The 72,089-nt window shown below is 34.2% G+C and overlaps 3 protein-coding genes across 4 annotated transcripts; 2 read left to right on the plus strand and 1 right to left on the minus strand.

Moving 5' to 3' along the window:
* Positions 1 to 15,164: 15,164 nt before the first annotated feature.
* Positions 15,165 to 21,517, plus strand: LOC127083316 (kinesin-like protein KIN-14C). 2 transcript variants are annotated; one of them, XM_051023628.1, is made up of 17 exons: positions 15,165 to 15,363; positions 15,476 to 15,733; positions 15,863 to 15,986; positions 16,489 to 16,598; positions 16,695 to 16,814; positions 16,935 to 17,138; positions 17,953 to 18,162; positions 18,245 to 18,319; positions 18,653 to 18,799; positions 18,900 to 19,035; positions 19,146 to 19,255; positions 19,779 to 19,940; positions 20,028 to 20,215; positions 20,469 to 20,550; positions 20,628 to 20,732; positions 20,829 to 20,933; positions 21,039 to 21,517. In XM_051023628.1, the coding sequence occupies exons 1-17, from the start codon at positions 15,319 to 15,321 to the stop codon at positions 21,219 to 21,221; spliced, it is 2,364 nt and encodes a 787-aa protein (XP_050879585.1). In that variant the 5' UTR covers positions 15,165 to 15,318; the 3' UTR covers positions 21,222 to 21,517. The 2 variants fall into 2 exon arrangements, with proteins under 2 accessions (XP_050879585.1, XP_050879590.1); XM_051023633.1 differs by having other exon boundaries at positions 15,482 to 15,733.
* Positions 21,518 to 30,378: 8,861 nt separating this feature from the next.
* Positions 30,379 to 32,301, plus strand: LOC127083331 (thioredoxin-like protein CXXS1). Its single transcript, XM_051023641.1, has 3 exons — positions 30,379 to 30,733; positions 30,896 to 31,018; positions 31,902 to 32,301. The coding sequence occupies exons 1-3, from the start codon at positions 30,635 to 30,637 to the stop codon at positions 32,058 to 32,060; spliced, it is 381 nt and encodes a 126-aa protein (XP_050879598.1). The 5' UTR covers positions 30,379 to 30,634; the 3' UTR covers positions 32,061 to 32,301.
* Positions 32,302 to 37,194: 4,893 nt separating this feature from the next.
* LOC127083340 (sulfite exporter TauE/SafE family protein 2) lies at positions 37,195 to 39,604 on the minus strand. The gene is made up of 2 exons (XM_051023652.1): positions 38,680 to 39,604; positions 37,195 to 37,862 (listed from the first exon to the last, which is right to left on the minus strand). The coding sequence occupies exons 1-2, from the start codon at positions 39,508 to 39,510 to the stop codon at positions 37,272 to 37,274; spliced, it is 1,422 nt and encodes a 473-aa protein (XP_050879609.1). The 5' UTR covers positions 39,511 to 39,604; the 3' UTR covers positions 37,195 to 37,271.
* Positions 39,605 to 72,089: the final 32,485 nt, after the last annotated feature.

Consider the following 72,089-nt stretch of genomic DNA (forward strand, 5'->3'; position numbering starts at 1 on the left):
CCATGCAAAAGTTAGGGATCAAAACAAAAATCAAAGGAGGTCACGAAAACCCTCAACAAAATAAAAACAAGATTTAGTGACCACCATATCAAGAATCAAAGGGTCACCAATATCCATGAAGAGCAAAATAAAGTGTCTGTCATTTCAAGAGATCTTACACCTGCAAACTCTCTTAAAAGTTGAATGTGTATGTTGAATTAACTGAGCATAGGATTGGAGTTCATCGTGAAGAATGGATGGGTTAAAACAAAATTTGAGCCTTACATCCTTTGTTTCAAAAACCATGAACCAAGCCACGTTATAACCCTTAAAAGACCTAATTGAAGTAGGATTTATTCTGAAAGCATACTACAGCAAGGTTGTGTAAATTGACTCCTAAAGATTTGCTAATCTTCAACATCGATGTCATTACTCTCACTGTGTCTTTCACACTTTAAATTGCTAAATCAACATTACATTTGGACTCATGGTCCACTCGTCACACATTATCACATCATTCAAAAAAATTCTTTTCAAAACTTGCATGAGTATCACATTAAAATTACCATTTATGAACAAATAATTTTAACTGCAAGACAGTACTTGACGTCAGGGAAATTCCAACAATAAGGAACAATCAGAGGAACTTGGACATTCGTTGGTGCTTACCCGAATCAAGACTACCTCACAACCTATGAATCTGAGACATGCTATATAAACATCAGTTGGTCATGGGAAGATTACTCCAAGAATTGGTCAACTTGAAACAGTCCCCTAACATATGTTAATAAATGTGCAAATCATTTCAAGAATCAGTTGATCCAGAGTAAATCATCTCAGGACTCTATTACCTAGGGGCAGATCACCTAGAGGTTCTGTGGGCCAGGGGCAGACCCCTTCAATGTTCAGTTAGGGTGAGTTAAATTGCTTCAGTGCTCAAACCGGGGTAAGCTACCTCAAGAGCACAAAAAAGTAAACCGCTCCAAGAGTCGGTTAACCAAGGATAAATCCTTTCATGGATCAAAATTCTGGGGCAATCCATCTCCAAATTATGGTACAATTGCTTTCAAAATCCTTTTGAGGTAAACATTTTTGCATAGACCCATCACATTGGGGCAAGATGAGCCATACAGGAGCGAGTCCTCTCCATGTTTTCAAGCAGTTCAAGCAAAACCTTTTTCGCACGTCATCAACTGCAGAGTTCAAGATGAGTGTCGGGGAATTATGATATCACCCCATAAAATAACCTTTTGACAGACAAAAACCTTTCTACAAAAAAAACCTTCTCTTCCAAATACCCGTGTAGGGGAATTTTAGAAACCTTCCAATCATTACATAAATCATCATCATGCATTAGTCATGTCGCTTTGCTCTAGCATAAAGCCATGCATATCATATCATTTATCAGGCATAACCCCCCATAACATGAACCTGACATCAAAAAGCCTTGAAACACAAAATCTGACACCAAAGCCCAACATCGCTTGGCAATTCAAAGTCCAATTCTCGTTTGGCAATTTATTTCAAATCCCAGTTCCCGTCTGGCAAACCTTTTCAAAGTCCAGTTCCCGTCTGGCAATTTATTTCAAAGCCCAGTTCCCATCTGGCAATTTATTACAAAGTCCAGTTCTCGCCTGGAAATTTATTTCAAAGTCCAATTCTCGTTTGCCAATATATTTCAAAGCCCAATTCCCGTCTGGCAATTTATTTCAAAGTCCAGTTCTCGTTTGGCAACTTATTCCAAAGTCCAGTTCTCGTCTGGCAAACTATATCAAAAATCAGTTCTTGTACGATAAATCATTTGCCAAATACCAGTTCTCGTCTGGTAAATTATCTCTTAATACCAGTTCTCGTCTGGTAAATTATCTCTTAATACCAGTTCTCGTCTGGTAAATTATCTCTTAATACTAGTTCTCCTCTGGTAAATTATCTCTTAATATCGGTTCTCGTCTGGTAAATTATCTCTTAATACCGGTTCTCGTCTGGTAAATTATCTCTTAATACTAGTTCTCGTCTGGTAGGTCACCTATTTCGATACCAGTTCTCGTCTGGTAGTCAATTATTTTCACGAGTTCTCGTCTGGTAGCCTACTTTAAAAATCAGTTCATGTCTGATAAACAAAAACAAATTTAGTCCCGTCTGACATTTCAATTATTTTCACTAGTTCGCGTCTGGTAACATATCCTTTAAGTGCTGTCCTCATCTGGCAGTTCAATCTCCTTCACCAGTTCTCATCTGGCCGTTCCCATTTAAAGTCCAACCTCATTGGAAATCAAGAATTAAACCCTACAAAAACATGTCCAATTACCCAGTTGCATTCCCACATGCATCACTCGAATCATCCATACATGGTTTTCCTACTAAACAGAAAATTCAAAAAACACAGTCATATCAATCATTAGCATACTTATGCATAACCTTATACAAAATAAAAATCATTCACATTCCTACATGCACAGCCAAATATCCCTAGCAATTGCATACTTGCATGCATCTCATGCATCATCCCATGCATGGTATTCACACCTAAAGTGGAACATCATATAAAAATCAAATGTAAATATCAGGATCCAAGGTCATTCATGAATATCTTAGACATTCCTCATTTACAAATAAAGTTATTTCCCTGCATGTGCTCGTGGACTTATGTCTCAGCAAACCATTTTTCAACTTTATGATTAATAATGGTATTCCCAGTGTTTTCTTTGCTATCATTGCTCCCCAAGCAGAGGTTACCCATAAAAGTCTCTTATGAGCTTTTTTCCCTACAGAGCATTTCCGGTATGTCTCCCTCAAAAGGAGTCTTTTCTTAAAGTTCCCCAACAGACAAATATTCGAGATACTGCTTCATTTATCTGAAGAATCTCGTCTCTCTGTTTGAGATACTGCTTCATCAATTTGAAGAATCTCATCCATTTTCTAGAGATACTGCTCTAAGTATCCTCTGAGAGTCTTAAATTCAATTAAGGTATCATTCCCTTGTTCGGAATATCTTAATTCTATCATATAAGATGCTGCTTCGACTCGATACAAAGAATCTCATTTTTACTGTTTGAGATACTGCTTCATCAATATGAAGAGTCTCATTTCAGATTTTTTAGAGGTACTGCTCTAATATCCTCGGAGAGTCTTAGATTCAATAAAGGTATCTTTCCCTTGTTGGAATATCTTAATTCTATCATATAAGATGCTGTTTCGACTCGATACAGAGAATCTCATTTTTACTGTTTGAGATTCTGCTTCATCAATATGAAGAGTCTCATTTCAGATTTTTTAGAGGTACTACTCTAATATCCTCGGAGAGACTTAGATTCAATTAAGGTATCTTTCCCTTGTTGGAATATCTTAATGCTATCATATAAGATGCTGCTTCAACTCGATACAAAGAATCTTATTTTTACTGTTTGAGATACTGCTTCATCAATATGAAGAGTCTCATTTCAGATTTTTTTAGAGGTACTGCTCTAATATCCTCGGAGAGTCTTAGATTCAATTAAGGTATCTTTCCCTTATTGGAATATCTTAATTCTATCATATAAGATGCTGCTTCGACTCGATATAGAGAATCTCATTTTTACTGTTTGAGATACTGCTTCATCAATATGAAGAGTCTCATTTCAGATTTTTTTTAGAGATACTGCTCTAATATCCTCGAAGAGTCTTAGATTCAATTAAGGTATAGTTCCCTTGATGGAATATCTTAATTCTATCATATAAGATGCTGCTTCGACTCGATACAGAGAATCTTATTTTTACTGTTTGAGATACTGCTTCATTCATCTGAAGAGTCTCATTTATCTGTTTGAGATACTGCTTCATTCATTTGAAGAATCTCATATTTGTTTTCAAGATACTGCTCTAGTATCCTCGGAGAATCTTAGATACGATTGAGGTATCATTCCCTTGTTGGAATATCTTGATGATATCATGTAAGAAACTGCTCTGTTTGATCCCCAAAGAATACCATGTTTTCTGTTCAAGACAATGTTCTAATAATTTTCAAAAGTCTTAGATACCATTAAGGTATCGTTCTATTGTTGGAATATCTCGATCATGGCATCCAAGATGTTGTTCCGATAATTCCCAGAGAGTCTTGATTGTTTTATTTTACCTTTCGATAACCTTTTCTTACTATATTTCTCACTGCATTTTGTTTCCACATTTCTTCCTTACATTTCAAAGGACAAAATTCGGGTCTTTTAAGTATTTAATTATCTTCCACCGCGAATGTACGAAGACTGCTCTCATTCGTACTTTCTGGTTCAAGGTAATTAAATAGGGGCAACTGTCATACCCCAATTTTGTCCTTACCCCGATACAATTTTCATCTGATCCATAACCCTACTGCACATGCATACATTCATTATTTCTAAAAAAATAAAAAAAAAATTGGGTAACCGGTTACCCTAATGAAGGTAACCGATTACCCAGACCAAAAACTGAATTTTTGGCCATTTTGGGACTGTGTAACCGGTTACCCTAATCGGGGTAACCGATTACACCTGCGCAGACAGCAGAAATAGCTCTATTTTTTTACCCAAGAGACCTTTTGGTTCACCCACTTCAACCCCTTTGCTTCCCCTATAAATAAAGCATTATCCTCACTCATTTTTCAAGCTTGAAAGCCACAAAACCTCTGCCTAAATCACCTTCAAACTCCCTCTTTTCAACCTAAACCCTAACTCACCCAAACCCTCTTTTCTTCTTTGAACCACCCAACCACCATATAAAAATCCCCAATCTCCACACAACAAAAACAATAGTAAACTTCTAACCTTCACTCACATAATCATTCACCACCACCACATAAACATACAACTTCTTTCCCTTCCATTTTTCTACCATAACAAGCATAGCCACCCTCTTCCAAGCTTTTTGCTTCATTCTCAAACCCAAACACATCAATAACCTAGTTTTGACACCACACTCTTGGTAATATTTTGGACTCAAACTCCTTAACATTTTTGGTTTTGTTTTATGTTTGAAAATGAGTTTTTACTCTTGGGTTGTATTTTGAGAGAGATTTGAGTCAACTTTGAGACAAGTGTTTTTTTTGTTAGGTTTACACCCTTTTGGGGATTTTTTGCTCTTACTGCTTTTTATCCACCATTTTTAGTCAAACTTTGTTTCTTGTTATCATTTACATTTATGTGGTTGATGAGTTCTATTAGATCATGACCATGGTTGTTTAGAGTTGATTAAATCTTCAATACTTCAAACTTATTAATGGTTGATCAATAAATCATTCATGATACTTTGAGGCATTGATAGATTGCCTCTATTTCAACCATGCTTGGGTCATTTGATACATAGATGAAACCATTTCCTTTATATTTTTTCTTGTTATCATTTAATATTTATTGTTGACTTGTTGTTACATTTATTTGGTTGATGAGTTCTATTAGATCATGACTATGGTTGTTTAGAGTTGATTAAATCTTCAATGTTTCAAACCTATTAATGGTTGATCAATAGATCATTCATGATACTTTGAGGCATTGATAGATTGCCTCTATTTCACCTATATTTGAGTCATTTGATGCATAGATGAAACCATATTCTCTATATTAACTTGCTAATCCATTTGCTTATTGTTATTCTACTAACTACTAACTACTAACATTTATATTATTTCACTTTAATTCCTTACAATTTATTTTATTGTTACTAACCATTAACTACTAACTTCTAACATTTACATTATTGCACTTTACTTCCTTGCAATTTATTATATTGTTCATTTACATTCACTAACCATTATTATTGTGATATTACCATTCTTTATCTTATGATTTACTTTTATGTCATTACCTTGTAATTTACATTCAAGTACTCATTATCATCATCATTGTACAAACTCATCATGCATGTTTATTTACTTGTTATTTATTTTATTGTCATCATACATTAAAAATAACCAAAACATGATAAAATGATAAAGACCAAAAATATTCACTTCACTCTTAATCAACTTGGACTTAGAGGATTTCATCTTAGGACCTTTGCTTGGAGGTCTTCCTTTACTCTTTGTGATACTTTGTAAACACCCGGATTTTCATCCGTAACTTACATGCATGTTGTAAGAATGGCATCATGGCACCACCTTAGGGGGACATGTTTGTAAGACCATTATCCTTTGTTTAGCTTAGGTCACTTTTGCACACAAAAGACTTTCTCTTGGGCTGCCTTACAATGAGACTCTTTATTTTCTTGTTAGTTATTTTGCATTCACGTTGCATAAGCTAAGATTCATATGCAATCTCATTTCGAGACCATTTTCATAATTCAATTCATATGCACATGTAAATACAAACCTCGGTCAATATCGAGTGCGCCTTTTCCAAATCAATTCAAAACGCCCTTGTAAGTCGATCGCTTTTAAAGCATCGCCATCAACCTCTCATAGCTTACTCTTGGGCTTTCTTACAATGAGACCTATTTGATTTTTATCGAGTAGAAGAGCAATACACTAAATAAATTCACTTCATTCAAAACACAAATCTAAAACCTCGATCCAACGTCGAGTATTTTCTCTCAAACTCAATTGAAATACCCTGATTAAATCAAAACATTTTTTTACAATAAGTTGAATGAAAAAGGAGTTGACTTTGAGTTTTCAACTTCACTCCTCAATTGGACGAATACGAGTTTTCTTACTCGGTCAGTCGAACAATTGTCATTTTCCGCCAAACATACAACTTAATCAAATCATTTTCTTAACAAACTATACGAAAAGGAGATGGTTTTGAGCTTTCAATTCCTCTTCTCAAATGCTTGGATATGAGTTGTCTTACTCAGTCATTCGAGTATTTGTCGTTCATCCTAAAATACATCAACCTTATACAACCTTACTTCCATAAATATTCAGATGAAACAAAAAGCGGTCTAGAGTCTTCTATTCCTCTTCCCGATTATTAGGATACGAGTTGTCTTACTCGATTATCCGAGTATTCATCATCCGTTCGAAACACTTTAATTATTATCAAATCCTTTCTATCATTAAGGATGAAAAAGAAAGTGGATTAAAGTCTTCTATTCCCTTTCCCGACTATTGGGATACCAGTTGTCTTACTCGACTATCCGAGTAATCGTCATCCAACCAAAAACATCTCAACCAATCAAAACATCCAATATATTAATCCAACTTGTCACCCCCGTGTGACTGAAACTCTTCAAAAAGAACACCATTTAATCCTTTCTAATGCGCACAACAAACTAGTGCTTAAGCCTCCGCCGAGAGTAGACAAGCCAACGTTTAGCCTTTAGGACGCGATCTAAACAGTTGTTCACTAAAAGACACCAACCAACCATAGTTCCCCGAACTACGAATGCTCCGACTTTCTTATTGCATCATAAGGATACGTAGGCAGGAGATTGTTGTATCTTCATGAGCACACTAATAAAAAAACCTCCCCTCTCCCTTTCTGAGGTTCTCATCCATTTCTATTCTTAATATTTTATAACCCGAAGATAACAAACAAACATAAATTAACACCCAAAACACAAGTTAGAACTAGAAGGTTCCCGTTGAGTACAACAGACGCGAGGGATGCTAATACCTTCCTCTCGCGTAATCCACTTCCGAACCCGAATATGGTTGCGACGACCATTATTCTACTTTCCAAAGGTTTTATCGATATTTTCCTATTCCCTCATTAGGAAAAATAAAATTCGATGGCGACTCTGTTCGAACATAAATTTTTTCTGCGACCATCACGAGGAATCGTATTTTTCGAGATGCGACAGGTGTGAGAAACGCTTCCCATGTGGCTAGTGATTCCGCCTCTTGATCTTTCGAAGAAGCAGGGAATTTCCTAGTAAACCACTCTGGGCCATGAGTCATGTTGGCAAAGGGAGTCATAGAAGGAGTGAAGTTGTAACTTTTGGCGTACATCATCACATACACACTAAAATTTTTCTGTAAGTTCAGCCCTTCATCATTAGGAGTCAGTTGGACAAGGCGTGTTCCTTTGAATATTCTGTTTTTAATGTCATCAGCCTCTTCATTGATTGTGTTGTAGGTTGGCAATGATGTTTCGAAGGTAGTATTGATCCATAGTTGAAGCAACCAATATGGGCCAGCCAGTAGTAGATTTGATCGTAACTGAATCTTCTTGAGGGTTTCGATGCCTTCTCTTAAATACTCGTAAAGACAACCTAGAACCATCTGGTTGATGCATAATTTGTGTCCAGCGTGTAATTGGTTCACCATGGTCAAGAATTTATTTAACACTTGCAGAGATTTCGAGTAGAATACGCATCGAGATAGCCAGAGTGCGAGGAAGGTAATGTGCCCCTCGTAAGATACCTCTTCAGTATCTTTGTTGTGGTTATCTGAGATATAATGGGTAAAGGTAGCTCGATTGCCATCGAAGCCAATGGTGTCCTTGGTCATGTAGTTGGGGTCGAAAGTGTCTCAAGTTGGTCGAAGACCAGTGATAGCAACAATATTGAGAAGGATTTGAGTCAACATTCCACAAGGGAAGTGAAAGTTGTTATGAGTACTATCCCAGGAGTATATGGAAGTTATCAGCATGGCTTGGCAATAGTTAGGGCTAGCCTTCGACAATTGGATCATGTCGAAGATTTCCATTTCTTTCCAAGTTTGAGCTTTATGGTTTTCTATTTTTGCGAGCCAAGACAAGTGATTTTCAGGATCTTTAGACAAGGGGCAAGAGAGAAACACCTAATAATGCTGCTCATGTAATCTAAGTTTATAGGTTATTCTATGGGCTCAGCCGAAGACTTTGCCTGGGTATTAACTACAACATTTGGCTCAGCGCTCACAGTCTCATTACTAGTTTTAGATTTTTTCCTACTAGCTATTGGTTTGGTGCGGTGATAAGTTGTAAAGTACTCTTAGAGTCTTTCAGGGTTGGCATTAAGATTTGGTAAAAGACCTGCAATCGCACGCATTTTTCCAGAGATTGAGATAGGAATTAATACCTGTGACTGATAAATACGTCGTTTCTCTTCTTCAAGAGGGGGCTCCAAAATGTATTGTTGGTTTCCCACGATTTTGAGACCTAAGATCTTGTGAATAGGAGGGATGGATGTTTTTTTCTTGGAATCTTTGGAGTTCTTGGGTTTTGACACCATTGATGATGGAAAATATGGAGGATATCTGTTTTGTTTGTAGTTTTTGTTAGGAGAAGCGGAAAAGTTTTTCTTGTGATTCAGAATGGAGAAAAGTTCAGAAGAATGAAAGAAATAAGGTGAAGTGAGGTACTTATAGTGGGATGAAAAAAATGTTTCATTTCAAAACGTCGACAACTGTTGAAGATCGTGGGATGCGTGTTGGTCGGAGAAAGAATGATTAGGCGGTAACAGTTAGCATGGCCCACAACCTCCTAGGAAATAGGAATTTGATAATTAACTAGGATTTTTGCACGTCTCGATGGGACGTTTGAAGAAAGATGACCACGACGTCAGTAAAGATGTTGCTGCGTCGAAACATTTCAAAAAATGCCCTTTTCTCCATATAGTCGAAAATGATATTTTTGGGGGGCAATTTGTTAGCTGGAATTTCGACGTTGGAAAATAATATATTATTTTCGACGAAGAGCTGAGGAGGCATAGTAGAGGAAGAATTTTGTTGAAGAAGGTTTGGTCTAGGACTTAGAAATATTCTTGGATTCAGATTCACTTTTAGATGAAGGTGTCCGTTTGGAGTTGTGTTCGACGAGTGTGATTCAAATTAAGGCTCATAACCATTTTTTGCCTTGTCTGTTTCTTGAGAAGACACGTGGAAAACAGTGAGTAGCGAAGTCCATGCAAGCGAGAACGTGTCATCTTTTGGAGAAGAGATCGTTTGTTACCGTTATTTTCGATTTACTATAAATAGGGATCTTAGTGATTAGGATCAGGGTGTTCCATTTTGTATGAAAACTCAAATTTAACTCAAAGTATCTGTGTTATTGAGAAATGAGTTATTGAGTGCGATGTACATATGATCCCCATTTTTATACTTTTGTATCAAATCATTTATAATTTTGTTATTTACTTTCTTTGTAAATTTACTTTGAAGTTAATTACATTTCCATTTACATTTCTACATTTCTTTACAAACATGAAAATCATTTTCAATGAAAAGAGAATTATTGAAATGTTCGTAAGTTATAGAACTTGAAGAGAATTAAAGCACATGTCATAGGATTAATCTAGTAGATCCTGCGAGTAACAAAAAGTATAGAATTTGGAAGACTAACGCTTGTTTACCAATTTTGACGGCAAACACACCTATATCTTTCATGATCCATCATCTATCTTAAATCATAACCATTCATTCCAGTGGCACATTATATCTCTTTGAAACCAGATACCATATTTTTTTGGAATTCCATATATACCCTTTTAGAACAATTGTCCACCTTTGTACCAAAAGTTGTTAGGCTTATTGCCAAACATTTAATTCTATTTGTTTTCGGCCCCACCATATAGTGGTACCATGCCTTAGGCCCCACATATATTGGTTCATGCCACCTTTACTCTTAGTTTCAAACACCATTTCCGTTATGGATTCCAACAATACCTTACCTTTTGGTTCAAAACTACACCCTTTTGTCAGTTTTACCAAATCTTTCAATTCTTTCTACCTTAACTATTTCTCTACCCTACCATTCATTTCTACTATTCACCATTCACTACATTCATTCAAAATCTTCTACCATTCATTCACTCCATGTGATATACCTCTCTTTTTGAGCCAAATACACTATTTCTTTGAGCTTCATCCAGTGTCTGCCTTTGAATCGGGAGTTGTTTGGCTTATGACTATACACTTAATTCTCTTTGTTTTCGACCATTCCATATAGTGGTACCATGCCTTAGGCCCCCACATATTGGTTCATGCAACCTTTACTCTCTCGTTCAGATTTTATCCCTTTTTGGTTTCAAACAACATTGTCCTTTGGTTCAAACCATATTTGTTATCACTTTTCTTTCATCTCCCACCATTGGTTTTATGAACTACGAAACTTTGAATTCCTTATTACACTATAAAGATACATAGGTACGAGGACCCTAATCCTCTCAGAGCACTCTATTTATTTTCTTTCTTTTCCCTTATCCTTTTGCAAGTAATATTTAGATAAAACACCCATTCGAGCAAGAACAATCAAAACGGTTCCCATTGAGTACAACAAATGTGAGGGATGCTAATACCTTCTCCTTGCATAAACGACTTCCTTACTCATTTTCTCTTCCCCTAGGTTTTATCTATGTTTTCCTTTTCCTTCGGGATTAAATAAAGTTCGATGACGACTCTGTTATATGTTCGAGCGTGCGATGCGTTCGGGTATATTTCTGCTAGCTTCATGCATGATCAAAAGACATTAACCTTGATATAAATTAACTTAATCACATAGAAGAATGATTAAATAGAAGCAAAGTTGTTTTGAATCTAAAGCATCAGAACCATGCTTTTAGACTCTGAAGAGTCAACTCAAGCTTTCAGATGATGAACCTAATCTTACAAAGATCAACATTATTCTGAATACCGAAGTAGTTTGAAGCAAGCAGACTATGTCATAAGGAATGACTCTTCATCTTCTGAACATGCTTCATTCGCGGTTTCGAAGATTCTGCTTCAAAGGATTTTTGTCTATATCAAGTTAACAACTTTGAAAGTGTTCATCTATATTAGTTGTGATTAAGACTTTGATAAAAGGCAAACTCAGAACCTGAGTACTAAATACTCTGAATTCTCATTCCGACCAGGTTCTGAAGATATACTTAAACTTCTGATCATGCTTTAATTAATTCTACAAAAAGCATATGATTCAGGAAGTTAAGTATAAAGATAACAATGACTCGGATCAAGCTTCAACAAACGTCTACAAGAAGTCTCTAGTCAAAAGTTATCTAAAGAAGATCACCTGAAAATGGTACTCTAATTTATGTCTAATTAGGATAAAAGTAACTTTGTCAGGATCTTATCTCTCCATTGTTCTGAACTCTGCTCTGCTCCTTTCAACGTATTTATGCTAACTAAGTTTATAGTTCACTAGCTAAAGACCTTAAATGGCTACTTGTACCATGGGTAGTTTCAATCTTCAACAAAACTATTCTCAACATCTATATAAGAAGAATATCGAAGACATTCAAATATATACATATATAGAGAATGTATAGGGTTGAAGAATATGTAATTGTGTTCACAAAGCTGTGACACCAGTTCACAAAATGGGTTGAGAGAGAGACTCTGTTACACAGAAAACACAGATGAAAGAAATACACACAAAATGGGTAATATAACCATAAGGGTTAAGTGTGTGAGAGTAGAGTGAGACATATTCACATATGACTTAAAAAAAGAATATGTGAATATGATATAACAAATCAACAGAACGTAAAGGCACAACAAAGAAGAAAAATTATGCTAGAAGAGAAGAAGAATGAATACTTCATTCTTCTACACTTAGGAGAAATCAATTTGTAATCTGCTCAAAAGTGTAAAACCTTTATGTATCTGCTTAACTAAGAAGCACACATATAAATATAAGATTAATACCAGATTCAATTGTGAACAAAATCTGAAAACTCTAGCCTTTATGCTAAGAGTAAGTCTCTTTCTGATGATTGAGCATTGGAGTCACATGTTTGAGGGAAAAGCAAGAAGTCTCTTTTTGGATAGATTGAGCATTGAAGTCTAATGCTTGAGGGAAGAGCAAGAAGTCTCTTTCTAGATAGACTGAGTATTGAAGTCTCATGCTTGAGTACAAAGCAAGAAGTCTCTTTCTGTGGGATTGAGCAAGAAGTTCTGAATAGGTTGCTTAGGCAATAAAGTCTATTACTTTAGGGATTGAGCATAAGTCTCTTTCTAGTTTGATTGAGCAAAATGTAATTTGTTGATTATAGTGAAAATCTCTTATGCTAGAAGGGGACTGAAATATTTTCGGGTGAGAGGAACTAAGATATATTGTGTGTCTCTCTATTTATTTATGCATTTACATTTTACTGTGCAACAAATTCTGAAGTCAGAGTCTGATCTGATTCATATCTTGCTTGAATCAGAATCCGAGCTTAACATCTCAGGTTCTGAAACAAGTTTAAGAAAAAGATGTAAACTTTCCCATACACAATTCAACCCCCTTCTTGTGTATTTTTCTCACATTCACAAACTTGTCAGCTTGATAATCCTTCCACCAAGAGTCGAACTCCTGCATGCAGTAGAAAAACCTTTTGAACTCTAAAAGCTTAAGCTCAAAATTATTGTCAGTTTTCTCAACTAAGAGTTCAAAATACGTCTCCTAGGTCATTCAGACAACACTCAAGCATAAGTCTTTCTTGCGTTGGAAATAAAAGTTGGGTTTAAACTGGCAAAGGCCAAACTGTCAAACCACAAGGTTAGGTTGATACCCAACAAAACCTACTCGAGTCTTTTTGGAGGAAATTCTTGTCGAAAGCAGCTTCAGTGTAAGAAAGGATTTCCAAAATCGTTGGATCCAACTTGATGAGCAGAGTCGTGTGCAAGAAACTCTCTTTTGAACCATGCAGGTTTATGACGTCTATCCGTGAAAGGGGCCATATGGGCAATAAAGTTGTACCTTTTTGCAAACATCATATAATATTCAGTGAAGCTCTCTGGTGTCGAAAGTCCTTTATCAGCAAGGGTAAGCAGGGCTAGTCGACTTCCTTCAATAAGCCAGTCTTTAGGTTCTCTAACAGAGCGATTGGATTTGTTAGCCACCAAATATGGCTAAAAAATATGCCAGAATGGACCCATTAATAGAAGTGTTCCCTTGGGATTTTTGGTCAAGCTAAGCATTTTCATGGCACTCGATGCCAAGCTTGAAGCCTCATAAAGTGAAGCCAAGATCAATTTTCTTAGACAAACAGTCCTTCCAACATGAAGTTGATTAGCAAGTGTGACATAGGATTTTGCCACTTGCAGAGAACTCAAATAGAAAATGAAGTGTGATAGCCACAAATATAAGAAGACCATATCCTCTTCGTAAGAGACTTCTGTGGTGGCCTCGTCGAAATGATCAACAATAAAGTTGGTGAAGCTGACTTGTTTCGAGTTAAACCCAATAATACCGTCCGTTTTAACAAAAGGGTCAAACACTTCGCCCGTTGATCGAAGACCAGTGATGGTGGTTGAATTTGCAAATAAAAAACAACAGTTGAATTTGCCTCGATATCGTAACGACACTCGAGTACACTTAAGCATCCTAGAGGGAAATGTCACACCCTTGTCTAAGGAACTAGGGCCACGTGTAAGATCAATCATGTGTGACGTTTCAATGATGAGACCATCATTTAATGTGTCTCTTCCCAAGGCCACTAACGTCGACTCCCAAGTCTTTCCCACTTCTCTAAACGTTGGACCCGACATGATAAACTCAACCTAATTTTAATAAAGGCTTACTATTGACGTGCCATGACAAGCCTTGTGGGCAACTGTTCTGGACCGACCATTATCCAAAAGGAGGAAGCCTAACCACCAGTCTTGCCCAATCCACTTAAACACCAAAGGTACAATGTAACCATACTTTAAAGCTCTACACTAGATCCATACTAGGGGCTGCTGCCTACCATTAAATCTCATCAGATTGTCTCTACATTCCAAGTCGAAATGGTATGGAACGTCCATAACCGTCATTTCATATAGAAGACATCCCACATGAGACTTGAGGTACTCTATAATCCATATCTCAGTTTACTCTTCATTCTTAGATTGACTCAGATGTTTGAGTTATAATTTTGCATGTTCACCCCACAGCGTCGTATTGGAGATCTATTCCGCTACATTAAGACACTACTCTTTCATTTCACAAATCACTAATTTCTAACCTAACAAAAACTAATTAATTTAGAGACAAAAAATGTCCACTTCTTACATTTTTTCTTTAAAATAGAAAATTATTCTTCAAATTACAATATTATAAAAGATCAAAATTTTTAATAAATTAAAATTAAGATTAAATATAATAATTATTGATTTTATAGACCACAAATATATTTAACTCGATTTTTTTTTTTTTGGGTTAAGTTAATCTAGTTCAATCAAGCCACACTATCTATTCTATTGAAAAATAGATGTGGTAGTAAATGATTTCTCAATATCAAACAAGACCGTTAAGTTCAAAAATTAAGGGTCCCAATTTAATTTGAAAAAAAACCGGGCCCAATATCTGAACCGGTTCAATCGGTCCAAGAATAAAGCTAGAGCAGAACCGAGAGAGAGACAGAGAGAGTGAGGAGCGCATTTTTGTTTTGAAAAAACGCTCTCAAATTTCGAATTTCATTTCACAACGTTCTTCTTCTTCTTCTTCTTCCTAACACAAACCCTAACATCCTTCCCATTTCCCAAACCAAACACGATTCCGAACATACATGGCTTCCCGGAACCAGAACCGGCCACCGCGAAGTCCCTCCACTGTAATCCCCTTCTCTTTTACCTTCATGCTTGTTGTATTTCCTAGGTTTAGCTTTTGTTGCTTTCAATTCGAGTACAGTAGTGTTTTTTTTGTTAAATTTGTTTAATTTTTAGATGCAGAAAAAAGGGGTAGGTGCTGAGGAAATTCCTTCTGACAAGCGGAGAAGGATTGGTGGTGAAAAATTGGTGGGACTGGGTAGAGGTAGGGCTCCATTTGGTGCGCTCAACAACAAATCGGAAGTCAATGAAGTTAGCGGTGCTGGTGGTGGTTCTTCCGACGGATCTGAAGGTAGCGTAGTTGATTTCACTGAAGAGGAAGTAGATGCTCTGTTGGAAGAGAGGATGAAAAAGGGGATTCCCCGTGATACTAAGGTATTCTCTTAAGCTAGTTTGGTGATTTGTGCTGTGCCAGTTTGGTGATTTTGAATTCGATTAATTACTGGGTTTTGGTGTTACTTAAGCTAATTTTTTTGGGTTTGATTTTTACCTTTTGTTTTGCAGAAAAAAATGGAGAATATGGTGGATCTAATCAAGAGACTTAAACAATGTGTAAGGTGGTTTAAGGGTAAAAAGGAGAAGCTTCAGACAGATCTTGAATCAGCTGAGAAGAAATGCGTTGATACCGGTGAGCCTTCTCTTTAAACTTAAGTTTTTGTTTACTCTTTGGCACTGATGAAAACACCTTGCTAAGCATGTTTTTAGATGCATCATACATGTCATGTTTCTTTACTCCCTTTGGATGGCTTTATTTGTTTATTTATTTTGAGCATGGGTTCTAGTCTTGCTGTGATGTTGTGCTATTAGGCATTTTTGTATGACATCTAGCAGTAACAGTCAGGAATATAGTATGAGTAGATTATTGTAAAGGCTTCAATATATGACCAAATGAAGAAAATGCTTGATTTTACTGTTCGAAGTTATGCTTAGTTGTTTACAAGGAATGGCATTTTCCATACTCCGTAAGAAATTGTTCTTTTTATTCTAATGACTAGTTAAGTCTTTAGTTTTTCTTTTTAGTCAGTACTTTGCATTATCCCAGCATTTGAACTCCAGGATGATTGTTAAGTCTTTTGTTTTAGCTAAAAACATTTAAATGTTTCAACATTATCTACATTGTTTTTTCTCAGAGAATGAGATGAAAACTAAGATAGATGAATTGAACGAGGCCATATTAAATTTGAGGACGACGATTTCTTCTCTAGAAGAGAAGGTTGCAATGGAAGAATCAGATAAACAGGTATGGTTGTTAGCCATGATGTTGTGGTTGGATAGTCCAGGTGATGTTTGCTTTTTGTCTCATGAACTTATTATTTCTTGTGTTTTTGGCTTCTAGGAAGTGACTGAATGTTATCGGAAAGAAAAAGAAGCCAGAAGTGTAGCTGAGCAGACGAACATTTCTCTTTCAACTGAACTTGAGAAAGTTTGTGATGAGAAATCCGCTATTGAACGGAAGGTAATATTATTACAGTTACTGTTTAAATATTTTAGTCGACAAGTCCCGCCGATATTGGTTTTACCAGCAGGTTGCCTCAACAATTTCCCTCACTCCTTTTGTTATTGTTGATTTTTGCAGGCCATTGCAACTGAGGACCTCTACAAGCGATCACAAGAGTATAATATCAGTTTGCAGCAGTACAATAGTCGCCTTCAGTCAAATCTGGAAACAGTTAATGAGGCACATAAACGACTGGAAACAGAGAAATCAAGTATTGTTGAGAACCTTAGCAATGCAAGAGGCCACAATAAGGCATTGCAAGAGCAGCTGGCATCTCTGAAAGTAAGTTATTTAGTGTTGATTAATGCCATCCGGCATATCATTTATGATGTCTATAGGTAGTTGTAGTTCATAATTTGTCTGCCGATACGGTTAAGTGTTTTGAATTACATGAAGTTCCTGTTGTGAACAAGTTGGGTTTATTTTTCTTTGAATGATTCCTTGGAAACGAAATCGAAAATGAGTAGACTGGACAATATATGAACTTGAATGAAGAACAGTGGAATAAAAATAAACTTGAAAACCTTGTGCATTTTGCTGATTCTGATTTAAGTGTTTTAAATTACGTGAAGTTCCTATTGTTAACAAGTAGGATTTTTTTCCTTTGAATGATTCCTTGGAAACGAAATCGAAAATGAGTAGACTGGATAATATATGGACTTGAATGAAGAACAGTGGAATGAAAATAACCTTGATAAACTTTTGCATTTTGCTGATTTTGATTTAAGTGTTTTAAATTACGTGAAGTTCCTATTGTTAACACGTTGGATTTTTTTTCTTTGAATGATTCCTTGGAAACGAAATCGCAAATGAGTAGACTGGATTATATATGGACTTGAATGAAGAACAGTGGAATGAATTTTGCTGATTTTGAATTAAGTTTTTTAAATTACGTGAAGTTCCTGTCGTGAACAAGTTGGGTTTTTTTCTTTGAATGATTCCTTGGAAATGAAATAAAAAATGAGTAGACTTGAATGGAGAACAGTGGAATGAAAATAAACTTGAAAACCTTGTGCGTTTGGTTGATTTTGAATTGTCGCTTGACATATCTTACAATATTTCTCATGTTGGATGCCTTGCTTTTCTGTTATCCCAGGCTTCACAAGACGAGGCTACAAAGGGTAAAGACATGTTAGCCACTGAACTCAAATTCCTCCGAGATGAGTTAAAACAAATTAGAGACGACCGTGATCACCAACTTGGACAAGTACAAGCTTTAACCGGAGAAGTAGCAAAATACAAGGAATATACAGGGAAGTCAAGCGAACAACTGGATACATTGACGGTTAAAACAAGTGCTCTCGAGGTTGGTTTAATGTTTCTTGACCACTGTAGTGACTGAGTATTATGCACTCACGTGTTCATTAAATTTATGACTTTACTTGTAGGAGGTATGTACTTCACAAAGACAACAAATAGACATGTTGCAGAAGCAGTTGACGGCTGAAAGAGAGAAGTTGAAGGTACAAAGTTATACTGATGTTTGCATGTGTGTGCTTTGTTTTTCCATATATTAATTTGACTCGAAAATTTACTTCACATTATTAAAATTTGGGTGGAGGACGATCATTTTCTTGTTCAACTATTGGACCTTATTACCAATTGTATGGGGCCTTTGCCTGTTCGTGTTTCTTGAATAATATGAATATCATATGCAGATATTCAACAGTAAGATAAATCCAAATATTTTTAACAGGGGAGAATTATTGATTTGAATGATATTAGTTGAATTTTGCTTGTAGTAGTTAGCACAAATACGATAACTACAACTGATAATAACTTTATTTTCTTGTTAGATGGCCGATTTGTCTTTTTCAGAAACAAGAACGGTGTTTGAAAAACAGGAAACAGTTATAAGTCAACTACGAGAGAGATTGGCAGAAAAAGAATTCCAAGTAATTGAAGGAGAGTCATTAAGAAAGAAACTGCACAACACTATTCTTGTAAATTGATTTTGCTGAAAATTTATCATTACATCTCATCATTTCAATTATTTGGTATAATATAAATAGTCTGATACTATATAATCATTTATGCTCATAGGAATTAAAAGGAAATATCCGTGTGTTCTGCCGTGTCCGACCTTTGTTACCGGATGATGGTCCTGCAGCAGACATGGTAGTTTCTTTCCCTTCATCAACAGAAGCTCTTGGCCGAGGCATTGAATTGGCACAGAGCGGTATGTCCACAAGCTTCTTTCTATTATCCTCTGTTTTCACTGTCTAATAAGTTTCATGTAGTTTATGCGCCTATTCGATTATAAGAATTTCACCATGTTTAAAAATGCAGGGCAGAAGTATTCTTTTTCATTTGACAAAGTATTTAATCAAGAGGCTTCTCAGGAGGATGTTTTCACAGAGATTTCACAGCTTGTACAAAGTGCACTTGATGGGTACAAGGTGATTTCTACTGTCTATTCTTTTTATTTCTTTTACTATATAAATACAAAACCTTTTATACATGAAAAATAGGCAAAACGAATTGGAAGCTACATAATGTTACAATTTGCAAGATGGAATAATGCTTATTCTTGGCTTTGGAGACTGTACACACAATTTTGTTGATGCAGTTTGACTTGTTGTAGCTATTTACAGTTTTTTCAGGGATTTAAATGTTTGAATGTGTTGGTTGCTGTTGTCCTTTTTCTGTTGCTTGCTTGTAGATTCTGGTAACTCTGGCCTTGTTTCTTAAAAAACAAAGTAAAAACCACCTAAAATTGAAGTTGATACTTTGGCACAGTACTTTGGCCACATGGATTTTGCTTGGCTATGCCCGTGTTGTGCTTGATGCTTGATACTTTGGTTTTGCTGTTGTTGATGTATTAAGTCCTAAGAATTGCGCTCGTTTTTTGATGTGCTATCTTTTTCGTTTTACACGATAAATATGCCTTGGCTTGCTGACAAAGGTTGTTTATTGGGACAGGTTTGCATTTTTGCTTACGGACAAACAGGTTCTGGAAAAACCTATACGATGGTTGGCAGGCCTGGTCTCCCTGAGCTGAAAGGCTTGATACCGCGTTCACTTGAACAAATATTTCTCGTTAGTCAATCTCTGAAAGATCAAGGTTGGAAGTACACTATGCAGGTAAATATACTATTTTACTCTCATTATTTTCATTTGCACATAACATCAGTAAAGAACCTTACAAATTGTGTAAAATATCTATTATAGGCCTCGGTACTTGAAATATACAACGAGACGATAAGGGATTTGTTAGCACCCACAGAAAATCCTGGAAAAAAGTACAATATTATACACGATGCCAATGGAAAAAACACATATGTTCCCGACCTGACTATTGTGGACGTGTGCGGTGCAGATGAGATTTCCACTCTCCTACAACGGGCTGCACAAAGCAGGTGAAGTAATAACTGAAATCTGCAAATATTATTATTAGGGATTTTGTGAAGTTATGCTGGCATGAGCTTTCCAGTCAAATATGTGCCACAATTTGAAGCTGTTAAGTTTCCTGATACTGCAAAAAAAATTTCAAATAAATTTGTAACACAATTTGAATATTTATTATCTCTTTAATTAATGTACAAGGTACAATGCGGATGTGTTTTTTCTGGCCTTTGATTTTTAAACGACAGTGCCTGTTACATTTTCCAGGTCAGTAGGAAGAACACAGATGAATGAACAATCGTCACGAAGTCACTTTGTTTTTACTCTTCGCATAAGCGGCATTAATGAGGTCCGCTCTTTGATATGAAAGTATATTTGCTGCTCTTTTGTCTACTGTCTCCTGATTTACTTTTATCTGGTTTGCAGAACACCGAGCAACAGGTTCAAGGTGTGCTAAACCTGATTGATCTTGCTGGAAGTGAAAGACTGTCAAAAAGTGGAGCAACTGGGGACCGTTTGAATGAAACTAAGGTGTCTTTTATTTTCATTGATATGACTTGAGCTTGATGTCATTAACTTTAGTTTCATCAATCAACTATTAACCAATGTTTGCCATATATGTCTCAGGCGATAAACAAAAGTCTTTCCTGTTTGAGTGATGTCATTTTTGCCTTGGCGAAAAAAGAGGATCATGTCCCCTTCAGGAATTCTAAACTGACAACCCTTCTCCAGGTATGCAAAGCTTGAATATTTGCATTCCTAGTGTTTGTCTTGCTTTATTTTTGTTAATTATAACCTTTTTAACATCATGTAACTTTCTGTTTTTTCCTTTGGCAGCCATGTCTTGGTGGAGATTCAAAGACTTTAATGTTTGTAAATATTTCGCCTGACCCAACTTCAACAGGAGAGTCACTTTGTTCTCTTCGTTTTGCCGCGAGAGTAAATAGTTGTGAGATTGGTATTCCTCGGCGCCAGACATCCACGAAGTCCTCCTCCGATTCTCGTTTGAGCTACGGCTAAGATTAAAGGTCTGCTAGCCAATGACATCGCTCAGACCAATAACCAAAATAACTATTGTTTGTAATGCTTTTGCAGGGATATAAGAAGTGTTGTTTTTTAGTCTTGGTTAAATGTAATTGTGTTAACATTTAGAGAATTGAGCATGTAGAGAGGCTTGGCTATAGCCTATAGCCTCAATGGTGATATTGGTTGCCTTGTATTGTATCATTTAACTGTGATATTACAAAATTTATTTTATTTGAGCAGCTTGCTGATTGTAATCTTTATATAGTAATGGAAAATACATCATTTGACTATTCTTTGGAATGGTTTTGGGTCATATGAAATGTTGATTTAATTACCATAATTATTCATTAATATGGATTGTGATGTTTTTTTTTATAATAAAACATGTATTGGTATTGTCTGAAAATAATTGCAAAGACTTGTATTTGACTCGCATAGAAACTGATAACAATGATAATAATAATTATAATGCATGAGGATGTGCGTGTCGATAATTTAACTTATCAATCTAAGTGAGCACTAATGCAAAAAAAGGGATCACTAATAGATTTATGCAACCTTTTATCAGTCTAAGTGGCCAATAGCGGCACCATTCTACTGTAGAGAGTGTATCTGAGGCTGAATGCTATGAAAAGAGCTTTGGCGCTGAAGAGCGGGTTTTCTGGAGAATTTTATGTCCGTTATCTATTTTTAAAATAAAAAAAAAACCTATACTATTTAAATTTATATTTATAATGTTTTAAGGATAATTTTAAAATTTTTAATTTAATTTAATTTGAGACTCAATTTTAATTTTTTTTATAGTCATTTATGCGCTTCAAGAATTATATATAGAGCTGATAGATACATTGCAGGTGAAGTTGTGGCTGCGTTTTTTGCCGTCTATGGGCGACGTTCAGGAGGGGTTTGCTTATGCAAACTCTGCTAACACGGTAATTGATGATGATACTTCGATACTAGTCGTGGAGCTGCATTGTGGTTTGATTGCGCGTGTGCAGTTTCCTCATAACTCCTTGTTAGGACAGGAATTGAATATGCAAGATCAAGAATGTTAATCGTTCTAAGCAAGAACATATTGACTAGGTATTTTGGGAGCCTAGGAGGAAGGTGAAAGGAATACAGATTGAAGAATGCAAATGCGGTGAGTATGAGTTCCCTGCAATTATTCTTTCTCCGGAGGAGGAGAACCGCATTGCACAACCTTGGAAAAATGGTGTCATTGTCAAGATGCTGGAGAGACGCATCTGATTCAAAGCTCTGAAAACCAGACTGCAACAATTATGGGCGCGGAAAGGCATCATTGACATAGTGGACCTTGGGCAAGATTTCTTTCTTGTTACCTTTACATGCGAAGAAGATCAAGAATTCGCTTTGCTTGAGGGGCCTTGGATGATTTATGATCATTATTTGACAGCTCGAGAGTGGAGCCCTAACTTTTATCATGCCGGAGATGCGATTGAAGAGCTTGCGGTTTAGGTTCGCATTTCTGGATTGCCAATTGAATATTACGATGACAGAGTTTTAATGTATATAGGTAACATAATCGGAAAAACTGTCAAAATAGACAAGAACGCTTTCTCGCGAGAGATGGAAATATGCCTGATTGTGTATCCAAGTCAATTTGCCGAAGCCTTTGCTTGCTATGTTTTCGATAAAAGGGTAGACACTATAAAATTGAATATGAAGGTCTTCACCTTCTTTGCCTCTCTTGTGGTCGCTTTGTACATAATTCTGGTGGGTGCACTGCTACTAAGGATTTTCATCCTGAGATTAAAATGAATAATGTCTCTGAAGGTATTGATCCTAGAGCAGCCGTGGTTGACGATGAAACAAAGGTCACAGGCCCGTGGACTGTGGTTCAAAAACTGAAACGTGCTAGAAAACATAAATTTGAGACTACAAAGGAAGCTAAAGAGGTTGAAAATACTGGACCTGCTGGGAAATCTAAAGATTATATAAGTGGAATGGGTTCTAGATTCATGGCGCTTGGTGACGAGACTATTGTTACTGAGCAGGAAAAGGAGATAGAGATAAACTTTCCGAGAACAAATATAGAGGATAAAAATCAGTATGAAGAAGTTCAGTTGGTGGAAAACTTGGATGATAACAAGGTTAATGGGGGCAAAATGAAGGATAAAAGAGCTTTATTAAACACATCAAAGAAGCAAATTGCTGTCAATATGGGGACCCATAGAATTTACAAAAGGAATGATAGAGATGTAGTGAAAAACAAAGGTATCCAAGGTTTTGATGAACAACTGACAGTTGATGAAGCCAGTGCCCTTGTTTCAGGTCTTAAGCTCCAAAAATGATTCAACTGTTGTGGAGAAAGGTGCTGCTAAGAATAAAGAAGGAGCTCAAAGGATCAAGAGGAACAATCTTAACCAACTTGGTCCTAAAACTTTGAGAGCCCAAGATGATGTAGCCGTATACTGAGCCAGAGTATTGTCCCTCTCAACTGCTAATTTATTCTGCTGTTCCTGACAAGGATATTCCTCCTTGTGCAGTCGAACGAATAAGGGATGATGCTGTTGAATCCAGATCCAAGGATGTCGGTGAAAGAGACTTGATCGAATTGTCGAAACAAAATCTGCTGTAGGGTGACAAGGTCGGAAAACTAGAGTTTTGTGAACCTTATGTATTTGATAAATCCTGTCGAATGAAGTTTAATAGATGTAAACAAAGAACATATGGTTCCCTTGATTACATTCATGTTGATCTTTGGGGGCCTGCAAGGAATCCTTCACACTCAGGTGCAAAGTATTTTCTATCCATAGTTGATGATTATTCTAGAAAGTTATGGGTATTCATCCAAAATACTAAGGATGAAACTTTTGAAAATTTCAAAAGTTGGAAGACTATGGTCGAAAGCCAAATTGGAAGGAAGGCTAAGAGGTTGAGGACCGATAATGGTCTTGAATTTTGCAATTAGGCCTTCGATAACTATTATGCTGAGTCTGGTATTGCAAGGCACATAATTACTGCATGTACTCCTCAATAAAATGGTTTGGCTGAAAGGTTTAATCAAACCATTTTGGAAAGGGTGAGATGCATGTCAGTTAGTGCGGGATTGAAGAAAGTGTTTTGGGCTGAGGCAGTCATGACTGCAACTTACTTGATAAATAGGTGCCCCTCGACAACTTTGGGGATGGAAACACCTAAAGAAGTCTGGTCGAAAAATCCATCTAATCTCGACAGACTTAAAATATTTGGATGTTTAGACTATGCTCACATTAGGCAAGATAAGGTCGAACTTAGAGCTCTGAGATGCATGTTCCTTGGATACCCTGAAGGAGTCAAAGCTTATAGGTTATGGTGCCTAAAGCCAGGTCACATGAGGTGTATCATAAGTCAAGATGTAGTTTTCAATGAAGCAAAAATGGCGTTCAAGAAAACTGATAACATTGGCCGAAGTACCAAGATATCGAAAGAAGAGTTGGAACATGAAGAGATTCCTATTGAGGTGGAACATGTTGATGCTGAATTGCATAACCCATATGAAGTCGAAGAAGAAGCAGACATTGATGTCGAAGATAAGGAGACTGATAATGATTACCTGCCGACAAGAGACATGTTGAGAAGAGTCATCAGGCCACCTCAGAGACTTGGTTATGCAGATCTCATAACATTCACCTTAATCTCTAAAAGTGTGGTCCTTGATAAAGAACCTAGAGATTACAAGGAAGATGTGAGGAGTCGAAACAAGACTGAATGACTAAAAGCCATGGATGATGAGATGAAATCTCTTCATGATAACAACACTTAGGAGCTGATTGAGAAACCTGCAAGGGCCAAGTTAGTCAGTTGTAAGTGGATCTTCAAGGTTAAGAAAGGAATCAAATGAGTGATATCGAAGAGATTTAAGGCAAGGTTAGTTGTTAGGGGGTTCACTCATAAAGAAGGTGTCGACTTTAATGATTTGTTCTCACATGTTATAAACTATATATCCATTTGAATGTTGCTTTCTATGGTGGCTGTAACACCCCGAATAAAATAAGAGAATTATTTAAATTAAGTTAATAATGTATTTATTAATTTAATTAAATAAATTGAATTATTGGATTATTATTATTATTATTATTTGGAATAATAATTAGTGGAAAATATATAAGTTGGAATAAGAGAAAAGGGTTTTCATTTTTTTGGTAAAGAGTTTCACGTGAAACAGAGAAGCGGCTGAAAAGTGGAAAGTGGAGAAAGGGCAAAGAGGAAGAGCTAGAGAGCAAAGGTTGAAGAACGGAAAAGCTTGAAGCTTAGAGATTGCCGGATTATCTCAGGTAAGGGGGGTTTATCGTCGTTTAATGGGTATTATAGATTAACATGTCATGGGTAGTGATAAACCGTTGAAGTGACCCTAATTGGGATGTTGAATGCTGAAATATTGTGATGAATAAGTTGTATTAAAGCTGTAATTGAGTCCGTAATTGTGTGAGTCGTGTTCCCCCGAACGTATAGCTTTTTACGGAAATTGAATCGGAGGTCCGGAAGTCCTCCAACGGCGGAAAATGCGGAGAACTCTGCATTCTGCCTTGTGTTAGCGCAGGAACTGCTGTTTTGTCTGCGTTAACCGGTTAACCCAGGGCGTTAACCGGTTAACACTGTTATATTTTGTGAAAATGTGCTGTTTTGCCTGCGTTAACCGGTTAACCCAGGGAGTTAACCGGTTAACACTGTTGCGTTTTGCCAGAAAGTGTGTTTTGTCCTGCGTTAACCGGTTAACCCAGGGCGTTAACCGGTTAACACTGTTGGAAATTTGAAAAAAATTGATATTTTTAATGTTGTGAACCTAATTGGTGATTGGCCTATTATAGTTAATTGTGATGAGTAATTTTGTTGGATTTATGTTATGAAGTGTTGATACAAGTATGTTGCTGAGTTGTTCCGTGTACGGAAAGTTGTTGAAAATACTGAGTTGTAGGCTTGGTGAGCCAAAGTTGATTATAAGTTGATGTTGTTGAAAATATTGTTGTATTGCTATTATTATTATGTTGTCGACAGTTTAAAGTCGTGTATGCCATGTACATTCATATGCATTAAGTCGGAGCTTTGCTCACACCACGTTGGCCTGGATTGGCAAATTTTAAGTTGAAAGTTGAAGGCTTATGCCTTGATGCCCAATAAAATGGCAATGATTTTAAGTTGGGAGTTTTACTCCGAATGGTACCACATGCATGACGAGTCGAGTCTCATTAGAGTTGCATTTTGTTGGCTTGTTGTATGGATATTTAATTTAATTGAGGAGTGGAATTGTGTTGATATTAAGTATGATGTTTGAGTTGATGTGCCGTTACTGGATGTATGTTACGATTAGGGTGATGAAATGTGTGAATTTACTTAGCATTACATGATGATTTATAATGCTTATTATATCGATTGAGGAACTCACCCTTACAACTATTTTTCAGGTAACGAACAAATGAGTTGAGGGGAAGCTAATGCTTGGAGTCTAGTGTAGTCTCCTAAGTGGGTCATGCTCTGATAGATGTAACATCGGGAGGGAACATTTTTAATATTGTTGTTGATGATTGTTGAACCAGTTTACATGTAGTATGTTGCATGTTTTGAATGATCGATTTGATCTCTATCCGCTGCGTATTGTGCAAATGTTTTATGTTTTGAGTTAATGAAAGAGCATGACAGTTATTATGGTGTGAAATGTTGTGTGACACCCTTGGTGCATAGTTACTCTGATTGATATGTGTTATTTTAATTATATACTCGGGGTATTTTAGAAGGGTGTTACAGTGGCGAAGTTCGACCTAGAACTTGAACATACAGATTTGAAGACTGTCTTCCTGTATGGTGATCTAGATGAAACAATCCTAATGATGCAACCTGAAGGGTATGCAGAAAAAGGAAAGGAATATTATGTGTGTAAGCTAAATAGGTCGTTATATGGCCTGAAAAAATCTCCCCAATAATGGAATAAGATATTTGACAAGTTCATGACACAATTAGGTTACACTAGGAGCCAGTTCGACCATTGTGTTTACTTCAGATTTCGACCTGAAAATTCACTTGTTATTTTGTTGCTTTATGTGGATGACATCCTCATAGAAATCAACAATGTCAAAGATGTTACGAAGGTGAAATTTGAACCCGATAATGAGTTCGACATGAAGGATATGAGAGCTGCCTCCAGGATTCTTGGGATTAATATCCGGAGAGATAAAAAGTAGTCAATATTATGCTTATATCAAGAGACATACCTGAAGAAGATTCTCGACAAGTTTGGTATGTCGAATTCAAAGCCTGTGGTAAAACCGACTAATCCCCAATTCAAGTTGAGTTTGACTTAAAGTCCTAGTACTGAAGTCAAACGAGGCTATATGAATAACATTCTATATGCTATTATAATAGGTTCTTTGATGTATGTTATGGTCTGTATGAGGCCAGACATAACGTACAGAGTGAGCCTTGTAAACAAGTATATAATCAATCCTGAAAAGATGCACTGGCAAGCATTAAAGTGGATTCTAAGGTACATAAATGAGTCTCTAAACATAGTACTTATTTATGGTGGAGCCTTTGGTGATGATAACAAATTCGAAATCGAAAGATTTGTCGACTCTGATTATACAGGTTGTATGGATATCAAAAAATCTATTTCTGGATATATGTTCACTATATTTGGCATAACAATCAGTTGGAAAGCGACACTTTAGAAGGTTGTTTCCTTATCAACCACTGAAGCAAAGTATATTGCCCTCACTGAAGCTGTGGAAGAAGCATTGTGGCTTGAAGGTTTTGCTAAGGAGCTGAAACTTCAAGGTCTAGTTATCAATGTTAAATGTGATAGCAAAAGTGAAATACACATGTCGAAGAATTCAACCTATCATGAGTGAACCAAGCACATCAATGTGAGAATGCATTTTATCATAGAGATTATAGAGCATGGAAAAGTCCAAGTGCTAAAGGTTTCGACTGAAGACAATGCTATTGATATAATCACCAAGACATTGCCAAGCTGCAAGTTTTTCCACTGTATGCAGTTGATAAAGTTGCATGAAGAAAGCTAGTTTGTTTCCTTGATGTTTGTAAAGTTTGTTCCAAGGTGGAGATTTGTGAGAATTTGGATTGAACTCTAATCTCAACAGGGATAACTTGATATTTCGATAGAAGTTTTGCATATTATAGTCAAAGTGTGTTCAAGCATGTTGTTGAAATATATTAACTTGCATTCTAATTTAGCATGTCGAATTGGACATTTGTTTAAGTCCAATTGTTTAAGTTAACTTAGTAGTCTATAAATAGACTAGTTCTCTCAGATTGTTGAGAGATGTTAATTGTTGGTATTCACTTGTAATTTTTAAACCCGTATTGAGTAAGTGAATAGTAAAACAGTTTTAGCCAATCTTCTTCTTCCATCTTCCATCTCTTTCATAAACCTAATAGGATTTTTTGGGTTTGTTCAAGAAACTCAATATTTATCTCATAATTTTGTTATGTTATTGGCCACATCGTTTTACAAGAGTGAGTGATTGTTGTCGTCAAGTTATATTTAAGTATAGAGTGTGTATTATATAATTTGTCTAATTATTCAATGTTTAATTGATATCAATTTGATGATATTATTTTCATGTAATTTATTTTTCCCAATTTTTTAATTATGTTAAAAATATTTCCTATAATTTTTAATAACATACAAAATATTAAGATTATACTATTTTTTATATAAAAAACATACTAAATATAAATAAAATATTTGTATAATTTAAACATTTTTTAAATATATTTTGTAAACTAGAAGTATAAAGGTTAAATATATTCGTGATCTTCCTAAATATCTCAAATTTCGTTTTTAGTCTCATAAAATATTTCCTTCAAAATATAGTCTTCTTAAAATTTTCCATCCAAAGTTTTAGTTCATAATACTAAAATTATTATTAAAAATATCACTAATCCAATAATTAATTAATAAATCATCGTTAAATCAATTGCTAAATTGCAGGAGGATTAAAAGTGTAGATCAAAATTTTTAAGAAGATCATTCTTTAAAATTTTTTTTTGAAAAAATTTGAAATATTTAAAAGAACTATAAATATATTTAATTCTATTTATAAATAATAAGTTAATAAGTTAATAAAACTTATTTGTTTATGGCACAAACAATCAACTAGTCATTATAAGATATTTGAAAACGATTACTCTTCTAGAAGCGACTACTTATTATAAGTTATATAAGTTATTTATTAACTCACTTTTGGATGGACACCCTAACTAGCTATTTGAAAACGACTACTCTTCTAGAAGAATCTTCCAGAAGCAAAGGTAACCGAGATTAGACATGACAATATAATCCATATTTGTGGATACCCATTTAAACTCATTCTGAATTTGACGGAGAAATCTATTTTGGTTGAATTTAGGTTCGAATTGGAGTTTTTCTCAATTAAAAAATATGAGAACGAATCAGGTAATAGAAACACTAATACTCGTCCCAAATCTATCTCAGAACCCGCTATATTTATTTTATTATGTATTTTATTAATTTAATAATTTAGAATATTGAATATGTAGTTAATATTTTAATATTTTGATTTGTATTTATTATTTAATATATTTGAAACGTATGCATGAAATTTTTAAAATATCTTATTTTTATTATTTATAATATAATTTGATTTTAAAAAAATAAATATTTTTATTAAAAAATTGATTTTATTAAATAGATGAAAATCCAAATCCAATTCGAAATTGCTTTTGACTTGTTTGAGCCATATTTATGTTTTAATTCTCCCTCACCAACTCATAATTTAGAATTAGGATTTGGACCAGAGAAGGTAAAAAAAAGTCACCAACACACCCCATTATCATTGCTAACTTAGAGTGGGCCTCATTGAATCCAATGGTCGGTAGAATTAGAGCTACGTTGTCTTTATTGAGATGAACGGTGGATAATCAAAGATTTGATTGAATATTTAAAGATACCCATATCTTTTTCTTTTATCTCTTTGTTCCTTTTGCAACCTGTACAAACAAACAATACAACTAATTGTTTTTCGTCGACATACATTTTATTGTTTATTTCAGTATTTATTTTAATTCAACTCATTTATTTCAATTTATAATAATATAAACATTTATATTTATCCAAATTTCACTTCAATAATTAAATTGTTAACTGAATTAGCCACTAGTTTTTTTTTTTAAACTATTGGCACTAAGTTTTTAATTTGAATAAAATAAAATTATTTAACAGGATGAGATAGAACCTTGTTTAGGAGTTTGTCCTTATCCGTTGAGGAAAATAATGTAACATTGTCTGCTGTCATCTTATTTAGTATCAGTGTTTTTTTTAAGACTCTTCATCTTCAGCTGCAGATAGTGAACAGTGAAAAAAACACTTTCCTTTTGTTGTTGTTCTTTTGATCAATCCATCAAGTAGAAGTTGAAGAAAGGTGAAAATGGAAACCATAGAGCTAAACAAACCCAAAGTGGTGGTGATTGATTCTGTACAATCATGGGAATTCTATGTCACCCAAGCTTCTAACCAGAATTCCCATGTAAGTTAAAGTTTGGATTTTTTTGAAGCTTGATCTTAGAAAATGAGTATTTGATTAGGGGGTTTTCTAGTTTTGATTCAATTTGGTTTTTTAGGATATAATTGTGGATAGATTGATTGATATATGCTTACAGCTTTTGTATTTTTGTGGAATGGATCTTAGATTGTTGTTCACTTTACTGCTTCATGGTGCATGCCATCAGTGGCTATGGTTTCATTTTTTGAAGAACTTGCATCAGATTATCCAGATTTTCTCTTTCTCTCTGTTGATGTTGATGAAGTTAAGGTAATTTTTCTTTCTCAAGTGCTTCTTGATGCAGATAATCATTAATATGTATCTGTCAAGTTTTTGGTTGAGTTGATGTGAGGACTTGCACGTGTTCTATTTTGACATTGCTATTCAGATTTCTTCTGGTTTATTTATGAACATATCAAAGAATTGCTGGGACACTCAGAGTAGTCAATCCCGGATAGCCGCCGACCCTGAAAATAGGATAGCGAGATGGCCGCTATTTGACCAGTTTTTAGACAAATTACATGAATAATAATTATAAACATATGAAGTGTACAGAGAGATGAGGGAGGAGCTTGTGATTTTGTGCAGAAACTGCGACGAAGGAAGGTTAGGGTGGAATCTCAACTCAAATTTGATAGAAAAACCTAAAATTACCCTTAAAACATTTAAAGTTTAAGGGTAATTTCGGTTTTTCAGAGAGGAAAAGGATAGCGGGACAGAAACTGCTCCGCCCCCGCTACCTGCTATTTACCCTATATCGACTGTTATAGTGTTCTGCACTGCTAAGACTCTTCCCGTAGCCGCTTGCTATAGCGGGATAGTGCAGCTATTGGCCGCTATTGACTACTCTGGGTACACTGTCCAAGATCTTATTCTTTTCCGATCAAAAGTTTCGTGCTAGTGTTTCACATTCTTTATGTTCTTCAAAGTCATATAATTGACATACAATGTCACTACTATAGTGACCACTTTGAATATTTGAAACTTTTCGAATTGATGCGAAAGAGTAGTTAGCATTTGGATTGGAATCTGATATCGTTATAATGGTTATGGTTTCCTTTTTTTGAGAGGAAGGGATTGTATCATTATGATGGTTATGGTTTGATATTGTTTAGCGATGGAAATGAACGAATTTGAACTTTCTTGGGTACAGGAGGTGGCCGCCAAGAATGATATAAAGGCAATGCCAACATTTTTGTTGCTGAAAGATGGTGCTGGTGCTGCATCCGAGAAGATAGTTGGTGCGAATCCAGAAGAGCTAAAGAAAAGGATAGACGGGTTTGTTCAGACCACTCGCGCATCGATTGCATAGTATATGCATCTGTATGATGTTTTCACTTTGCAAATTGTAAGAATTGTGTTTATGGTTCTGCACTAAAGTGACTTGGTCAAAAACCTTTTCAGTTGTGATGTTTTATGTCAATTCTTCAAGTGTAAATTTCCTAGTTTCCATTAGCTTCATGCTTTTGTTAATGGTTTACTACTTTCTACAGTTTTTGTGGCAGCAAGGATTTGTATATTTTATCAGTTTTTAATGTTGTGGATTTTTATCACTTCGTTGGAAGTCATGTTTATTGGGCATGGTTGAGTTGTTGATATTCTCTTATGATTTGTATTTTTGGTTATAAATCAGATATTCTTTACGTGCCGAAGAAGCATAGGAACCTTTAAAAGTAGGCGTGTCGCGGTGTCCGATACGCGTCGGTATCCGACATTTATATGATATCCGTATAACATGGGTCAAAAAAGTCGAAGGAGGGTCGAAAAAGTTAAACAAGTGTTCATTAAAAAATGAATTTTTTCGATACTCTTTTGATCAATGATCTCATAACATGTGATTTTTGGAGTATTAAGATAAGATCCTACTTAGACAAAAATCATAAAACATGCTAATGAATTCAAACATTCAAATCTACCAAAAATCTTGTCAATCAATACAATCATTAAACAGCAAAACATGCTTTCTTATTTTGTTGCAAAAATTATACTATATCTACTATGTATAAATACTTCGTCTTGAATGCAATATTTTTCACACAAAATCTTTCCATATTATCATATTTTCTTTCATTCAACTTCATTCTCCTTCAAGTTTTTGTGTTTTAACCATGTCTGAATACATTCATAAGCGAAATACCGATTTAATATTTTTTGTCGTTCCGTCTCCGATAAAGATTCGACTATGGAATATAGATTCGTTTGAACGTCTTAATCAGACGTTGACCAATTGGTTAGATGGAGAAATTGGAGATGGTAAAAGGATTAGAAGAATCCAATGGCTTATGTCCACGTTCAACCAAAATGGAGAAATGCATGAATGGGTGGATATTAAGACTGATCGAGACGTTCACAGGATGATGCATTACATGTTCAAAATTGTTTTGATGGTAGTAATCACATAGTTCTTGTATTCTAGTTGTTTTAATTGTTTATGTAATGGTATTTTCGTCACAAATGTATAATATGAAATAAATTTAGAGGATGTGGATTTGGAACCATATATTAGAGGATTTTGATTTGGAAATCTCCTTAACATTGTCTCGTACTCGGTGGACTACAAATTCATTCTTGCTTTGTTGGAGAGATGGAGATCCGATACCCACACATTTCACCTTCCTATCGATTTGTGTACCGTCACACTTAAGGACGTATACATGTTGTTGGATCTCCGTATAGATGGTAAGACCGTGATGGTAGAGTAAACCAGGACAACTCTATCTGCAACGAATTATTAGGTGCCCCTTTGTGTGACGTCTAAATTGAGGGAGAGTCATCCGGTCAAGCAAGGGAGCATGGTATAAATTTAAAATACCTTAAACAATATTATGCGAGTATAATATTGTCCGAAGAATCAACCGAGTATGAGAAAATAATTAAAGGTCGGTGTTATATTATGATTTTATTTGGTAATTTTTTATTTCCAGAAAGTACAGGTAATTCAGTAAATATTATGTATTTACCGTTGTTACGCAACATTAATAAGGTAAGCACATATAATTGGGGTTCAGCTGTGTTAGCCCATCTATATAGTGCAATGTGTAAAAATACAAAAAAGAATACTTGCACATTTTTTTTCATGTGCGTATTTGCCACAAGCATGAGGTTGGTCAAGAATGCTATCACTCGCCCCGATAAACGAGAACCCATTCATGTTTCCGTTTGCAACAAAGTAAGTGTAACACTTTACCATTTAATTAATTATATTTTATATTACAATTAACTGTAAATAATATTTTTCAATTTTTTTTTATCTAAGGTGGTTAGTAAGGGGGATGAACTACAATAGGTGTCTGAAACACGCTATAATAGTCTATCCCAATCTATTGGACCACAATGGACCAGATGATGTAATACTCATACACAACTATATTTTAATTTAAAAATACTTATCAAATTATTTATCATCTAATCGGTTCGTATTATTTTACAATTTATCTGGAGGTCATATCTGGGTCTTGATCATGATGTGAACCATGACGATGCTGCAGTTTGGACAACAAAGACACCAATTATCCGGTTCACTACTATGGAAATGCACCAGAGTGACCGGGTCAAACTGCAGTTCGGCATGCAACAACATATTCCAGAATCTCCCACGTGTTTGGGGAATTGGCATAAAAAAAGAGTTGATGCCCAATGGGATTATTCCGACTGCAGAGACTTTGCAAAAAAGATGTGTCGTCAATGGAGGAATCGACGACAATATATCTTAAAGAACCAGTCATCCATGGTGCAAGACCAACTCAACAATATATGACACAGTTTAGGTCGGTAACAACTCAACAATTTGTGTCTGAGCCGCGATATTTGATGGATCCACGCCAACTAGCTTCGTCATCATACTCCCAATAACAAGTCCCCGTCCAACACCAATGTCAAACCACCCAAACTCAACAACCAACGTCATAACATCAATCTACCACATACATCCAACAACCAAACACCCAACTTCGCAACCTATTCATGCCATCCACCCAACAACCAAACACCCAATGTCGCAATCCTTTCATGCCACCCACCCAACCACAAAACCAAGAATCAAACCATACCCACCAACAACCATACGCTTCAACCACAACCGTCTATAGTCCAGATGATTCATATGAGTCACTTCATCGTAACCCCCCACCAATGACCACTAAAACATCCCATCACTAAAACACACAACCATTGTTTAACTATAGTACGCCCTAGGAACCATTATTTAGTTTTCAAAACGATTCAATGTCCCAATTTGGGCAACTATACCGTCCACAATCCACTCAATCCCATCGACCTAACTACGATGACATGGGCACCGAACTCCATTACGGAAGCGCGGTTGGCCAAAGCCCCTCCGGGTATTGGGAACAAATGATGACACATATGTCAAATACCGCTGGAACTTCCGCCGGACCTTCACACCAGCCATCATTCGATCATGTCAGCACACAAAGACCCCAAACACCTTAGAAAAATCGTGGGAGACCTCGAAGACAAACTAACGCACCTGGATGTGGAATAGTGAAACGTTTCAATCGGGCTGATCATTAAATTTTTGTCAATCCCATGTAACATTTATTATATCATGAATAATTTTTTTTCTACATTATTTTTTATTATTTCATAAATAAATAAAAATTTAAAGAATTTTTTTTTTAAAAAATTTAAAGAATTTTTTTAAAAAAAAATACAAGGATGTATGCGTCAGATGAATTGGCGCATACACCACATGCATTAAGTAGGCGCCTAGGGCATTGACGTCTCCTCATGAGGCCCAATGCAGGCGCCAAGGGCATTGACGCCTCCTCATGAGACTTCCAATGTAGACGCCAAGGCCTTAGGCGCCTCCTCTTGGACCAAAACGGATGCGCTAGTTCATATGACGCATCTTCTTTTAAATGTGGTTATTTTAAAAAAAAATTCTCGTAAATTTGTCTCAAACTCCCTAGTCTATCGTAAATTATTATTTTTTAATGTAAATCAATTTATTTTTGTCCTTAAAATGTGTTTGATTCGGAGTAAATGAAGAAGGAAGGAAATTTTTTTAATTAAATATATTTGGTTTAATTTTTAGGAAAAGAAAGAAGAAGAAAGGAGGAGAGCAAAATTCTCCAAAATATATTGTTATGCCCCTCTCCAAATGAGAAGATTTGGAAAGGAAGAGAGGAAATATGAGTTTTGATATTTATAATATTATTATATTTATTAAAATTTTCTCAATTTAATTTTAGTATTTCAAAATCATTTATTTTCTTTTGTGTTGTTACTTCTCTTTTTAATAATTTTTTTAGATTATCTTCATCAATTTATTATAATTGTTCTTCACCTCAAATTATTTTTGAATTTTGTACTTAATATAAACCATATTCATTTCACTTTTTTAAATAATTTTTTTATACTTATTTGTATTTGTTTTTTTCTTTTAACTTTATTATGTATACTATCATATTTTTTTTATATCAAATTTTAAATAATTTATTTTATTAAATATTTTAAACTATTAATATTTAATAAAAAAATATTTTATATATTTGTGTTGTTAGATGATTCATATCGATTTAAAAATTGTTATCAATATATAGTTTAATTTGAGTTGAAGAGTTAAAATCTGAATCAAATTTACTCAATTTTTTTAATGTTATGTGATAAGTTATTATTTTTTAATCACTTAATATTAAAAATTTTATTATTAAAAAAATATATGAATTTTTTAAATTTGAATATCATATCACTTATAAAATTATAAGAGTAAAAATATAAATTATTAATAAAACTCCTCCACTCCCCTCCTGAATCGAACATAATTTTGAGTAGGCCTTAAGAAAACACTTTATCCTTACATGACTCGAGCTCTCCCCTCCCCTCCTTAATCAAACATAATTTTGAGTAGATCTTAAGAAAACACTTTATCCTTATATGACTCGTGCTGAAGGGGATGTGTACATGTCCTTGTTTTTGATAAATCTTAGAAATAACGAATGTGCCAAATTGGTTATGCCAACCCAAATCCCAAGCAAATCAATATCTGAATATCTGAACCATATAGGATTAAGAACACAAGAGATATCATGATTTGAGATTTGGAACAATCAAGTTCGATTTCTAATCAATACTAAGAGATCATATCAATTATATTAAATTGTTTCTGATGGACTTTCACCTTAGTGGGTCAAAGCTGCTGTATAAGAAAAAAAGTGCAACAAGAACATGTACACAATTCATAAGAGAATTCAATTATATCTTTATTGATTTTCACTAATAGAGCTATCATCGATGTGATCGTAACAATAAGATTTAGCCGTATTGAATTTGCTTTTGATTATAATTTTGGTAAACAAATAAAATTTATTTCTCCTTCAAATATACCTTAAATTAACATTTCAAATTTGTTGAGACATGAAAAAGTTATCTTTCATGCGCAAAATAGAAACATTAATGCACTATGAACTTTTTCTCAAAACATGTGAAAATAACAAAAATACTTATAAGAAAGAGCAAGGTATACAAACAAAAACTCATATAACACAACACAACTGTTTTATTAACAAGGTAGTTTAAACCCCATATATTTCCCTGACTTGTAATCTTCCCAAACCTTAATGGCCCCAAAGCTAGTCATAAGAACAACACTTAAAGACATCACTATGCTAACTGAAAACACTATTATTGAAGGTCTTCCATATTTTCCAATTACTTTCTGCACAACCAATAATCCAATAAGTGATGCAACAAAACACATTATGGCCAATATAAGTGCAGTCTCTACATGTTCCATTCCCAACAACAGATACTGCAACGCCGACATCGTAGACGAAAAGAAAACCATGAAAGAACATGTTGCTGCTGTTACCTCAGGAGCTATTCCGACTTGAAGAAGAAGTGGACTTATAAGCATTCCACCTCCGATTCCGAAAACACCGCCTAGTATTCCTGCTAGGAGTGCCATCAATGGAAAAACAAGCTTATTCGATGGACAATTTCTGTTCTGACATTGTACTTCTGGTATAAGAGACGGCTCTTGAAGACTTTCTTTTCTAAATACCATCCAAGCAGTGAAAACAACTGCTAGTGGTACTTGAACTGATGAGATAATCCAGTATCCTACACCGCATGGTTCCATTGGAATGATTCTCTGCAGAGTTTTAACAATTGCGTCAGTCGTTTGTTCGTTAAACGTTATAAGAATCTAAAAGTAGAAGATTAGGACCAAACTTCATGCTCGGGTAACAACAACAATCAAATCTTATTACACTGAGCAGAATCGACTACAAAAAAAAAATACTAATATAACAAACAAGAAGTATATTTAACTTAAATCTTTACAAAGGGAAAGTTTGAGATAGGACCCTACATGTTAAGGTATACTATTTACCAATAGTGGCAACCAAACAATCACTCAACAACACATGATTAAAAAAACACTTCGTTTCTAAATTTAGCAAAACTTTTAGATTCACCACTATACTATAGATCTTTTAGATAAGCTATTTTATGAGAAGAAGCATATTTTTATTCTTTCCTCCTCATTAGTGATGTGATCAGTACTCACTATAGCTTGTCTCTATCGATTATTATAAGTCTAGATTTTCTGCCATAAATATTTCCCTCGATTCTACTTTTAGAAATTCGATATCTGGTCCAAGGACCGACTAATCAACACTACAATTTCATTGTCCCTTAGCAGAGGGTCAATTGAAGACAGAGAAAAACTTTGTATGGACCGACTCTACACTGAAATTGAAATTGTTAGTACTGACGAGATCTTGAGATATGCACACTTTTAATCAGGTTTCAGACCAGACGTTCACCTATACTATTACAAATTTCCTAACTTTTGACTAAAAAAACACATACTATGTTAGTATTAGTCCAATTTCAATTCTAGTATGGCAACCAAATCAGGAACAAATTTGTTTCATAAAAGATTTAATAATAACAAGTAGCATCACCTGTCCATTTCCATTGCCGCGAAGAAGATAAATAGAAAAGAAAGAAAGCCACACCAAAAGTAACACTCCCAATTTCAACCAAGGAATACACAACTTGACACTATTTTCTTTAGGGACCATAACAAGATTCTCTTCAACTTTTTCTGACCTATCGTTTTCCTTCTGCAGTAACCTCACCAACCCTTTAGTACTAGTCTCTTTCTCTAACAACCCTTTTTCAATTTCCTCAACTCCATTAACCCTTATTTCTTCTGATTCAATGGTCCAAAACATCACTCCACTTTTACATGTTTTTGAGGTAGACCAAGCAAGAAAAACAGCAAACATTAACGTTATCAACCATTCTGGAAAAACAAGGTTACAAATAACACCAACACTCACTCCTAGTAACATACAAGGTTCAGATGAAAGTGCTATATCATAATCAATCAATGATTTTCCACCAAATTTTGGACTTGTTGTAAACATATAGCATATAACATTTGCAACTGATCCTCCTGTGACCATAAAAGCTGAAATACTTGAAGCTACTTTCAAGTCTAAACCAGCTACAATAGTTAGTATAGGTATGAAAATTCCACCACCACCTATTCCACCAGCACTTGATATTGATGAAGCTATGAAGCATAGGATTCCAGCCACCACCAAAGGGACTGAAACCTGCAACTGTGATTCTTGGAATCCTTGTGTTAGAGCTTTCAACTGAGGGATTTTGTTTAGAATATGGTTGATATTGAGCATAGTTGAAAAGGGTTGTGTTTGTTTTGCATTTGAAGGGTTGAAAGCAAAGATAGTGATGAAAATTAGAAGTATAATACTTTTAGTTCTCATTTTGGTTTTGAGAGTGTTCTAGCAATGATGAAGAGTGAGGTGGTGAGGTTAGGTGGCATTGTTAGGCCTTTTTATAGGAAGATAGAAGAAGTGATAAAAGTACAACTTGATGGTGCAAAATAAAATGAATAGCAATTGATTTTTGTTCTTTTGCATATTATATTATAAGTTTTAAATTGCAGTCCGAAATACGAACTATATCATCAGAAAATTTAGTTGTTTCAAATATTTTCATTAAAACTAAATTTTCAGAATCTAAAACTTAATTTAGTTTTAATATAATGAAATATTTTTAATATTAAATATTTTTTAACGGTGTATTTCAAAAATCTGTCTATCAAATTTTATGCTATAATGATTGTAATATGCATCGTAACAACCGCAATTATCACACATTATTTGTCACCGCATCCGAAATTTAAAACCATAACTTTATTGTCTTTATACTTTCTTAATTTATTGTGAGGAAAAATGATAAAACAATATGTTCTTTTTGATTTTGTTATTTATAAAAGTTGATAAATAATAGTAAAATGAAAATAGTGGATATATCATTCACAAATTGGTAACATGAAGAAGGAGGAGGAGAATGGCAAAGAAACAACATGTGGTGTCAGTATAAAGCAGTATGCAACAAAATTACAGGTAGTGTGAGAAGGAAAAAACAGTATTGCGCCGTTGATTTGGATATCTATAGACACAGTCTACTAAATTTCCACACGTCCCATTCCATGTTTTCTCTTTTTTACGTGTTTCATTTTGTTAGAAAAGAAAATACAAACGCAAATAACAAAGAGTTGACACGATGTTTGAATGAAGAAAAAATTATTGTTACATACCATATTTAATAATACTGGGATACTTTCATATTGTGATCGAAGTTATGCATGTTATCAGAGTCAGCCTAATCAAACCGCAATTCTAATTTAAAAATAGATTAAAATTATAATTATAATAATTAAAAATAACACATAAAAATATAATTATATATTAATAAGAAAAGATTTAATTATAATTATTATGATTTTGATTCATCTCATTTTTTTAATATATTAGATTTTTATTATAGTTTTTTTTTTATAATTTATTTGATTTTTTAATAATGTTTTTTATATTTATTAATATTAATATAAAAAAATTGAACTTTTAAAATTTTTGGGATCGTCTAAAATTTGGGGTCTTGTGCTGTAGAGCCTACTGCTCTTGTACAGAGTCGGGCCTACATACTATAACCGAAGTCTGATCAAGCATGCATGAGTCGAAAATGTGCGTGTTGTAGTCGGAGCTTGTTCTAGCATGCAGTCGAAATATGTTAGCTTGTTGTTTAAGTTAGCATGTCGATTTGGGACAGTCTGTTGGGCCGATTGTTTAGCATGTTAGTTGAAAGCTAGAGTTTAATTTTCTTATAAATAACATATTAATCATCACTTCTCCATCAATCTCTGATAATCCTAATCATAGGGAGAAAATGGTGTGATTGAGATTCAATTGTAAAGAGTGTTCCCTAATATGTAATTAAATCAAGAATCCAATTTTAACCACTTTGTATTGTCTTTCTTCTTTTTTCTTTCTTTTACTTTGCGTTCTGGTTTTCTTGTTGATCAAGAAACCGACCATACTCTATTTTCTTGGGTATCGTTTCACAACAAATTGGTGCGGTGAGTGTGGAAGAGAAGATGTCGTCAACAAAGTATGAGATTGAGAAATTCACTGGTCTGAATTTTTTTGGTTTGTGGCACTTGAAGATGCAAGCCCTACTGGTTCAACAAGGTTTGTTAGAAGCGTTGAAAAGATCAAAGAAGATGGACATTTCTCTAACGAAGAAGGAGAAGACGAAGATGATCGAGAAAGCTCACAATGCCATCATATTAAGCCTTGGAGATAAGATTCTTCGACAAGTCTCGAAGGAGAAGAGGGCAACGAGTGTGTGAAGCAAACTCGAGGGATTATATATGACAAAATCTTTGGTCAATCGCCTATACCTGAAGTAAGCTTTATATTCATTCAAGATGGGTGAATACAAAGTCTTGGCTGAGCAACTAGATATGTTTAATAAGTTTATTCTTGATCTTGAAAATATCGAGGTTAAGATTGATGATGAAGATCAAGAGTTGCTGATGTTGTGTGCTTTACCTAAGTCCCGTGCTCGTTTCAAAGAAACTCTCTTGTATGGAAGAGATTCATTGACCTTTGAAGAAGTTCAATCAACCCGATACTCTAAGGACTTGAACGAACGAAAGGAGCATAAACCATTGTCTGTTGGTGAAAGATTGTGCGTTAAAGGAAAGTTATCAAAGAAAAATGGTAAGTTTGAGAAGAAGAAGGATAAGGTTATACAATTTTTTTTATGGTGGTAATACTCCTACTATTAGGTGTTACCACTGTCAGAAGGAGGGTCACACAAGAAAGGTGTGCCCTATCGATTGAATAATCATGGTGGAAAGAATAATGGTAATGCAACCATTATGCAAGATGATTATGAATCATCTAATGTCCTAGTGGTTTCAAGCATCGACTCTAGAAATGAGTGGATTATGGATTCAGGTTACACTTGACACATGACTCTAAACAAATATGTGTTTGAAGAACTATATGATCAAGATGTTGGATCAATGTTGCTGGGAAACAACAAAGCCTACAAAATTGCAGGTATTGTATCTATAAGATTCAAGCTCCATGATGAGTCAATAAGGCTATTGACTGATGTCAGGTATGTACCTGATCTTAATTTGATTTCTCTTGGTGAATGACAAGAAAGGATATGTTTTCAAAGGAGGGAAAAATATCCTAAGGGTAATGAAGGGGTCGAAAGAAGTATTGAGAGGCATCAAAAGGCAAGACCTGTATACCCTTGAGGATGAGGTTGTAAGTGGTTTAATAGATGTGGCATCCATAAATCACGTGTCGAAGACTGAGCCATGGCACAAAAGAATTGGCCAAATCAGTGAAAGAGGCATGGTCGAGTTGTCAAAGCAAGATCTACTATGTGGTGATAAGGTCGAAAAACTGGAGTTTTGTGAACCTGGTGTATTTGGTAAATCATGTAGGGTGAAGTTTAACAAAGGTAAATAAAGAATATGTGGATCACTTGATTATATCCATGTTGATCTTTGAGGATCTGCAATAAATCCTTCACACTTGGGTGTAAGATATTTTCTATCAATAGTTGATGATTACTCATGAAAGTTATGAGTATTCATTCAGAAAGCTAAGGATGAGACTTTTGAAAATTTCAAAAGTCAGAAGACTCTGGTCAAAAACCAAACTGCCAGGAAGGTTAAGAGGTTGAGGAACGACAGTGGTCTTAAATTTTTCAATGAGGCTTTCGATAGCTATTGTGTTGTGTCTGGTATTGTAAGGCACATAACTACTATAAGCATTCCCCAACAAAATGGTTTGGCTTAAAGGTTTAATTGAACCATTCTGGAAAGACTGAGGCGCATGTTGGTTAGTGCGAGATTAAAAAAGGTGTTTTGGGCAGAAGTTGTTTGACTGCAACATACCTGATAAATAGGTACCCCTCAACTGCATTAGGGATGAAGACACTTGAAGAAGTATGGTCGGGACATCCACCTAATCTCGATAGACTTAGAGTATTTGGCTATGTAGCCTATGCTCATATTAGGCAAGACAAGGTCAAACTTAGAGATCTGAGATGCATGTTCCTTGGATACCTTGGAGGAGTCAAAGTTTGTAGGTTGTGGTGCCTAGATCCAGATCAGAAGAGGTGTATCACAAGTTTATATGTAGTTTTCAATGAAGCTGAAATGACTTTCAAGAAAACTGATGATGTTGGTCGAAGTACGAAGATCTCTAGATAGGAGCTGGAACAGGAAGATATTCTTGTTGAGGTGGAACATAGTGATACTGAATTGCATAATCCAGATGAAGTCGAAGAAGAAGCAAATTGTATCGATGAAGATGAGAAGACTGATAATGACTACCTGCTAACAAAATACTGGTCAAGAAGAGTCATTAAGCCACCTCAGAGACTTAATTATGCAGATCACATAACTTTTTCCTTAATTTCTGCAAGTGAGGTCCTTGATGAAGAACCTATATATTATAAAGAGTTGTGAGGATTTAAAACAAGACTGAATGGATAAAAGCCATGGATGATGAGATGAAATCTCTTCATTATAATAACACTTGAGAGATGATTGAGAAACTCGTAGGGGCCATGTTAGTCAGTTGTAAGTGGATTTTTTCATTGTTAATGAAGGAATTGAATGACTGATGTCGAAGCCATTTAAGACAAGGTTGGTTGCTAGGGGGTTCACTCAAAAAGAAGGTGTCGACTTTAATGATGTGTTCTCACCTGTTGTAAAACACATATCCATTTGAATTTTGGTAGCGATGGTGGAAAAGTTCGAATTAGAACTTGAACAGATGGATGTAAAGACAACCTTCATGTATGGTTATCTAGATGAAACAATCCTGATGAAGCAACCTGAAGGGTATGTAGAAAAGGGAAAGGAAGATTATGTGTGCAAGCTGAATATGTCATTGTATGGCCTAAAAAAAATCTTCTCGACAACCAAATAAGAGATTCGACAAGTTCATGGCACACATAGGTTTCACTAGGACCCAGTTCGACCATTGTGTTTACCTTAGATTTTGACCTGGAAATTCACTTGTTATTTTTTTCTTTATGTGGATGACATCCTCATAGAAAGCAACAATGTCGAGGATGTTATGAAGGTGAAGGATGAACTCAGCAAGGAGTTCGACATGAATAATCTGGGGGTTGCCTCAAGGATTCTTGGGATTGACATCCGGAGATATAGAAAGCAGCCAAGACTATGCTTATCTCAAGAGACATACCTACTGAAGATTCTCGGCAAGTTTGGTATGTCGAATTCAAATCCTTTTGTAACATCGACTAATCCTCAGTTCAAGTTGAGTACGACTCAAAGTCCTAGTACTGAAGTCGAAAGATCCTATATGAATAACATTCCATATGCTAGTATAGTAGGTTCTTTGATGTATGCTATGGTCTGTGCGAAGCCAGACCTAGCATACATAACGAGCCTTGTGAGCAGGTTCATGGCCAATCTGGAAAGACGCACTGGAAAGCATTGAAGTAGACTCTAAGGTACATAAATGGGTATATGAACAAAGTCCTTCTTTATGGTGGAGCCTGTGGTGATGATAACAAAGTCAAAATCTAAAGGTTTGTTGACTCTGATTATGCAAGTTGTATGGATTCAAGAAAATCTATTTTTTTGGATATGTCTTCACTATATTTGGCACAACAATTAGTTGGAAACTAACACTTCAGAAGGTTGTTGTCTTATCAACCACTAAAGAGGAATATATTTCCCTTAATGAAACTGTGAAATAAGCATTATGGCTTGAAGGTTTTTCTAAGGAGTTGAAACTTCAAGGTCAAGTTATTACTATTAAATTTGATAGTCAAAGTTCCATACATCTGTCGAAGAATTCACCCCATTATGAGCGAAACAATCACATCGATGTAAGGCTGCATTTCCTTAGAGAGATAATCGAGCATGGAGAAGTCCAAGTGCTGAAGCGCTCGACTGATGACAATGTTGTTGATATGATCACCAAGTCATTGCTAAGTAGCAAGTTCTTCCATTGCATGCAGTTGATAAAGCTGCATGATGAAAGTTAGTTTGTTCCCTTAATCTTGTAGACTTTGTTTTAAGGTGGAGATTTGTGGTAGTTTGGATCGAACTCAAGTATCGACAAAGATAACTTCATGTTTCGATAGAAGTTGTGCATGCTATAGTCGAAGTATGATCAATTATAGTCGAAGCTTGTTCTAGCATGCTGTCAAAATATGTTAGCGTGTTATTTAAGTTAGCATGTCGAATTATGTCAATCTGTTAGGTCAATTGTTTAGTATGTTAGTTGAAATGTAGGGTTTAGTTTTCTTAAAAATAACGTACTAGTCATCACTTCTCCATCAATCCATGATAATCCTAATCAAAGGGAGAAAATGATGTGATTGAGATTCAATTGTAAAGAGTGTTTCCTAATATGTAATTGAATCATGAATCCAGTTTTTAAGCACTTTGTATTGTCATTCTTCTTTCTTCTTTCTTTTCCTTTGTTTTGTAGTTTTCTTGTTGATAAAAAAACCAATCATACTCTATTTTCTTGGACATCGTTTAAGAAAAGATTTATATATATCCCGAGGATATATATATATATATATATATATATATATATATATATATATATATATATATATATATATATATATATATATATATATATATATATATATATATATATATATATATATATAGAGAGAGAGAGAGAGAGAGAGAGAGAGAGAGAGAGAGAGAGAGAGAGAGAGAGAGAGAGAGAGAGAGAGAGAGAGAGAGAGAGAGAGAGAGAGAGAGAGAGAGAGAGAGAGAGAGAGAGAGAGAGAGAGAGAGAGAGAGAGAGAGAGAGAGAGAGAGAGAGAGAGAGAGAGAGAGAGAGAGAGAGAGTTTAATTGAAATGCAATGACAGCGTAAAAATATTTTACACTGTCAGTTAATCACAATCATTGATTTTTTAGAGAAGTTTGACTTTTTCTATAATCACATGTAAAGTAACCCAAACGGATGATTGTGATGTATTGACGGTGTAAAATTTTTTACACTGACAGTGCATAACAATTAATCTTTTATATATATATATATATATATATATATATATATATATATATAAAAAGTTTCTAGAAGAATGAATACTTCAAGATGTGGTTAAATCTCGAAAAATAAAAGTTAGAACCATTAAAGATGTTATTTAATATATTAAAGAATCTGTAAGGATTAGGATGAACAAAAGCCAATCTTATATGTTCCATAAATCTAGTAGCATTAGCTAACTCAATCAATTTATACAGAATAAAGATTGGATCAAAAATGATTTTAATGCCGATTATAAATTAGAAAAAATAAATTGGTATTTCTCAATTTTCTCTAAAAAATAGACAAAATATATTTAGAATTTTTTTATGAATTCTTAGAATTCCATGAAATTAATACTTTATTTCTTACATGGTTTGAATTTTCTATTTAGAAAAAAAAATAGAAAGTCTCTTTATTATTAAGATGTATTTAGATATTAATGTTATATTAAGTATTAAATGGAAAACTTCTAGAAAAGAATTAATAGAATCAACTCACCCTCCATTAGAAGCCATTAAAATTACCCCTTATAGAAAACTTAGAGATGGATGCTTCATCTTTTAAGTCAATAACCAACCCTTTAGATTAAAGAAAATCCATTAATAACCTCCATACTCAGATAAATTATTCAAATCAAATTCTTTACACTATGTCACAAAAATTAGATAGGATTGAGAACTCTATCCCTTAATCTAAAGATATTAAAGGCATTAAGTTAGATCCTCCCATATCTATATATAAGAACAATACACCTTAGAACAAAGAGTTAAAATGAATTATTTTAGGTCACGATACTGAAAATAAGTTGGATGAATTAATAATTAGTAAATTAAAAGTCTTAAATATAAGGGAGCTCTTCATCATGAGAGATTAATAGCTTATCTGATGAAGAAGAATATGATAACATACTAAGTATATTAGGAAATAAAGCCCCAAACCCATAACATAAAACTATTATCCTAGACCTTCTTTTGCATGTGTGCAAATTGATGAAGAGGTTCCTATATTTTAGATTTATTGGGATTTTCTTGATTTAAAGCGTTAACACTTGTTTTGTTATTTTTCAGACCTGATATAAAAGTAAATATGCTGAAAAATAAATGCAGAAAGTAAAAGACATAACTATATATACTGGTTTCTCTTTCCAACCAAGAGTAATTCAGTCCCCTCACTCCCCGTGAGAGATTTTCCACTATGTCAGATATTTGTACTAGTCTTCTACCAAAACCTATCCTACAATCTTCTAACATAAGCAACACAAGAGAAAAAAAGAAAACAATTATTTCTTTTTCACTCTCTTGTTTTCAACAATCCTGGACAACAAGGTATACACAAGTCTGAGTTTTTAATAGAGTTATATCTCTTGAATCAACTATGTATTAATTGATTTTCTCTTTGTATTGATCACAATCCAAACATATACACCTAAGTGCTCAGAATAATATGAATGAAACTTTAATGAATATGTATAAAACTTCATGCAAAAAGTTTCATATTTGAAAATTTAGAAACTTGTTTGAATTATGAGATGTGAAAGTTGTATATCAAATAATCTCTTGAAATATAAATTTTTTGTGTCTAAGAGTTTCATTTTTGAAAACTGAATATATATATATATATATATATATATATATATATATATATATATATATATATATATATATATATATATATATATAATATATATATATATATATATATATATATATATATATATATATATATATACACACACACTTCTGAAAGAGCGTATATTTATGAAATATTGCTATGATTGATGTATGAAATATGCAAAACATCGGAATCATATTTTTCATGAAAAAGTGTCACTACTTCAGTGGTAGTTAGTTACACCATTTGGTTAATCGGTTGCAACTGAAGCGTTTTCACAAAAATTGAAATTTTCGTTTGTGTAACCTATTAACAGGTTTTGGTTAACCGGTTACGTTAACCCATTAACAAAAACTGGTTAACCTGTTACACCTAATGTATTTTTGAAAAAAGTTAAAATTTTGTTCTGATAACACCCGATGTAAAAATGAAAAATACTTTAAGAAATGTTATGGTGCATAAACATAAGTTATCAAAAAGAGTTTTATGCATCAAGATTAAATCATTATGATAATTTTGAGCAATTAAGATATATATACTTGAATTGTAAAGAATACTCAACCATCTTGATTTCTCCATTGACTTTTCAAAGCTTATGATCATTTGAACTTGATTGCTCTAGTCTTCAAGCTTTAACTTATTTTTGTGGATGTGTTTGTCTTTATAAAAACTATAACCAAGGATAAGAAGAACTATTCTTCACATTATTTCCCTTTTTGATGATGACAAAATATCCTTTAAAATTTTACTTCTGAAAGAGCGTATATTTATGAAATATTGCTATGATTGATGTATGAAATATGCAAAACATCGGAATCAGATTTTTCATGAAAAAGTGTCACTACTTCAGTGGTAGCTAGTTACACCATTTGGTTAATCGGTTGCAACTGAAGCGTTTTCACAAAAATTGAAATTTTCGTTTGTGTAACCTATTAACAGGTTTTGGTTAACCGGTTATGTTAACCCATTAACAAAAACTGGTTAACCTGTTACACCTAATGTATTTTTGAAAAAAGTTAAAATTTTGTTCTGATAACACCTGATGTAAAAATGAAAAATACTTTAAGAAATGTTATGGTGCATTAACATAAGTTATCAAAAAGAGTTTTATGCATCAAGATTAAATCATTATGATAATTTTGAGCAATTAAGATATATATACTTGAATTGTAAAGAATACTCAACCATCTTGATTTCTCCATTGACTTTCCAAAGCTTATGATCATTTGAACTTGATTGCTCTAGTCTTCAAGCTTTAACTTATTTTTGTGGATGTGTTTGTCTTTATAAAAACTATAACCAAGGACAAGAAGAATTCTTCTTCACATTCTCTCCTTTTTTGATGATGACAAAATATCCTTTGAAATTTTACTTGTTCATCAATGAGTTGCTTTAATATGCGAGTTTTTAAAATATTGAGCGACCACTAGAATCTCCCCCTATATTTTATATCTCCCCCTTGATTTTTCAATTCAAGACTTTCTCCCCTGAAAATATTATAAACAAGAACAAATACAATACCTATTATTTCTCTCCCTTTTAACATCATCAAAAAGAAGACAAAGTAGAATAAAATGCAAAACAAAGTGATAACATAGGAAGGGTATATTATTATAATTTAAAATTACAAATACAAAATTAGACACTTATCTATTTCATAAGGATTTGATGACAAAGTTGATATCAATGTTGATGTTTCTTCAAAACATCTTTTCAACCAATGAAACTTATAGAACTACCATATCATATAGTCTTGTGTCTTGAAGGATCAATATTGATTTGACAATGATAGCATATAACCTTCAAGTACCTACAAAATAATTATTTACATCTAGGTACCCAATTTTCTTTGGATCATTTTGAATTAGATACCTTCCTCACCCATACATACTCACTATAAGGAATACCATAATTACTTATGTAGCAAACATTAGTAGTATGACATTTTTCTCTATAATAGAAACAAGTAGGTCTAAAAACATGTTCCTTTTACAATGCCTTTTATGTTCATTTAAAATATGTTCTATCTTTGATTCTTCATTGTTGAATTTGTTAGTAGCCTTTACAAATATGGTTTGACTTGTACTAGGTTTATCAAAGTTAGTAAAGCCAAGACCATATTTATCATGTGAACTTTTTTAACTGCTTAACACATTTTCTATATCAATTTGACCTTTTTCAAATTTCATAATTACTTGGTTTAATTCAAAAAATTTAGACTCAAGAGATGAACAATTATTGCATATTGAATTTTTGATTAAGTCTAACTCCACTTGAGTGTTACTAGCATTTCTTTCTAGATTTAAAATATTTTTATTTTGACTTGAACATTTTCTAGAAAGTTTCAAAAGTTCATCATGTAATTCATGAAAAGCACTTTGTAATTCATCATAAGATGGAATATCATCAGTTTCAGAATCAATAACCTCGTGTTCTTCATCACTTGAATGATGTGAGACCATCAATGCCTTATTTGCATGATCTTCATATGAATATGAACTTATTTTATTGTCATCCCATGTTACATATGCTCTCTTTTTCCTTTTGTGACTCTTGTTTTTGAATTTATCTTTCTTTTCAGATTTAGGACATTCACTCTTGACATGTCCCCTTTTCCACATTCAAAATACTAACCTTCCGTGTTGGTGCTTCTTTCTGAATGATCTCCTTTTTCCTTTATTTTCTCATGAACTTTTCAAACTTTTTGATAAGATCATCATCGTCATAAGTGGATTCCTCCTCTTGATTGATATCATGAAATTTAACTATTGTCTTTAAGATAACATCTTTTGAATCTTTTACTTGTATTTCATGCTTCCCCAATCTTTCAAGTTCTATTTCATGCTCTTGAAGTTTTCCGAGCAAGGAAGCGAACATCATGGTAGAAAGACTCTTCTTTTCCGATATCGTCGTCACCTTTGGTTGCCATTACCTCATTAAAGACCTAAGAACTTTAAGATTTAATTCATCGTTAGTAAAAGTATTACCGAGAGAAATTAGGTGATTTGTTAAGTGAAAAAATCTCTTTTGTAGAGAAAAGATTGATTCTCTGGGTTGCATTTTGAATAACTCGTACTCTTGACTCAATATATTTAATCTTGATCTCTTTACTTCAGCGATTCTTTCATGAGTTTCCACCAATGTATCCCATATTTGTTTTGCTGTTGTACTTTGAGCGAACAAAAATAATTCATCTATGCTAAATGCACTTTGAAGTATGTTGATTGCTTTCTTGTAGAGTACCTTCTTCTTATCATCTTTATTCCATGAAATTTTAATCTTTGTTATCCCAACACCATGACAACACTAGTAGGAACAAACATACCATTTTGTACAACGTCCCATATATCTTCTCCTTGTGCTTCTAGATGAGCCTTCATGCGATTTTTCTAAAAATTAAAGTATTCACCACAGAACAGTGGATGCTTGTTATTGCTGCCACCGTCTTTGGACACCGGGTTTGCGGAAGCCATTATGGATCACAAGAGCAGATAACTTGAACTTGTTATGATACCAATTGTAAGTTTATGCGCAGTCTCTAAGAGAGGGGGTGGGATTGTATTTATTGGACTTTTCTCGATTTGAAGCGTTAGCACTTTTCTTTATTATTTTTCAGAACTGATAAGAAACTAAATATGCTGAGAAATAAATACAGAAAGTAAAGGACACAACAATGTATTTTGGTTCCTCTTTTCAACCGAGAGTAATTCAGTCCCCTCACTCCCTATGAGATATTTTCCACTACGTTAGATCTTAGAACAAGTCTTCCATCAAGACCTATCATACAATCTTCTAACATAAGCAACACAAAAGAAAAAAAAGAAAAATATCATTTCTTTTTCATTATCTTGTTTCCAACAATCCTGGACAACAATGTATACACAAATCTGAGTTTGTAACAAAAGTTATAACTCTTGAATCAATTATTTATTAATTGATTTTCTCTTTGAATTGATAACAATCCAAACATATACACTTAAGTGCTCAGAAAAATATGAGTGAAACTTTAATGAATATGTATGAAAGTTCATGCAGAAAGTTTAATATTTGAAAGTTTAGAAACTTGTTTGGATTATGAGATGTGAAAATTTTATATCAAAGAATCTCTTTTGAAATATAATTTTTTTGTGTCTATGAGTCCCTTTTTTGAAAACTAAAACCACATGAATATATATATATGCAATATACCCTTCTGAAAGAGATTATATTCATGAAACAATGTCATGGTTGATATATGAAAGATGCAAAACGTTGGAATCCATTTTCATGAAAAAATGTCATTATTTCAGTGGTAACCGGTTACACCATTTGATTAACCGATTACAACTGAAGTCTTTTCACAAAAATTAAAATTTTCGTTTTTTAACCGGTTAATAAGTTTTGGTTAACTAGTTTCGTTAACCCGTTAGTAGAAACTGATTAATCCGCTGCACCTGATGTATTTTTGAAAAAATTAAAATTTCATTGTCGTAACCGATGACAACATTTTGTAATCGGTTACACCTGAATGTAAAAATGAATACTTTAATAAATGTTATGGTGCATAAAGAAAGAATTCTCATTATTATTAAAAAAACAATCTTACAAGAATAACCAAGAGTTTTATAAAAAGAATAATGGTAAAAAACCCTATAAAAACCTTATGAAAGACAAATTTATTAAGTGCTTTAAATGTGGTAGTTTTGGACATTAGTCTAACACGTGTAATGCTAAAGAAAAGATAAATCAAATTAGTAATTTAAATATTAATGAAAAATTAAATGAAGAAGATTCTTTATTCTCAAAAGAATCATCTTATAAAGAAATTAACCAGATAAATAATTCTGATAGGAATGTTTAGGATTAGATTTCTGTAATTACAACAACTATAATACAAGTATTAATTTTCTAACCAATAATCAAGTTAATACATTAATAAGAATTCTAGCTAAAATGCAAGACTCAGAAAGCATGTAAGCTTTCATGAGGCAAATTAATGATATCATTGAAGAAGATAATATTCATAAAAATGTTCCATATAAAGTTGAAATTAAGGATGTTATAAATTTATTTAAAAAACCAGTTGAAAATAGTTATGTCTATAAGTGATTTACAAGAAGAAATTAAAAATTTAAAGAAATTAAATTTTTAAAAGTTAGAGATGATGAATTAGAAATCAAACTCTTAGAAATACAAAGTGATTTAATTAAAATATACAAAATCAGAATAATCAAAATATTACAACTTCATATAGCTCTAACAGAGTTAATAAAGAAACATACATTAGCAAAATAGAGAAAATAATTTCACATAAGTGGTATACTAAAATAAAACTGATAGTTAAAGACAAAATTTATGAATTAATTACATTAATAGATTTTGGAGTAGATTTAAACTGCATCTAAAAAGCTTTAATACCGATCAATATTATGAAAACACAAAATAATTTTTGAGAGGAGCAAATGGTAATATATCTTATAAATTATCTAATGCAAAGATTTGTGAAGATCAAATATATTATAATACTTGTTTTCTATTTGATAAAAATGTTCATGTATTTATCCTAAGAACTTCTTTTTTATCTTTACTTTACTAAGTAAGTAATATTATAATAACAACTAATGTTTTAGAAAGAGAGATTAGATTTTAATTTTTAGATCAACCTAAAATTAAAGATCTTAACTCTATTTAAAATAAAACCATATCTTTTATTAATCAAATAGATATAAAAAAATATATTAATTTTATTAATAAATAAATATACTATAAAAAGATAAAAGAGCATCTACAATCTTCAAAGATTCAAGAAAAAAATTAAAATTTTATATAACAAATTTACAAAAGATCTTTATTCAAAATAATCCAAAGCGTTATAGAAGAGAAATATTTACACCATTTCTCTATCCTATGAATCCGACTTTAAGGAAACTAATATTCTTACTAAATATATGTTAATTCAAATGAATAAACAATATTTAGATTATTGTAAAAAGTAAATAAAAGATTATCTAGAAAATGATTTAATTAGGCGAGGCAAATCTCGTTGGAGTTACTAAATTTTTATATAATTAATGCATCATAATTAGAGAGAGGAAGTCATGGTTTAATAATAAATTACAAACCTTTAAAAAAAGAATAACAATGGATTATGTTACCTACTAAAAAAGATTTGATAAACAGGGAACTCAATAAAGTATAATTTTAAAGTTTGATTTTAAATACTGATATAATCAAATACAATTAAAAGAAGAAGATAAATACAAAACTATTTTTGTTGGACCTGTTAGATACAAGTGTGGAGTGGTTAGAATCCCATATTGTCTTAGAATGAGTAGAATATTGGATTTATAAGAAAGATACTCATTTACCTAATACCTTAAGATTTTGGATTGAGATGTGATGTCTCCCTCTCTTGTGGTCCTGAAGTATTAGTTCTGTTGGTGCTCTCGACTTTCCCGGACTCTCCAACAGTGATATTAGAGTCTGATTCGACTTTGTTGGAGAGCGGGAGCTGGATCCGGTGTTGAATCCTGTTATAGAATGTGGAAGACTCACACTTGTGGGGGAGAATATTGAGTGCAAGTGTAAGTGGTTACAGTCCCACATTGCCTATGAATGAATGAAATGTTGGATTTATAAGAGAGATACCCATTTACCTAATACCTTAAGGTTTTAGATTGAGACATGATGTCTTCGTCTCTTGTGGGCTTGGAACATTAATCTCGTTGGTGCTCCTGACTTTCTCGGACTCCGCAACAATATCCTTTGGTCACTTCGAATGGAATGTTTATGCCATTAGAATTTAGAAATACACATTTTGAGTTTCAAAACATTATTGACACTATATTTAATGATATTCTCATTTAGAATAGTCTATTTAGATGACATATTATTATTCTAAGATTCTATAAATCAACATATAAAACATATGAATTAATTTAATGAGATAATTAAAAATAATGATTTTGTATTATCAGTAAACAAATTTAAAATATTTCAATTTAAAATTAGACTTTTAGATTTTGATATATCTCAAGATACCTATTAGTAGATCCTTAGAATTTATATATGTAAACTTTATATCAGACTTAAGAATTATCGATATATTTTTATTAAAGAGACTTAGCAAGAATTCACTTTCATCGGATGATTTAATGACCCAAATTGTTATACAATTATAACAAATAGTTAAAAATCTTTTTCTAAGATCACCATATCCCAATGCTAAATTTATTGTTGACACTGATGCCTCTGAGAGTTTGATTTTGATAATATATTAAAACAAATATTAAGACTATCCTTATATTAATAGTCTTAAGAGAAAATAGAATAAATGGTTTTTAAATTTAACTATTGCTACGTTCAATTTACTTTAATTCTATATATTTAAAGTCTATATATTGTAAAGATTTTAGTATTAGATTAAAATCTAAAAGTATCTATTTTTATATATGTGGAAAAGGTTGCACGTAGATGTTTGTTGAACATGTATTGGACCCTGAAAGACTTGAACTAGATATTCTTGATGGGCGTGCAAAAAGGCACCTGCACTTAAGAAACATTTATATAGTGGCATGATGACTCATAATGCATGACTAACTTTTCATGAGAAAAAAGGTACTCACATGTTTTTATTAATAGATTCTGGATATATATCCGAATATTAACATTAGACATTGTTAATTTTACAAGAGTTAGGTCAGATGTATCTACACAAAAAGACAAAGCTCTTTAAATAAACTTTTTTTTTATCATTCACAAACAAACTCTTTAACTGGTTTATTTTTCAATTAACAAGTTAATAACTTTTTAAAAAGTGTATGAAAAATTGGAAAATATCTAGTTATAAAAGTTATATAATGTAATTCCTGATGTTTCATGAAACTCTCACACAATTGGTTAGGTAAAAGTTCGGTGCTGGTTTATTTATTTTTTGTTTTTCTAAAAGTTTTGTATAAATTATAGGTACAGCAGACGTGGTATGCAATGAAGTAGTCCTGGTTGTGTTACAATTTTGAAAATATGTAAGAGAAAGAAAAAAAAAGGTTGGAACAAGTGATTTACTATATTGTTCTTTTTAAAGACTTTTTGCGATATTATTTAAAATTGTGGAAGATAGAAAATCAAGAGTAAAATAACTTAGTTCTTTTGAAAAAGATAAACTTTGACATTAATTCAAAAGAGGAGCTACAAGGTGATCCAAAGATATTTATGCACAATAAATAATCGATTTATAAATACACTATTAAATAATGGTCGTTTGGTCATCCCAAGTAATTTTTCGAACTACAAAATATCTAAATAATTTTGCAAAGAAAATTTAATAATGATCGTTTGATCACCCTAAATAATTTATCGAATGAGGAGAAATTCAAATTATTCTCCAAAGAAAGTTCAATATGGTCGGTTGACATCCCAAAATAACTTCTCAAACGAGAAGAAACTCAAAGAACTATCCAAAGAAAATCCAAGAAGTACTTTGAAGATTCAACGAGTAGAAGAAAATGTAAGAAGTCGTCGTTTTGACAATTCGAAAATGTAGAAGGAAAAACTCAAAAATAGTTTTGAAATAAGCTAACCAAGATATATAATCTAATCAATGTGAGACTCCAATTTTTTTTTCTTATAGAATATTGAAAACTAACTTTAGTGTGTAAGCCAAGCGATGTGGGGGATATAGTTTTCTCAATTCACATGCACACACACATACACACACCTAGTTTTCTAATAATGTGAGACTTAGGGAACTTTTCAAATTCATCTCCACATTGAAATTTTGTCATATTCCAACAATCCCTCACTTGAATTTAAAAAAAAGTTTCAGAAGTAACGTCAAACGTTTCTAAGATTTGCATAAACAAAGGTGTTTACGACTTGAACATTTGCATAACAAGTACGATTCTGATTCAACAAGAGTGACTCATTGTCTTGAACTTTACCACGAACATCAAACGCTCACATAAACTTTTCTTAAGGTGTATTCTATAAGCCCATGCTTTAATGGCCATGCACGTTTTTCCCAACTTAGTGAAGGCTCTAGAAATTCTACCTCAAAATTTCATAAGTACCGACCTAAGTTCCACAATCACACATTTGAAACTATCAACAGTACTATTATAGCTTGATACTCCACTCACACAGAGTATAAATCTCATTAAGAGTTTCTATCATCTCAATTTCTTATAACTTCATGATTCATGTTTCTCTTATTTATACTAGCATGATCATATCGTATTGCTCACAACTCCTTATTATCCATTGAACCTAATTTTTGAAATCTCCAATCTTATAGGTAAGGTTACCATCATAAGAATATCACTTATCTATAGGAATTAGTCTCATCCTATTGCTTGCATTATGGCCTTTCTTTCGAGCCAGTCATTTCATCAAAGGATATGCTAAGTTTTCATTAGTGCGTACATGATCCACTTTACAGCTTCTTTAGAGACACACTCTCTTACAGGGATGTGTTTTCTTCTTATTTGATGTCTCTTACCATTATAATAAATGTTTGTTGAGAATATAAATATAAAAAGGTCGGGGGGGGGGGGGGGGGAGGTGGATGAATAGTCTAACATAAATGAAATAAAAACTATGCTATAATGAAAAAATGCATAATAAGTTCAGAAAAAAGAATGGTAAAGGAGAAGGAAAATACACAGAGATATATAGTGGTCCGAAAACCTTCCCCGCTATGCCTACACCACTCTTCAAAAATTATTGATAAATAATCATATATTAATTTTCAAGAGTAAATATACAAGTATTTTGATACAACAAACAATCCTCAATCTGAATGCCAATAACCACACTATATTAGCCTACACACAAAAAATGACAATTCCTTATGTTGATGCAGATACTCAATTGTTACATACAAGATCGTCAATGATATTGATTCTATAACCTTGTTATCCATAATAACCTACTCCAAGCTTCATTTGTGCGACATTCTTTCCTAGAATCTAACAAAGACTTGTCTGAGCGATTGCCATTAGCCTCAGATAATTAGATACCTCCCAACTTTATTCTGGGACAACCTTCACATGGTTTCACCAAAGTCTTCAATGGAATATAGAGACACTCTTCTCTATTTAACAACAACACACAACCAAAATCCATGTCCAAGAAACAATTCTTCCACAAGATACACAAAAACATAACTTCAAAGAAAAACATTAGATCCCCTAATGTACCTTTAGTCTATCTCTCACACTCAATCCTTAGAGTTGGAAGTCCACCACAATGGTTCTTGGCAAAGGTTGAAGATGATGAATAGTATCTGAAGAATCACACAGAAAACTAATTCTCATAAGATCCATATGCTAGGAGGTTAATCACAAGGTATCAACATGGAGATAGGTGTTGGTGAATGAATAACACATATTTTGGTTCTCTTAAGATAGTTGGAAAAAATGGGTTTATAGGTTCTTGGTGATTGTTCAAAGATTGATCATTTCTTTCACTTGATTGATCAACTTTCTCTCTCTCTCTCTCTCTCTCTCTCTCTCACACACACACACACACACACACACACACACACACATACACACACACAACACACACACACACACACACACACACACACACACACACACACATACACACACAACACACACACACACACACACACATTCAAAACACACACATATGTTGTTACTAGAGATCATAGACAAGAAAGGTATTGAGAGAAAAATATGGTGCTAGATGGTAGACACACTCTTACACTAATGTTACTCTCTAAAATAAAACAAAGACAATGAGTTTATATCAAATCATAAAGTAATTATTTGAATCAAAGAAAAAATACCTTGAGTCAAAGGTTGGAAAGAAAGGAAAGAGGCCATGATTCAAGGCATGTGTGTCTCATGATTCGAGTCAAGTAGAGTTGTGATTCGAATCACACTCTTATATGATTTGACTCAAATGAGACAGGTCCAATTTCCAACTTTCATAAGAATTCTTGATTCGAGTCACACTATACATGATTCAAGTGAAAAACATTTGCATCCTTAATTCATGCATTCTAACTTGTGATTCAAGAAATACTTAATACATTGATACAAAACAAATTGCTAGGCTAAAAAGGAGACAATAACATGGATACAACTACTAAAATAGTGAATGGAGAGGATCTCAAAGGTACACAACTAATTATACCAAAACAAACGAATACAAAATGTTTCATATGAATTTCAAAAATATGATGTAAATAAATTCATACAAATGACAAAGTACAAACATATGATAAATCAAATAATGCATATACACACAAATTAATAAATCATCAAAACTAAAATGGTACCGATGATGACTTCAATTTTTGTCTCCCCCTTTTTTATTTTTGGCAAATTCGGATATATTATTGATAATTTGATTTGAGCAATTATTGGAATTTGAAGTGGTGTTGAACAACTCGTGAATCCTATTTTATTGAACTACACAACATGAATACATTATACACTTGATACTTGAGCACTCATTCCCCTTGAATTAAACACTTATTAAACATAAATATCAATAATATTTTAGAAACTTGCATACATGCATAATCGCAATAGATGTAATATCAAAAATTATAAGATATATGAGATAGAAGAAATATAAAATAAACAACAGATTAACATATCAACATAATGACTCAACCATGCTACACAATATATAAACCATCAGTAATATACAGAACAATATCCAAAAGATTGTAGAAGATACTAACATAATTCTAAAATAGAAATAAACATAATAAAGATAAATGGCATATGATGATATGATATGATGCATGAATTATCTAAGGTAAATTAGTGGAAGAAAAAAAAGGAACATCATCAATATCATTAAGGTTTAACATAAGAGTAGATTCCTTAAGGTGATCTAAGACACTTTTCACAACAGACAACTAAATTAGGATCTTGTTTTCTCTTTCTCTTGCTTCTTCTCTGATATTTTCTTCTCTTTCACTCGCTTCTTTTGCCACCACATCAATATGAATGTGGATGTGAGATTCTCTAGATTGAGAATCAACTAAATCTTGCTAACCAAGGTATCAAAATAAGCCTTAGCATCAACAAACAACAGGTTACCAGATGAACGAGAAGGCGCAAATGATAATGAACCAATATGCTCAGAATTAGCACAAGAACAAGAAGAAGATGCTAACCTCTTTCATTCAACTACAACTTTCTCAGCCAACTAAATTATGTCTTCATAAACATACCTACCAATATTATCAAGATAATAATACACACCCTTATCATCTTGAAAGTAACGCATCAACTTAATCGCAGTTGAATCAACCAATTTTGATGCTTCAACCAAACCTTCTTCAGCAGAGGTGACACCATTCAGTTCCAAAATAAACTGGATAAAGGGTGAGAAGAATAAATTCCATTTCATAGAACTCCTGAAATGCTCAATCTTATTCAAAATAAACTTGACCCAATTGCACTTATCATCCCTGAGAAGAACCTACACCAGGTACAAATTAAGATCATCAACCCATGCTCAATTACGGGGCTTCCAAAATAGAACTTTTACAATAATCCAATGCAAAATTCTCATTTTAAATTTAACTTGAAAAATATGAAAATTATACAAATTAAATAATCCTTTAAAATACATTTTAAATACTCTTGACAAAATCTCCTCTAACAATACAAAATAGATTTGAAATGCAGGTTTCACTTCCTTTAGAATCTAATCCGAAATGATGCTTAAAATCATTTACCATGAACTTAATGACTTGATCATGAAAGAATCATTCAATACCATCACTAGTTATCTTAAGGTAGCAGTAGAAAGCCTTAACATGACCAGGGTTATATTTACGATCCAATCCAATACATTTCCAAAGCTTGTGGAGCTCAAACGGTTTAAGAAATTTTACTCCTACTTCAAACTCAACAGACTTGTTCACATAATATTCAACCTCAACAAATTATTTAGAAATTATTTCACATACGTCTTAAACTTCCCATCAAGAATTAGATGAATAACCTTTTTGCAGATGAAAGATAAGTCTTGGCCTTGATTAGAAGCTTGACCACTTGAACTTTTGCTTTGAGACCTAGGAAAACAAGCATCATAGGTTCTTTGCTAGCTTGCACATTGGACATTTTCTTCTTAATTATTGGAGGAATATGATTTGATAATGACTTCTTTCTTTTCCCTTTCTGCTTGTTAGAGAGCTTGACTTGTTGGCTTGAACTCATGGTGATGATGATGATGATGGGTTTAAGAAGAGTGGGTAGTGATGATTATGATGATGGATGATCAAATGAGATGAATTATGATGCGAGATGGATTTAAAAAATGGATTGAGAGATATAAGATAAATGAGTGGATTTTGAAATGAAAAGATTTTAATGAAATAAAGAGAATGGAAGTGGAAAGACCAACAACCACACATTCAGAATAATGGATTTTAAGGTTGTGATTTGAATCATGTGTAATACATGAGTCAATTTAAGTTCAGATACATTAAAAAGTTTAACCTAGATTTGAATCAGAGAATGGGTTTAAGTCGAATCAAACTTAGCAGGCGCATTTTCCCTTTGGAATTTTAATTGTGATTCGAATCATGTATTAACACTTGAGTTGAATCATGGTCACTTATTTTGAAAATTTTGAAATAAATGGATTCAAATTTAAATAGAAAATTTTAATGAAATTCCATTTTAATAATATGAAAAATATTTAAATGCAATTTAATGATATGCCAAATAATGAAATACAATTTAATGAATTTTTTTTTGAGTGATGCATGAATGTATGATAAATGTTCAAATGAAATTATAAACATACAATGTGTTCAGATGAATGCAATATAAATTGCACAAACAACACATACACATACCTTTCACACAAATATTGTGTTTAGCACACAAGGACGATAATAAATAAGCGTACTACAAGAAGAATGAGGGAGGTTGGAATGATCAATACCAATTTTGACGAACTATGCTTAACTTGTTGCACATATAAATGGTTAGCAAACTACAACAAATATATTATAAGTGAAATATGATTAATCATCTATAAATGGTTATGAATCCTTTGCACGTCTGAAATACACTGCCAAATACTCCTTTATAAGATATTAGATGAACTCATACAACATATATTCTAATCATCTTTGATTGACATTTAAAAATGATCTAATGATTAGTGGGTTGACAAAGCAACAGACATTGCCAATTTTCAGAAACTGTCTTCATCTTCTGTCACGACGACCTTGGAAGAGTAGGCCAATAAAGATGATTGTTCTTCCATTTCACGAACAATCCATAATTAAAAACAATTGTCACATTGTCGCAACCTGAAAAAAGGAGATGCGAAAAAAACAACCGGCGAGAAAGAAATGACAGAAGAGTCGCCACCGTGCGTTATTTATCCCAAAGGAGGGAAAGGAAACGCTCGAAGTAAACCTGGAAAAGGGAAAGGAAAAGACAAGGTCTCGCAACCAAATCTTGGGTTCGGGAGCCGATTATGCGAAGGGAAGGTATTAGCACCCCTACGCATCCGTAGTACTCTACGGGATCCACTTTTGTTGTTCTTGTCTAAAGGGTGTGGGTTTGCTAATGTACTATTTACTAAAAAAAGGGTCAAAAGAAAATGACTCGCACGGATGTCGCATCCACTGCATACGTATCTCATATGAATATGAGAATCAGAGTCTTCGTAGCTCAGCTACCTATGGGTTAAAGAGGAGTGTGCTCGCTAAGACATCGCGTCTTATGCCTACGTATCTCATCTGGAATGAGAATCAGAGCAAGCCGTAGTTCGGCTAACTACGGGTTAAAGGTTGTGTTTTTTAGATGAACGACGTTACTACGCAATCTACTGGATGCTCGACCTTTGGAGACTTACTCGCCTGTAGTAGAAGGAGTTAACGTGTTCTTAGGAGAAGAAAAATCAATGAGTTTGTTAGTGTTTTAGGAATGCTCATGCAAAAAAGGAAGTCCTAGACGAAGGAACAGTGCTACCTTAATTGACATGCAAACGAGAGACTATACAAAGCCTAGCAATCCTATGGGGAGACGATCACACCATACAAAACAAATATGCATAAAGTAAATGCACCAACGAGGGGGCTCAAACATACATGGGTAGGGCTTTAGTCAAGAGGGGTCATATCAACCTCGACAAACAAGCCATGAAAAAGGTAATCAAATGGGCTCTTAACCACTGACATTGAACGTCAGGGTGAGCAGATCAAAAGGGTAATGAGGATAAGACCTCATAGCTCTTAACCTGGACAGGGTGAGCTCATGACAAAAAGTGGGGATTCAGAAAGGTGGAACCCTCTCCACTGACTGACCGGACAAAAGATCTTGGGCTTTTGTTCTGAAGCATCGACACGTAGTGCGAGCATAAAGAACGACGCACTGAATAACGGGGGATTGACTACTAATCCCTTTTATCCGTCAATTGCCTCTTCATGGAGGTCTTCAACACTGGTGCCTCTTCTGGGAGGTCTTTGGGCACAAAAGTAAACACACAAAAGAAAACATTGCCTCCTATTGAGGTCTTCCAGCTAAGAAAGCGGTAAAATGCGGGAAAGATAAAGGATCAAGAGATCTACCACACGGATAAAGATCCGGAGTAACAACAACTAAAGTAATAAGAAACCCAGAGATCTCTCAAGCTGACACCATCAAAGAAAGCAAGTCAATACAGGTAATCGAAATAAACCTCCAAATGGTATCCCACAAATAAAGTGGAATGCCAAGCAAGTTATCCTTTCAGGAGTCATGTGAGCCCTCACAAAAACTCAACAAACAGGTTAGAGTGACAAGATGGGGTGCAATCAAGAGTTGCCCCCAAATCAAAATGTAACCACATGAATCATGCCATTAAAATTCACAAAAAGAGCTCACAAAAAGCAACCAAGTGTAGGAGGTCTAAACCTCTTGTCAAACACATGCATCAAAAGGGTATCAAAAATTTTAGGTTGAAAGTGGAAATAGGGCAAACCTGATTGGAGAGATCGAATGAAATTGAATTGCCCGGTTGGGTTTGCAAAGCAATCTAAGGGCTTATATGAGATGGAATTGGTTCTTTGCAAATGAGTTCCCTTCAGTTTCTGGAGGTTGCTCTGAACTCTGTTAGCTCTTCTCTCACTATCTTTTTCCCAGGGTTTTTTGGGAGATGGAAGTCTAGAATTTATAACCTGATTTTTGTAACTTTGTGGGCTCAAAAGAGAGAGGTCCAAGTCCAAGATTTTTCTGTTATATTTTATTTATTTATTTATTTATTTTTCGTTTTTTTTTTCGTTTTTTTTATATTATTATTATTTTTTTTTTCAAAACGCGTGGGCTTCGCCTAGCGAGCATGACAGTTCAAGAAATTCCTCTGAGCGTAGGTGATTCTGGTGGCTTTTCTTGGGACTCGCTAGGCGACCCATTCTGCTCGCCTAGCGAGCATGACAGCTAGTGAACAAACTTTTGCTCCTTCAAGATTAACGTTTTGACTGATGAATAGACCCTATTTGAACATGTTGGAAGTATCTCAAGCCATTCTCTTGTGTTGACTGATCACCCAGATAGGACCCACAAAGTGTCTTGGATGATATTCAAGCTTCTTGGATCTAATTCCGATTGACATGATGAAATGCAATATGAAATGTTAAATGACCTAAAAATGAATGCATGAATGAGGGGGGCAAATTTTGGGGTATTACACACATAACAAGACAACATTAGATATTATAAATAATCAGCAAAACAAAAAATTAAGGACATAATGCTAGATTTCCGGTTAATTTTGCACAAACAAAACAATTTTAGTTCAATCCTGGATGAATCAAACTTAGAGAATACATTTATCCAATTAATGATCAAATAAAATTCTAATAGAGAATTACTTGACATTACTTCACATTGATCAGTCAATGATGAATCAATCATTAGGATATCAGTGAACTATGTTAGGTTTCCACTTAGATGATAAAGCTTCTAAAAGAAACCTTTTAAGGATCGAAAAGAATTTTTTATTCTCGACTTTTGAAGTCTCTTAAACTCGACTAAAAGACCATATTTGAGACCACTTGTTGGTTAGGAATATAAATATGTAAATGTCTAGACACGACGCCGGGGGGGAGGGGGGGGGGGGGGGTTGAGTAGATTGATCCTCTAAAAAAATTCAAATTTTTTAATACAAAATTATAGTTTTATATGGGAAGAAGCTAAAACAAAGTAAGATAGAAGCTTAGAATATCTTGATCATGATTTATAACAAATATACTTCAATGGTATTCCAAAGAATGACCCTTACATGGACATAAAGAAAATAGGATAATTCAAGGCGTTTGATCGAAGCAATTTAATATCTCAACATAGACATAATTTTCATCACAATTGACTTAAAGATGATTCAATAGGTTTGATGCAACACATGGAGTGGAATAACTATTATGATGCCTCAGTTTCCTCAGTTTCCTTGTTTTGCAAGCTTCATCCAAAATATTTCTACAAAACTAAAGCTTCATCCAAAATCTAAAATTCATGCAATTATCAAGACACACTCTAAAATTCAACAAACTCCTCAATCTTCCTTTAACTCATCGCCATGGTTTACACCACCTCCTGCACCCCCCCGAACTTCACCCTGAAGCTGCCTCAGTTTCCTTGTTTTGCAAGCTTCATCCAAAATCTTCCATATTATGATGCTGCAATCCAAAGCTTTCTCATCCAAAAATTCTACAAAACTAACAAATATGTGAAATAACTATTCAAAACAAAATAAATTAAACCTAATTGCATTTATACAAAATAGTGAGAATAAAAGTGTGTAATTACATCAAAACTTGGTAAAAGGGACCAATAAAATGGTATAAAAAGTAGTACTAATTGGTCCCTAACAACTCTCCCCAACTTAGCATTTTGTTTGTCCCTAAACAAAAGTTTCCACCCTTACAATCAAAGCAATGACACAAAAGATTGAAACAAGGATTTACCAAGAACATTCAAATGGTTCAAAAGTGTTTGGCATTTTCTCAATTCACCTATCTCAATTCTAGACAAAATATGAATAAGGGAAATGGTAAAGTGCAAAAATCATTCCAAGGAATTCAAAGCCATATATGTCAAAATTGAATCAAGCTTACACACACATCATAATAATATGATGAATAACATGAAGGGTTACTTTCACTCATCCAAGCAATTAAATCAACAACAACTCAAATCATGCGGTTATCACAACAAGTACCAAATCATGTGAAAAATGAGAATCAAGAGGTCTTTCAAAGGTTGTAATGTGGCTTAGGTTACCAGAAAGGATATGATTAAGAGAATTCAACCAAATTGCTTATCCTAAGGGAGCATTCTGATCGCTCGACTGGGTGAGTCGAGAATGGGATACAAACTGCAAGTGCACAGTTCTATCGCGTAGTTTTAAAAGATATCGATCCCACAGGGACTTATGAATCGATATACCGTTATCTAAGGTTACTACGTAAATCTAAGGTGAAAATGTTTGATTGTTTGGGAAAAACTAAGAGCTAAACTAATATCTAGATTAAATATTAATAAGACGGATATCGGTATGTAGTTCGTCAAAACTAGGGAATCAAGTCTTTGTCGGTTTCTTGGTTTTAAAATGAATCGTTTCGGTTAACTTTATTGGTTAAAGGTTCTATCTCAAACTCTCGCTCTGTTGAATAAACCATGATTTTATATTAATGTTGCTGTCACTTATAATTAAGTCAAAAACCATATTTTGAAAGCAATAAAGTTGCAGAAACTCTTTTTAAGAAAATACTGACCGTTTTAAACACCCTTATCTCAAACTCTCGCTCTGTTGACTTAGGTTATATAATTAAATCCAAATGCTTAACTCTCGTCCTCACATTCAATCTTTAAAAATACTTTTTGGAAAAGGTCAGAATTTAATTAACTCTAAAACTTGCTCTCGCCCTGATCTAGAATTAATGCCTAACTTACACTGTCCAGTTAAAATCTCAAACTCTCGCTCTATTGATTTTAACTTCTTTATGTCTTTTACTTTTGTAAAAAATCTTGTTATTAAACCTGTAAGTTGAGACCGTAAAAAGATTGATTTTGATTTTAAGTTTAGGTAGACCGACTCAGTCTTGATCCCTTATTCTGCTTACTTTACATACCGATACCTAGGCAAATTAGCCAGACATGCTAAATAAATAAGAATTTATATCATGCATAAACAGACTCATTCCAGGCAGATAATATAGATAAATAATAAAACAAAATATTAAATAATGATTAAAGAACCTGAATGCGTAATACAATAGTCTTGAACACTCTACCACAAGCCGGTAGGATTTGTTCTTGGATTCTTCAATTAAACAGTAAATTGAATCAAGGAAATAAAACTGGAATATAACGTAAGGTTAAATCCAGTATAAAATTGCACAATAGTTTCCGGTGTAGAAACTATTATGCGAAAAATATCTAAAAGCTAAAACTGGAAAGGTAAATTTGCAAGGGAAAAAGAACGTAAAGCTTGCAAAAGAAATAAATAAAATAAACAATGCTGGAAAAGAAAAAAAAATAAGCAAAAGGCGTGAAAAGAAAATTTGGCAGAGCTTCGGCAATGTGAGCGTGGAAAAACGGTCTTTTGAAACTTCCCAATTAGCTGCTATTTATACAGCTGCTGGTGTAACTGCTTTTCAAGGGTTTTCGTGTGCGTGGTCTCGTTCCGAGGGTTAAGCGTGCGTGGAAATAGCTTTCAACGTGGTCAGTTGAGTTCCTTGCGCCAAAAATATAGAGGACTGGTGTGACGCTCGTCACACCATGTGTGACGCTCGTCACAGGAATGCTTTTAGTGTGACGCTCGTCACACCCCTTGTGACGCCCGTCACAGGAATGCTTTTAGTGTGACGCTCGTCACACCCCTTGTGACGCCCGTCACAGGCATAACGTGCACTTTCTTTGGGCTGGGCTTGGTCTTTGTTATTTGTTTCCTTTTTATTCCTTTTTACACCTCCTTTTCTTCCCTTTTTCACTTTTGCTTCAAAATGGATACCTGACATAAATAGCAAGGAAATACTGCATAATATCTGATAAAATGAGATAAACTAAAGTAAATGATAATATAATCTAATTGAATTAAGTCTTAAAATGTGATATAATTTCGTGTTATCAAACTCCCCCATACTTAAATCTTTGCTTGTCCTCAAGCAAAATTCAGTATAGAACTTGTTAAAAGTTTTAGCCAGATGAAATTTCAAAGCACACATCAATTCGTACTAGGTTGCAAATGGGTTTTTGTTTGGGAGGACTTGAGTTTAATCTTGACATCAACAACTACCGTTACAACTTAGATAACCCTACCTTATGCAAATCAGTTCAAGTACCCTATGATAGCTATCCTGGTTCCTTTGGTCTTATTTTACCCGTTTTCATTCTAGCGAAATCACATTAAGCCCTTTATCTTTTCGCGCACATAGTGGAGTAACCGGTTAGTGATTATGATCCGCTTTTAGCTAGAAGTTCTGGTACATAAGTCGGATAACTTCATTATTCAGTCCATTGCAAATTGCGGGGGATCGAACCGTAGTCCGCCCTACCAAGTTCAGTACCAGATTCCTACTGAACCAACTCATAATGGATCTTTCGTATTGTGCTTTTGCATGATCTGCAACCTTTAGATTAAATGATCTGGTAAGGATCACCTAATTTACTTAGTGCATTTCTTGATATATTTATATATCTTAGGTTACTTTTGGGGATCATTCACTTATATTCATCGGCTCTCCACGTAGTTTGCTATTAAGATGGTGCTGACTTCTGTATAAACTACTTGGGGTTGCCATAGAACTAAAAGTTCAAGGAATCGGTATAATAGGTACTTTATCCTGATCTAACATATTGAGGTTCTCAGAGCGTTGTTATGGTAATGATTTTGTTTTGATTTCACTCAAGTTTTATAGAGTAAGCAACCTTTATACTTATTGGGTGTGTTAAATTTTTTTTGTTATGGCTCAAGAAAATTGAGGGAATAGATAATAGAAATTTTCACACTCGGACTTAACTTAAAATATTTTTTTTTTTTTTTTTTTTTTTTTTTTTTTTAGATAGTAAGAAAGGGAAATAACAATGAAAGGGAAGGTAACATACTTGAAAAATGGAAATAGGAAGAATATTGTTTCCCCCCCATACTTAAACTAAACATTGTCCTCAATGTTTTAAGGGAAAGAAATACAAAATGGAAATGCAAAGAAAATAACAACTAAGACTGCCTTCCGCCTCTGGTTCTTGGACCTGGTGATCTTTGACGTATGTCTAAGTTGTCGAACCTGCTGAACAATTCAGTAAACCGCTGGTCGGTTATGGCATTCCGAGCGTCCTGTTGCTGTTGCATTTGACGCATCATCTGCATCATCTCTGCATTCTGTACCTGCATTCCATCGATAGCATCCATAATGTCGTCGTTGGTTGCAGGCCTTCTTCGTCGACGACGTTGGGAGGATGGGCCAGTTGCATTACCGGAAGGGTTGAGCGGGGCTGAACGTTGTGTAGGAGGATGATCACCTTGTTCCATTTCTTCAAACTCATCTGTTTGTGGGTTTGTTTGTAAAGGCTCGGTGGTTTCAGGAGCGTTTAGATCATAGAGGTGGCGGTCGGGGTTTGTGACATCAGTTAGGGCGATATTTGGTAGAACAACGCTTGGGACAGCCTGGTTGTTCACCATAAGATAATACCCTCCGCCTACTCTGTTTTTAATCAGGCGGCTGGAGCGGCAATAGCTGATATCCATAGACAGGGGAGGTAGGGATTCTAAAGTTTGGAGTTTATCCCCTAAGTTCAGGCCAAGTGCTATGGATGTTATTAATCCACCAATTATAAAGGGTTGCCGGCCTCTAGCACATAAGGTGCGGATATGATGAAAGAGAAAAGAGGCGGCGTTTACCTGAGTATCCGGTTCGAAGACGCATTGGAGGAAAAATAGCTCCTTTGAGTTGACCTTGCTGTTGTTTGGTCTTCCAAAAATTGTGTTTTGCAAGATGCGGATGAAGTACCGGATAGTGGGGTTATGTATATGGGAGAGAAGGAGTTCTTCCCAGTTGTAGGTATTTATACCGGTAATTTTCTTAAAAAGGCCAAAAACGCCAACTGTGTTCCAGTTTGAGTTTGGAGGGATTCTGGGGTGTACCTGACCTTCTATGGGAAATTGTAACATGGTACTCAATTGGTTTTGGGTTAAGGAGTACTCGGTGTTGAACATGCGGAAGGTTGCGGTACCGGTTAAAAATTCGTCTTCACCGGCGGGAGTGGTGTAGTCGTATGAACTTAAGAATTCTAAGGTTAGGGATGGGTAGGTGGGTTGATTATGAGTGCAAAGGAAGGTTAAGTCGGCTAGGCGGAGCATCCATTCGATACCTTGGAGTAATCCTAATTGTTGTAAACAAGTTAAATCGGGGTACCTGGTGGAAGCGACGCCTCGCTGTTGGAAACGTTCGAATTGCTCTTGCTGGTAGTTGTCATCTCCGGATCGGAAGATGATATTTCCGAAATTTTGATTTCCCGCCATTGTGATGAATTTTTGAAGGGATGATTTGGAAAGAAAAAGAAATGTATTTGATAGGAGAGAATTGTTTTGTGGTGAATGAAGGAAGTTTTGGCAGGTATTTATAGGAGAAGGGTTGGAAGATAGAAAGAAAAAGTGGTTGAAGAGTAATTAAGTGTGGTAAATGAAAAATGAATGGGGAATGTAAAAAGTTAAAGTGTAACGTTCGTCTCCAACGGCTCCCTAACGTTCACATGTCTGAGGGGCGTTACGCTCGTCACAAGGCTGTGACGCTCGTAACAGGCAATAGACGTGCCGTCCGTTATGGGTAGTGTGACGCTCGTCACACATTTCTTTTTGGAAAGGCTTTCAGCAGCGCTTCACAGAATTACTTTGGTAGCGCATTTTAATGTTTCATTTTGCTTATGATCATTTTTAGTCTGCAATTTTAATGTATTGTGCACGCTTACTTGCTTTGTATAATAATAATAATAGGTAACAACAGTAGAGCGTAATAGCCATTGCATAATAAAATTAACTAAACAGCTTCAATAAGAATGATCATAATGTATTACAGGGAAGGAAAACAATGAAATGAAATAGAAATAAACATGAATTCAAACAACATTAATGAAAAATCTAGCCTAAAACTAAATAACTTAGAAAGAAATAACTAAATTCCATCTATCTTCGGATCTCTGGCCGGAGGAGCAAAAGAGTTAACATGATGCCGTAACATACGTAACTGACTTGCCGTGCTGCTCATGTATTCTAGGATTTCAAGTCTCAAGTTGTGGAAATCTTCCCTGAGGGCGTCTTGCTCTGACATCAAGGCTTCAATGACGGTTTTAATATCTGTTCCTGGCATATGATGTCGGAGATCAGGCATGGCTGATTCTTCGGTCAGGACAGACTGAGGAGGAGGATCAATATCATAGTAGCCGGAAGGTGTCTGAGGGTCAGATTCAGCATGAGAGATATGGTCAACATAGTGCTCATAGTCATCACAAATCTCATAATCCTGGATGGATTCAGTGGATCCAGCCGGAGTTGGGGTTTCATTCAGGTTATAGAGCCAGTTCCTTTGGTTATGAACACTAGTTCTAGGATCGGGCATGGTGAATAGGCAGAGAACCTGGTTATCAATAATAAGCTTAAACTCATCAGACCCTATGTTTGCTATAAACATAGTGTTGAAGAGGAAAGGTATACTCATAGTAGTAATGCCACAAAAAGGGCTAAGGTCAAGCATAGGCTGACGTAATCCAATAGCATTACCTATCATAGTGATCAAACCGCCTATTCTAATGGGTGCTCGCTCATCCTGGATAAGGTGGTCCAAATTAGCTAACATAAAAGTAGCACCGTTTACTGGACGGTTCTGGGAAGCACAAAATATGATGAAGAGTTCATCACGTGAAACTGAAGTACTATTTGGCTTCTTCCCAAATAAAGTGTGGGTCAGGATCTTATGGAAATAGCGGAAAGCCGGGTTATGTATGTTTCCAGAGAGAAACTCATGTTCTTCGGGCTCATCATTTCCAGTCAGCTTACCCCAAAAGTGTTCAAGCTCTCTATATTCAAAAAGTTCTTCCTGGCTTATAGTGAATGTATCAAAGGAGGTAGGAAAACCAAAAGGTTGGTGAAGTCTCTAATATTAAATTGGTACTCCATATTGAACATTCTGAACTGGATAAAACCTCTGCTAATTCCTTTTCCATGGCTGGGTAGATAGATTAATGAACTAAGGAATTCTAGTGTGAGTCTCCGGTAGGTGGTGAAATGTCTCAGGATAGGGGAGGTCTCCCATCCTATCTGATTCAGCAAAAACAGGACACTCTGTCTCAGTCCAAGGGC

The sequence above is a fragment of the Lathyrus oleraceus genome, chromosome 1, assembly GCF_024323335.1.
Source record: "Lathyrus oleraceus cultivar Zhongwan6 chromosome 1, CAAS_Psat_ZW6_1.0, whole genome shotgun sequence".
NCBI classification, from domain to species: domain Eukaryota; kingdom Viridiplantae; phylum Streptophyta; class Magnoliopsida; order Fabales; family Fabaceae; genus Lathyrus; species Lathyrus oleraceus.

Excerpts from the sequence above, each read along its gene's own strand:
- LOC127083316 (XM_051023628.1), top strand. The coding sequence starts at position 15,319 with ATGGCTTCCCGGAACCAGAACCGGCCACCGCGAAGTCCCTCCACT. Across the intron at positions 18,800-18,899 it reads AACTGCACAACACTATTCTT|GAATTAAAAGGAAATATCCG; the intron begins GTAAATTGATTT and ends TTATGCTCATAG. Across the intron at positions 20,934-21,038 it reads AACTGACAACCCTTCTCCAG|CCATGTCTTGGTGGAGATTC; the intron begins GTATGCAAAGCT and ends TTCCTTTGGCAG.
- LOC127083331 (XM_051023641.1), top strand. The coding sequence starts at position 30,635 with ATGGAAACCATAGAGCTAAACAAACCCAAAGTGGTGGTGATTGATTCT. Across the intron at positions 30,734-30,895 it reads CTTCTAACCAGAATTCCCAT|ATTGTTGTTCACTTTACTGC; the intron begins GTAAGTTAAAGT and ends AATGGATCTTAG. Across the intron at positions 31,019-31,901 it reads TTGATGTTGATGAAGTTAAG|GAGGTGGCCGCCAAGAATGA; the intron begins GTAATTTTTCTT and ends TCTTGGGTACAG.
- LOC127083340 (XM_051023652.1), bottom strand. The coding sequence starts at position 39,510 with ATGAGAACTAAAAGTATTATACTTCTAATTTTCATCACTATCTTTGCT. Across the intron at positions 37,863-38,679 it reads GCGGCAATGGAAATGGACAG|AGAATCATTCCAATGGAACC; the intron begins GTGATGCTACTT and ends AAAACTCTGCAG.